This window comes from Catharus ustulatus, chromosome Z, assembly GCF_009819885.2.
Source record: "Catharus ustulatus isolate bCatUst1 chromosome Z, bCatUst1.pri.v2, whole genome shotgun sequence".
In the NCBI taxonomy this organism is placed as follows: Eukaryota; Metazoa; Chordata; class Aves; order Passeriformes; family Turdidae; genus Catharus; species Catharus ustulatus.
Window position 1 is genome coordinate 48,033,625 of NC_046262.2, and position 67,950 is coordinate 48,101,574.

Sequence of the window (67,950 nt, forward strand, 5' to 3'; positions counted from 1 at the left end):
TTAGAAAACTTCAGCTGGGAAAATAATGAGTGACTATATATCAGAATACAGTGCAAGAACAAAGTTCTGTCTGTGAGTGCAATGAGAGTTATCACCACAGAGAGTTTTAAATGCCATTCTGCAAAACTAAGTTGTCATTTAATGTACTGTAAACAGCAAAAAGTGCTTCAGTGTTTAAGTTGCTTGTTTTGGAAGTAATTTAGTCAAAGAAACAGTGTTGATGTTTGGGGTTTTTTTTCACCAAAGGAAGTAGAGAGACCATTTCTGGTTGAAAGGGCACATCTGCCTAATAAAGCAGAACCAAAGACTGGATCAGTCATGGTATGAAGAACTGAGTTCTGTAGGATGCAAATTAACATAATATCAGCAGTCTGATTTGATGTAAATTAAATGAAAATTTGGTTAAAAGATGGGAGTACTAAAATAAATGCAAGAACCAACACCTACAATAGCAACAAAAATCACTGGTTTATTTCTGTAGGTAAAATCTACTATTTAAAAAATTAAGTTGATAATTGAAATTACTAGCATCACAGCTTCCTGAAGAAACTGTCTTGTACTTGTCTTTTGTACCAGATGGTAAGATGCAAATAGCAAATTCTTTTTTTAATGTCTGTTTCATTTCAGTGTGTGTTTCTGTTGTAAGCTCATGGCCCAGCATTGTAGTAGTGTCAGAAAATGGGCTTCTCGGGTGAGTGTTACTTTGGCTCAAACTGCCTAAGTGAGATATCTGTGTCTTCATTAAACCCCCTTGTGGTGCTCTCTTTTCTTTATCTACAGCCAGTTTACCAGCATTTATTCCCAAGCAGCAGTAAGCCTATTTATCACAATCTGAGGTTTATTCACTATGGAGAGAAAACAAGAAATAAATGAGATACTTACACCTACTCTTGCACCTAAGTACAAAAGGGCAGGGAGTTGGACTAGGGTAGACTGGGAATTGGACTTTGATAATCCTTGTGAATCCCTTCCAACCCAGAATATTCTGTGATTCTCTAATTATTGTGTGATGAGTCCTGGTCTAAGGCACTTTAGGTCTCATTTAACTGACTCTAGGTATCTGAGAGGGTTGCAGGATGAAGTGCCTCTTTCTTTGTAGGCATTTTACAGGTTACTTAGAATCTGTGTCAAGAGAAGGCACTTCCAGAGCCACCCTCCTCCTTTCAAGTTACCATTGGATGCCTGTAAATGCTAAATTGCTCTGCTATGCTGTTTTTGATCCATGTACAGGTGACATTTCTGAATTATCTTACTGTGGATCAAGTTCTTCGTTTTGTTTGGTTTTTTAGTGGTTATGCATGTTCAGGATTTTTAAAAAAATGTTGAGGAGGATGTGTTTCCCACTTACCAGTGTAGCATGACCTTCTCTACTCATAGACCAGAGCCATATTTGCTAAATTAACCAAGACTGGTCATTTACCAAAATATGAGTATTGGTCTAATACCAATACTCAACTGTGATGAACAAAAGACTCTCTAACAATTTAAAGTTAGAATGTGAATGTTTATTCAGTGCTGGGCAGCAGCATGGGGTAGCCCCCTAATACACACTGCAAAATTACAGGTGGTCACAGAGTCTATTTATTGACAAAAGGTTTAAATAAATACATATTCATAATACCAGCTCCTCCCATCCCCTGCTTCCTATGGTAATTGATATTGAATGGCTATTAAGCATGCGTGGTTGACTTCTCGAATTAAGTCTGGGGTAGTTTTTGTGGGGAGGGGTCTTCAAAGGAGGAAGTAAGGCGAGTCTTCCTCGCCCAGACCTTTTCTATTAATGACAATACAAATGGCTTTTGGGGCAACTCCAGTTTTGCAAAGAATGAGTTTCTGGTTGCAATTGTTTGTGTTCTTCGCACCTAACTACTAGTTTCATCCTTTCCCATTGCAAGCACAGCTAAGCAAACATAAATTGACAGGCAATCAATTATTTAAGTTTCAGGTAACTATCTCAAGCCCAGTTTCTTTTAACTTTTAACTAAAATCCTAATTTCTTTAAGATTACTGTTTCACTGTCATGTTTCATGAAAAATGTTGAAATCCAATGAAGGAGTTAGAGTCACTGACTGCATAGTAGCCAAGTGTACTTTCCTAATTGGACTCAAGGTGCCTTAGCTGCCCACTGAATCACTAGCTAAGCTGCTGTACAGTGTGGCTGTGCCTGAACTGATTTTACCTTCCTCCATATCCAATTATCTTCATCATGGTTTGGTATGAGCAGGGAAAAATCAATACTTTTTAAATGCTTTGGGGATTTTACTTGAAGTTTATTTTGATAGGGTAGTAAGCACTATTGATGAGAAATCACTTTTAGCCTTTTCCTGGTCCATGTGTTTCTAGGTTCCTATTCTATTGATCCTAGATGCTACAAGAATTAAATAAATAAATAAATAAATAAATAAATAAATAAATAAATAAAAACTGAGATCATCACTCAGTATGGGGCCCTGCTCACTGAAAAAACTTTTCTGTCAGCTTCATGTTTCCTGATATGACGGCAGTCATATCTCTCAGTCCCTTTATCCAGTGTCTGAAAGGTGTCATTAAATGTTAACTGGACCTATTTACAGATGTTTATTTGGATTTCACTTTATTGGTTTACTTTCAGATTTCACTGATAGCATTCTTGACTGGTAGTTAATGTATTTCATTTTCTGAAAGCTTTTTCATGGTTACGTTTGTTACCTTGTTGGCATAATCTCGTGAGAGGTGTTGGGAGCAGAAAGTATTTGCCAAGCTATTGCATGGTAAGCATGCAGGTGAAAAAATGCTACCTGCAATGCCTGTGCCTAATATGTTTGCCTGATTAATACATTTTCAAATAGAGCAAAAAAGAATGAAGTCCAACTGTGAATCTTCACTTGGTAGTATCTGTGAGATCTGAGGAAATCAATTTAATTCACTATTCCTCATACTTGTTAATCTGCTCTTTGCCATAGTGCACCTATATATTGTTTAAAACCCATCCAACCTGCGTCATTTTTGGATTAGGGTTTTCCTTGAGTGGAAAATATTTTTAGGCTTGATTGAATTTTCTTCAGGGTGCATGATGACTGTACCCTGAGTTCCCAAGAAAGCTTGTGAAACAGTTTGTGCACAGGGCTATTTGACTTTGATAATGCTTATGGGAGACCAGGACAGACTGGGTTTAAACAGGATTAGGCTAAAGTAGATTTTCCTCAGTTGTATTTTAAGTAGCATGGGATTTATGAGGGGAAAGTAGATTTATGACCCTGGAAAAATCTTGATCCCTTTCAGTCTGCTTTCATTCTTCAGAGTGAGACTGAGCTGATTCCTTTGATTACTGGATTCATGTTATGGATGATACCCACATTGATTTGTGTATTTCTGTTAGAATTCCTGACTGACCTTGTATGACCAAAGTCTTGGATCTTTTGTTGTCAGTTCAGTCACCACAGGAACTCAGAGGAAGTTCACTAAGTACTGGGTCTAGTGTGAGGAAGATGAACAAGCAGGCAGGAGAGGTGAGACCATTACACACATTTATTTGCACCCACTGCTGAGGAATTGCAGTTTCCGTCTCTGTGCTGAATCAGTTTGGCTGGTAGCTTCAGGCATAGCAGTGATGCAAAGATTAGCATTTGCCATTGCAACTTCAAGGTTTGCTAGCTGAGTGTGACCCAGTCACCTGCAGGTTGCAGAAATAGCTTTGCATTTGAGGGGATACTTTTGCTGAAACTACAGTAATTTCACGAATACAAGCCGCACCAATTTGACTAAGATTTTGCTTCTAAACCGGAAATGCGGATAATAATCAGGAGCGGCTAATATGTGAATAATTTTCTGACATTTACAACCTCAGAAGTGCCTGCCAGAGTGCCGACCCGAGCTGCTGCAAAGTCGGCATTTTGCGATTGTTACAAATTGCTACTCTGTTGCACCGCGGGTGGAGCCTGGCTGCCTGCAGGCAGCACAGGGGGCGGGGAGAGAGGAGGGAGAGCTCCCTCCTTCCCTCCTCTACCACAGCCCGGGGGAGAGACGGGGGGGGGGGCCCCGCGCCGCCATTGCCGCGGCCCGGGGAGGAGGGCGGGGACCAGGGCCACCACTGCCGTGGCTCTGGGAGGCGGCGGAGGGCTCCGTCCCTGCCTGCCACCACGGGGCAGCGGCGGGCCATGGTGACCAAGCCCAGTGGCAGCGGTGGCTGGCCCTCAGTGGCCCCGCCGAGCGGCAGTGCCGGGCTGGGCTACCTGGCCCCGTCAGCAGCCCCTAGCGGGCCGAGCCTGCACAGCCTTAGCCGAGCCAGTAAACCCTGCCCTGCCGCTGTTCTGTTACTATTTGGCAACTTTGTTGCACGTGGGTCCTCGCTGCGAACGACAGAGCGGCTTATACTCGGGTGCGGCTTATTTATGGACAAAAAACGAAATATTTGCCAACACCCAGAGATGCGGTTTATACTCAGTGCGGCTTGTATTCGTGAATTTACTGTAGTTAGTAATTACAGTAATTTCATGATTATAAGCCGCACCATTTTGACTAAAATTTTGGTCAGAACCTGGAAGTGCGGCTTGTAATCAGGTGCAGCTTACATATGGACAAAGAACAAAAAGTTGCTGTTTTAGTTTGGAGGACAGGTGTCTGCTGAGAAATGCAGGAGCTTCTCTTTGAAATGGAGAATGTAAACCCCCTCCCTCCAAATTATTATAATTTTGAAATCAAGGGGCTTTCAGGCAAAAATATGGGAATTAGGAATAACAGTTCTTTACTAGGGAAATTAAAATAGAAATACAGTACTACAAAGAAACAAACTCCAAGCCCTGACAAAGTCAGAGTAGAACCTGACACCCCGTCAGGCAGGGTGTTGGTAGCAGTCCCATTAAATGGTGGCTGCATCCTCCTGCAGTGACAGATGTGGTTCAGTTGAAGCAGTGCTCCTGTAGAAGGTGCATTTCCCTCTAAAGGTCCAGTGGTGATGTGGAGAAATCCAGTTTTCCTCTGGAGTCCAGTGGAGAAAGGGCTTCCTTAGTGTCCCAAAACCTCTGTTTTTATCTTGGTAAGAAATGTTGGGCTCTTCCCCCTGACTGGAGCAACTTCCAATGGGATGCAGTAATTTTATCAGTCCCACAGTGGGACTCGATGGGCCATTAGCAGAAAATGACTCGCTGGAGGAAGGATGGGTTGTGAAAAGATAAAGAACAATGCCCTGCCTGGTTTCAATGGATGGCCCATTAGCAGAATATCTGCCGTTGATATAAGGATCACTGCCCCAACCCTCAACAGATGGTGATAGAATAGATACCTTTTATCACACTCTGTATTGTAACGTGCGGCTTATAATCACATGCGGCTTATATATGGACAAAGAACGAAAAGTTGCTGGGACCCGGAAGTGTGGCCTATACTCAGTGCGGCTTATAATCGTGAAATTGCTGTATATGTCTGGACGTGCAAAGGCAAAAATCTGACAAAAACCCGACAGTAGCAGCAGTTCGCTGGCTTCTGAGCAGCATTTTCTAAGCTAGAGTTTGGAAATTGTGCTGCGTTAGGAAGTGGCCTTGAGCTTCTAGTTAATTTACTCCACATTTCACCTAAGCAGGAGTGATTGTGTTTGTCATCTCCTGAAGCTGAATCACAGTTCAGCGCAGAGTCATTTCTCAGTGTTGGTCAGCCTTCAGTAAACAGAGGCATGTAGCAGCACTCACCCTGCAAATAGCTGCCAGAGGCCAAAGGTTATGTCAGTGAATAGTAACATCAGGACTTTTACTGACTCTGCCTCTTCGTTTGCCAGAGCCCCTTATGCTGGTGGTAAAGGCAGCTGTGCCCAGTGCACAGAGGGGAGGACAAAGCACAAAAGAGGTCAGTAAGGACACGGTCCTGCAGTTCTGGCTCCAGCTGTGCCATATTACCAGACTGCTGGCACCAGCTGCTCGACTGTCTTATAGCACTGGTTTTAGCCTAACTCATGCAATTGCTTCCTGATTTGGTTTTGGTCAAGTGGTCCAAGTTAAAATGCCACATTTTAAAGAGCAATGTCACAGATCTCAGAGAGGGTGAGTGAGTTATGCTACCAGAAGCAGACATACAACATCTAGGAATGCCCCAAGTGCTGACTAATGCCATCTTTCAGACAAGAGGAGTGCAACATCTGAGCTCTGAACAGCTCCTGACCGGAAAAAGCAGCAGTGCCATGCTCTGGACACAGCCCTCCTTGCTTCTTCAGGTGTTGCTGTGCCATACCTGCTTTCCTCAAGCTCCAGAGTGGTACCAGGGAGGGCCAGGGGAGGAGCAGCAGCCCTTTGGCTGGGGCCTGAACAGGAACTATTCAAAACACAGCTTCACCATATCATGTTGTTGGCAAAGCCAGATTAAGCCTAGGGTTGCCATTTCTATATTTACCTTACAGCAAATACTGCCCCAAAAGATCTGTGAACTCCAGTATGCTTCTCTGGAGGCTAAAATCCACCCAGCACCACACTTGGCCTCATCAGGCTATTAAAATTCTTCAATCACTGGCAGTTAAACTTAGGAAACAACCATGTCACACCAACGCCAAACAAGAAAAGCACCAATAGGCAAGAATACACATAAACTTCTGCTGCCTTACCGTTACTCTGTACAAGCTTTGACTGGCCTTTTCTCTTTCATTTCGTCCCCACTTGTGATAGTGTTTTAACAGTCTGAAGTAAACACATCTGATTTTCTTAAAGCAGTTCACATGATTTGAAAAGCTGACCTGTAAGTATGTGTGTGTGTTGTTTTTTAATTGTGGTGAAAGGTTATGCTGAGAACGTATCTCAGCAGACTTTAGAAAGTAAGTTAATACATGCACAGCCTGCAGTACAAGTAGTACTCTGCTTTGGGCTACAAATTGAGAACTATTTTTAGAAAAGCTAAAAGCAAGACTGCCACTGCAGACTGCAAGTCCTAAGCAGTTATGGTAACTTCCACTGCTTTTTCTGCTAAATATGCTTCTTTTCAGGGAATGTTTTATGAACATCAGCTAAGTTGCTAACTTATGTTGGGGTTTTTTTAACTAAACACAATCTAGTTAGGTGGAGTATAGACAAAGAATATAATTTCTGCAAACTTGGTCATTGTGTTTTTTAAAAGTCTGTTCAAACACACCTGCTTGTGCCCAGCTCTGTTCTAGGTGAGAGCTGCATCTGCAAATCCCTGCCCTTCACTCTCCCACCTCAGTCATCTGGAAGATGTGTGTAAAGAAGTAAAGCCTTGTGTTCAGAGATCAGGTATATGTTTTTGTATTTCTAAACTTTTCACGTGTACATGAGCATACTTTATAGCTTTTTTCCTTCCTACTTCAAGGAAAGAGTCACTCTCAGCCCACAAAAAAACAGCTCAGGAGTTTGATTCAGCTTTATATAACCAGTGGCTACCCACTGTCTTCACTGTACCTCAGTTTCCCTCTGGCACGTCTGAAAGTGATCCACAAAAATCAGCTGTGGAGAAACGGTGTCCAGGACAGCCCACCAGGGTGTCCCTGCTGCAGGTTGAGCCCTGTCACTGCCATCCCCATGTGAGCAGGAGTCCCAACTGTCATGCCTCTTGAGAGCCCAGTTTGGGCCACCTGTGTCACTGCAGCAGTCCCAGGCTGGCTAGCAGGGCCGTGGGGGTCGCAGCCCTACCTGCAGCAGTGCCAACCCCAGCCCACACCCTCCCAACAACACATCCTCACACACCACAAACCTCTCCCTTCAGTGACTCAGTAGCTAAATAACACCCTGTTTTTCTTCCTTCTCCCTGGGTACTTACAAGGAATTTCAATACAAGGAAACTGCTTTAAGAAAAATACTAAAATAAAATAAACTACAGTAATTTCACAATTACAAGCCGCACTGATTATAAGCCGCACTTCCGAGTGTCAGCAACGTTTCGTTTTCCCTCCATATATGAGCTGCACTGGATTGTAAGCCGCACATTCATTCGCATCGAAGATCCGTGTGCAACTTTCACAAAGTTGCCAATCAGTAACAGAATCGCAGGATCGCAGGGTTTACTGGCTCAGCCCTGCTCGGGGTGGCCACCAGGGAGTGGCCCCGGCCCCGCTCGCCGCTGCCGTTGGGAGGCAGGGGAGTGGTGTGCCCACCAGTGTCGCCAGGAAGCGGCCGCTGCCGCCGGGAGGAGGGAGAGGGGCTTGTCTGGCCAGTGCTGCCGGGAAGAGGGAGAGGGGCTTGCCCAGTTGGTGCTGGTGGGAAGCGGGAGAGGGGCGTGCCCGGCTGGTGCCACTGCCACACTCCCTGGGCCTGGGCAGCGCTGTTGCTGCTCTGCTGCCCGGAGCCGGGCAGGCTCCACCTCAGCTCAGGGCTGCTGCTGGCTCGGACTTCCAACTCGGGTTGGGAAATTTCCAAAATTTGTTCATATATAAGCCTCTCCTGAATGTAAGCCACACTTCCAGTTTGGGAGCAAAATTTTAGTCAAAATGGTGTGGCTTATAATCATGAAATTACTTACCAAGGATAAAAATTAAGAGTAAAATAACCCCATTTTTTCAAAGAAGTTGACAGTCACATTGGCTAGTCCCAGAACAAAATTCCAAGAACAAGTAAATATTTTAGGCAGGTGTGTTTGTTTTATCTGTGCTGATAGTGCCAAGCTGTGGCACAGTCAGATCATTTTGACCATATACTACTCAGAAGGACTTTGAGTAGGCCAAAAGGGCAGGGTATGGTGTCCTGGGGTTGTCTATGCCACACCATCACTGTGATGATGGATCTGAAGTTTCAGCAGTATGTGGATGCAATCAGCTTCCAGACCATGCAAGGGCACTATGAGGGGGTGAATATTTATGCCCAACACATTGCCTCTGCTTGTCTCCAGCCTGCAAGAGGAAAGGACAGCACCTCCTCCATCAACACTGCTCCAGCATGAGCAGTCTCATACCCCCACCTTCATTGTAAATGCCAGGGAAGACCAAGTTCCAGCAGGACATACTGGCTTCACTTTACCTGTGCTCAGAGGCAAGGCACAACAGTGCCACAAAAGCTTGCACAAAGCCCTGCAAGTGGCCATGTGGATCATCCAGCGAGTGTGTTTTGTTCTTCAAGTCCCTTTTTTTTACTGTCAAACACTTCCTTTAATAACAAGGAAGGTTTAATGCCTAAAGTATGATTTATACTTTATAGGCCTCCATGCGAATATTGCCCGTATCTGATCTACATGTGAGAAAAGGGGGAGTGTTTTTTCCTGCTTTATCATTTTATAAAGATTTGCAACAAGGAATTTAATGTCATGTTTAGGTAAACTGTCATGCAAATGTCCATAACAGGAGATAAGAGTATTTGTTCTGTTTTTATGATGGTATGATAAAATGTTAAAAAACAAATCTCAAAGTCCAGTATACAATGTTGAGACCATGTTTGCTTCAAGGTGCTCACACTCTGCATGGTGAATAGATCAAACAAAATGCAGAGAGTAGTGTGGGAGCTATATATGTCAGTGAGAGACGCCACGCAATTCATTCTCATACTTAATTTTGTCTAATTATTAATATGGATTTTTGTAGGCAGTGGAATAATCTGCTTATCAAATACCACTTTGAAATACATTAGCTCTGCCTTGTTCTGAAGTCAAACATACAGCGATTTAGTCAGCTCAGTGAGTCAGGATTCCAGTAAATGCAAAATACAGCTCAGTGTATCTAGCACCAATAGCACAATTAACACTTCAGAAGCCTGCATAAGTAACAGAACCACCCAAAACAATTATATAGACATTTTTAGTAACCAGGATGTAGTGTTTACTGAACAGACAAGAACCCTCCACGTGCTATTGAGACTGAAAATAGTTGGTTAAATTATGCCTGTAGAAAGGTTTAACTCTTCCAGAGCAGCACAAACATCACAAAGGGGAGCAATACATTGCAATCTTCCGATATCTATCAGAGCAAGTTGCTTAGACACCTTTGCAAGCAGCCAGCATTGGCTCCCTTTGCTCCAGAGAGGGGCAGGCTGGCAGCTGAATCCTCGAGGCCAGGGGAGGTGCTCATCACTGTACCCCCGTGTCTTGGCAGAGAAGCCACAGTGTCCAGCCCTCCTGGGCTCTGCCAAAGACATAAAAAGCAGTGGGGCCATGCTGCTGTCCTTGCCCTCTAGAGAAAAAGGATGAGTAAGAGTTTTAAAGAGGTTGTTGTGGTCATTATGAAGTAATTCTTGGTGATGTCTAACACCTTGGTTTTGTGACCTTATTCCAAGAGAAAGCCAGCTGAAATTTTAATGGTCATTGGTGAGGATGTTGAGGTTGCATGGTAATCTTTGGTTTAGGAAACAACTTACAAATTCTTATACTTGCTATTAGTAATATCATGTAGTCCGTCCATCCATCCATCCATCCATCCATCCATCCATCCCACATTTAGCACCACAGTATATGAATTTTATCAGGACAATTAAAAATAAATGGTTCTGAGTTCTCATGTGAATAACAGAAGTGAGTATGAACAATGATCCAAAGGGATATTTTGCAATTTGTACATCCAGTTGCAGTCAAGATCAGACCTCAAGTCTGTCTGTAGTTTGATGCAAACTTTTAAACTTGTCCCAGAACGTAAAGTTCTGGTAGTGTTTACAGAATGCACATCAGCAGGAACACACAAAACATCTCCAAAAGGAGATGGCACACCCAGGGCAACACTGCCACCAACTGTACTGCCTGTTCCCCTCATGTCCTTAGTAGAAGTGCAACATTCCATATTCTGACTGTACTCCTTTGCTGTCAGAAAGGATCTATTTAAAGAACCAGGTTTTATATGCACAAGGGCCAGTGGGAAGAAGGAAATAGCGTTCTCTTCCTTCTTTCCCTTCTCTCCCCTCCTTCTATGCCCTGTCATAGAGCTTCTGCTATCCTCTTCATAGTGGCTCTCATACCACACAGCACATTTGTACAGGAGGGAGGAAAAGGTGGAAACTTGATGCTGTAAATCAGTTTTGGATCAAGGCAAGGATGTTAGCTGCACAATATTTCTTTTAAAGTCTGGTCTGAATCTGACACCATCTTCCAGCAATTTCCAGCTCAGCGTGTCTATCACCCTCAGCATGGAGAAACGAGATATTTTAATGGCTTCAGGCAAATGCCATCCTGTTTGGCCCTTGAAAAACATGCAAAATCTTCTTCTGCTTCCAGGTCTATAAAATGATCTGTTTTATTTGGGAGATAGGCAGTACTGGCAGCTCCTCCTTGTTTTCTGAGAAACCAGTCCAGTCTACTTCACGTGTAATTTACTGTTCAGTAATCTTTCTGTGTCAAGCCAAATTACAAAATAAATGCATGAACACACCCATTTAATAAATTGAACCAAAAATATAAAAAGCACAAAATATTCTCAGTCTTCCTTGAAATCATTTGTAAGGACAGTAATGCTGGTTGAAAAGGTGACACTATATTATTCACTAGAGCTTGCAGTCTGGGAGGCAGGGATGCGTTTAGGCAGCCAGTAAACCAAACAGAAGAAAGGGCTGTGCCACCCAACAAAAAGTGAATAGATGGGATTCACAGTTGCTGAATTTTGTGAAGAGCAAAAAACACTAATGTATTAGAAAGGGACTAGACAAACTAAAGACCACAAACAAACTTCTCTAATCTAGTGTTGACTTAAATGCATACGATTTTCAGGCTGAAAGCAGGGGAGTCTGCAAGGGGAGGCTTGTTCTGTCTCCTGCTTTCCTGCTGCACATCTGTCCTGGTTTAGCAAAGCCTGGTTTTCAGTTAGGGGGTGGTCCCTGTGGGGATGGCAGAGCCAATCAACTGGATAGATTTGAAGATTGACACCTGGTTAAATCACTTGAAAGAGTTGAACCCTCCTCTGTGGAAAAGCACATTTGAAAATGAACAAAGCCTGGGAAAAGTTCTCTTGGGTTCTGGCCTTGGAACAGGTGACTGGCCCTATGTGATGTTGGCAGGGACCCACATTACCAGCTATGAGAAGAATGGTGAGAGATCTCCCCGGTGCAGACCCTGGATGAGATCAACCTTTCAGGGCTGTAGAACTCCATGAAACTGTTTCAATTGATAAAGTCTGAGAACAAATAAACCTATGAACACCAATTCTCTCCCGAATCTGGAAAAGGAAAGGGTGAAGACACATGCAGGAAGCAACATGGGGCACTAAGATCAGTAAAGAAGGAGTCAAATTCTAGATGGGAGAGGATTGAGAAGATGCCTTAGTCTTGAGCTGAAATTCTTTTGTAAGGCTATGATGAAGATGTATTTGATATTCCAGACTTTGTTTTTTTCTCTGTAGTTCATGGAATGCATTGGAGAGGTGTAGCATTCTAAGCACAGGTGTGAGCAGAAGCATCAGCATTGAAATAAGCAGATGTTGCAGTAGCTGTGATCTAATGAGAAACTCCTATAGAGAGAGATGAGAAACCTTGTCCCAGGAACAGACAAAGAAAACCTCTGTTCCCAGAGATGGATGAAGAGAATTTTCGTTCTTACGCTAGAACAGCTCATTCTTAAAATTGCATCCCAATAAGTTGACATGGCCCATAAAAGCAGCTGTGGGAAAGCTGAAGGCATGGGAGAGATTTTCACACTGCAAACAGACTTTCCTTTCCCTGCAGCTGATGCATTGTGAAACTAAAGCCAGGAGAGAACTGTACCTTTTGGAAAAAGGTTAGCAGGTACTTTAAATTAAATCACATTTTGCAGGAAAGACCTAGAAAATAATGGAGAGGGTTGGGTGCAAGCTCAAGCATACCTGAGTCCAAAGCTTCCTGTCCTGGAAGGAGCTTTTGTGAAGTCTGAAACAGATTCTGAAGCCACATGTGGTGTACTGACACACACTTACATGTGACTGGGACAAGGTAAGGCGCTGTGAGGTGGTGCCATGGCCCACCTTCATTTCATGTTTGCACAGGCTGTAGCCCTCAGCATTGCAGCCTGTGTAACTTCTGCACTTTGGACAGCAACCATCAGGTAACTCCACCGATCCTGGAGGGTCTGTGTTGCTGGGGGGTTTTGTTATTGTTACAGTGATTTTGGAAATTCAATTTTCATAGCCTAAACAGCAAGCTGTTTCTTTGGGCAGATCATGTCCTCTTCTCCAGTGCAGATTTCAATACTATGAGAAGTCTGGAGGACTTTTTTAATGGAAGTTTTGTATGGCATTGGTGGCAAAAGTATGAAATTATAGTATATATTTTAGGGCAACAACTGCAAATTGCATGCAAGCAAGTTGCTTCTCTAGGTGATGGACTGTGCTTCAGAGGTGTGAAGGGCTCACAAAAAGTGATGAAACACGATACTTTGAAGGGGCACTCTCAGAGGGCTGTGGTTTACCAGGGGATTTGAATGGCTGTAGGTGTCCTGCCAGCCAACCCTGAGGAGTCATGCTCCAGGAGAAGAGGGAGAAGATCTGTGCAGGGAGAGGGAAGAACAGCACAGGCAGGTATGACCCTCCATCCACCTCCCTGGGCTCCTGCCACTTATATGAAACACCTCATAAGATAAAACCTAGGAAATAGTGTAGGAAAAAGCTGACCACATTTTTCCCCCTCCTGATGTTCTTCTCATTATTCCTTTTGCTCTTTTTTTCCTTTTTCTCTCTTATTTTCATTTCTTTTCTCTTTAACTCTTTGCAAAGGAGAGGTAATACTGCCAAGCCCTGTTCATTTTAAAGAGAGACTAAACTGAACTGCAGGAGTTTATGAAGGCTACTCATGACACCACCTCATGCTGTTTCACCTGGTCTCAGTACCACATCAGCACATCCACATCAGCATCTACAGCCAGAAGCAGCAGCTACAGAACAGCAGCAGCTCCCAAAACAGGCAGGAGTGTAGCTGAGAGCTGTTTCTGCACATAAACTGCATTGAGATGGCTTTTGTATCAGAAGAAGTGCAAATGCAGCAGTTTGAATTTAATTTGACAGTTTGTGATGTCGTTGAGATGAGGATGCCCTGAAGATGGGATCTGCCTTCCCTCCAGCAGGCCTCCAGAGAGAGTCTGGGTTGCTTCTGTAGGCTGGCTGAGCAATGGGGTGTCCAAGCAACCTCCCAAATTGCTAACATGGGGTTCATCACAGCACTGCACTTAAGGGAACAAGACACATAATAGATTCAGACACTGGGTGTTTCGAACCTGCACAGTGTTATGTTGCTCTTACACACAGTGCCCGAAACAACTAATCCTGGTGACTCAAAACCACTCTGTGTGTGTTTTATGGAGACATTCAGCCCCAAGGGTGGGAATGTAATGAAGATGTGAGACGTGGCCTCACAGGTGCCTCAGGCACCCCTCTCTGAGCTGGAAAGGTCAGAGCAGAGGATGGCAATTCTTAATTCTTTATGGGTTACACTTATAAAATCTGTGAATCTCTCTGTCTCTAACAGCATCTGCTGCACACAGTTCAAACTCTTCTCCCTGTTATTCCTTGAAGTAAGTGAACTTTGTTTGACGATGCTGGAAATGCCCAGATACCTCAGGGGTAGGGAGGATTGCTCAGCACTGGCTGCTGCGTCCTGCTAGGCAGTGCTGATCTCATGTGGCACATCTGTTTGCTGTTTCACAAGCCATAAAAATACAACAATGGGGATTCCTTCTCAAAAATAAAAAGCCAGGGAGAAATTTTTAGAGCATGGAGAGAATATAGTGAGCATTAATGCTGCCCGTAGCTAGCTGGAATTGATATTGTGTATGAATTTTCAGAGAAGCTGGGTTTCTGACAGCTGTGAACTTTCACCAGTGTGCTAGGAGGTGAGATTGGCTCAAGCAGGGGCAGAGATGAAAATGTACCTACTGCTTAATACTTCCAGTTTCTATGAAGAAAAATACTTCTCTGTCAGTTACAACTGAGACTGGTTATGAAATGAAGAGGCATTGCTCCTTACTTCACCTCGATTTCGTGGCCTTGATGCCATATTTTTAAGGTAATTCCCTAAGGCCATATTTAATTAAAAATTATTAGAAGAATGCAGTCACATTCTTTGAAAGGAAGACAGGTAATTACAGAGCACAAGCATAGGGCAAGCAACCTGTATTTTGCATTTTAACTATAATCTTAAGTCATGAACTGCAAACCCATTAAGCTGAAATATAAGGGATCAAGTATCTGATCTGAAACCAAGAGCATTTTTTGTTTCCTGCTTTACAGTCATGGGAGAAGACTGATAAATTTATGTTGATAAAATGTTCAGGATTATTTAGTGACTTTTTGGGGGCATTGCAAACTGTTTTCAATTATACAAACTGTGCCTGCAACAACTCATTGTGGTGAAAAAGGTAATTATATACTGAGATTTACTGAGAGCATACCAAAGGCTCTCAGATTTTCAAATTGACCTGGAAAGCTCTACAAGAACACTCTATAAGAGCTCTGCTCACATGTAGGGACTCATACTGCTTTAAACAGGTAAGTCTCAACAGAGTACTCCACTGAAGTACTGCAAAAGCATTTCTTAAAGGTGTTTTTCAAAAGTAAAATGTCAAGTAGCAGAATTCCCATACTGAAAGCCTGAATGGGTCGTCCTACTAAGAACAGTAGTCTAAAAAGAAGTTTTCTTTCACTTTCTTCTCTCTGCTGGTTGATAAAGATACAGAACAGCTTTATTTTTTGTGCACAAAGTTTTGGGCAAGTTGACAACAACTTGCACATAATTCTCAGCATTTCAGTATACAATTCCGCAGTGTGTAATTAGTGGTCTTCTTATGGCATATTTTGTTTTAAGAAAACCCACTTCTGGTCAGTTTCAGAGCTGTTTAGACTGGAGACATTTTTATTTCTAAGCTTTGAAAAGTAAGAAAGTGGAGAAATCAAAGCCACTTCAAAGGTGATGTGACTTTCGTTAAGTAGAAGCAGCAAGCATTTCAAAGCAGTATGGTTCAATACAAAAAAATCAAAGCGGTTATTGAAGCCAACACTGGCTTTGATTTATGAAGCCAACAAATCTGGTGATAAAAATGCATCAAAACCTGTAAAAGCTTTGAATCTGAAAGGATTTCCCCAAAATAACGTTGTACATACTAAGCAGAGTTTGCAAACTCCTGTGATGGGGGGTTACCCAGGTTCCCCAGAGAACAGGGTATGTTGCTGTGTATTTTAGCCCTCACTGGTTATTAGTTAGATTGTCAGCTTTCTCTCTTTTGTCAAAAGTTAAATACAGAAAGAGACGAGGGTTGATGTAAAACACAAGGCCTCTTTATTTTGTTTCAACAGTACACGACTTCCTATTTAGCATGACCAAAACCAAGCAGAACAGCAGAAATCGTATATACTATTTCTCCTTATACATTGTTCTTCCTTGAAACTGCACAAGTAGAAAAGGAAGGGTAAAATCAACAACATTAACTCCAGTTAGGCATTTTCACATGTACCACAGCTTATGCGCAACAGGTGACAAGCAGACAAATCAGCATCCGAAAAACTTAGTCCAGCAAGATGTGAACTCTCCTTTGGGGAAAGAAAATTTGTCTTGAAGCAAGTGATGCAAACATCCTCAGGTAAGGAGCACATGCTAATGCTATCTAAAAATTTCATCTGTAAAAGTTGTTAGAGGAGTATACAACCCAGCTCCAAAGCCAAAGGGCCATAGAGGATGCAGTTTACAGCCTTCAGTTGTCACCAAAACTGTCCTTTTCTCCTGCAGGCTTATCTCCAGGGAGTTTTTTGTATCTAAATATGCCTAGGAGCCCTTGGCTAAGGAGAGCTGATGATGACTTAAATACAGCTCATGGTAAAACATTTTTATGTGTTTGTCAGCTACTCACAGTTTTTGTCCTAGCCTTGACTGAGTTTAATTGTTTTGAATTGACTCAAGTCATTAAGCCAAATCACTGAGAGCTGTATAAACATAACACCTACCTAGTGGGACAAATATTTTGTGTTGAAGCATCAGGCAGGCTGTGTAAGGCCCTTTATCCTTGTCCTTCTCCCAGCTCCACTCCTTTAGCATAGTGATTTTCAAACTAAGACTAAGTCTATGAGAAACCACAAACCAATGCCAGAATTTAAGCTATTATGCACTTCTGATTCATGACAGGGTAAAGAAATGAGGGTCTAGGTATGACTAATAATGCATGCACTTCTGCAGAAGTGATTGCCTCTGCAGAAGCCACAAGGGACCTTTGCAGCACACTGATTCTAGGCACTTTCTAAGAAAGAATTTCCACGGAAATTTCTGGGAAACTGCCTCCCAAAAGCATTGCTCAGCTTGCCACATAAACTAATAGTTCTATTAACTTTGATAAACAGATTGTTGTTAATGTTGCTGACGTCCTTCTGGCTTAACAAGAATGGTATTTGTTGATTTTGTTGTTACTTTTTTTCATACCTTGTGGATGTCATTTGCTGGTTTCTCTGTTAAGAGAACCATGAGCTGTTGCACATATAGTGCAAGGGCTTAAAAACCTCACAGCTTTAAGCTGAAGTCCTAGTATGTAGAAGCTCAGTACTTGATATATGATTGTGTAATTTAAAATGTGCTGTGATCTCAGCATTGAGCTTAATTTCTAAACAGTTTAAAACAGTTTGTATTCAGCTGCTTCAGTCACACCAGACCCTGTGTCTGGACTCAGTTATCACTGCATCACCAGGTACATGATGTCTGGGGCATGCAGGAACAGGAATTCTTCACTGGGACCAGGCTAATTAAGTTCTGACCAGTGCTATATGTTTGACCGGAGAGGTGTTGATAAAACAAAATATGTCTTTACATTATGTTTCTTCTGGAACTGTTACAGGTAATTTTGATTTAAATCTTGGAGCAGAGATCTAGAAATTGTGAAGGGTTATGTAATTATGCCATGAGCAGGTACTTGGGTTTGTATTATTAAGCATGTAAGCAACTGCTTTGGAAACCTGGTCAGGTTTTGGATCGAATGACTTTTAGAAGGAATGACATCCATTATGTAATAGAATATTACCTGGGAACGTATTTTTTTTTAATGGAGCATTTCACACCTAAAATTTCACTGACATGCCATCTTCTTTTTATGAGTTCCTCTGATCTATCCTTCCTACTTTGCAGTATTTTGCATTCTGCTGCCAGTCTTTTCAAATGTCTTCTGTAATTCATTTTTTCCCTGTCCTTGGGGATGGTACTATGTTGGGCCAGGAGCTGGATACAATGACCCTTGAGGATCCCTTCCAAATCAGCTCATTCTGTGACCCTACACTATAAATTTACAGGTAAGTTGACTCCTAACACATTCTGGGCTGCAAATAAGGCAGCATAGTTTATTCATGAAAATCCAGAACTTTAAAAGATGTCCACCTTATCATCCATTACAGATTGTTCCTGGAAACACTTTAAATAATATTTTTAAACAGCTTGTAATGACATTAATACCTTTTCCTTTTAAAACTGGGATACTCTTTGAAAGAACTTGGGCTTATTGTTTTTCAAGACTTAAGTATTCTTTTCAAATTAATTATCAAGAATAACTATGTTCTCTTTTGCTCAATAAAACTGTAGCTATTCAATGGTAATACCTTTTCCTAACTTGCATTGCATTATCATAATTATATTTGAAAAAATCCTATTTATCTGCATTTCTATTTACATTAAATGTTATTATTCAAGTTCATAAAACCATTTTCCTTTCATGGCTGTATAATCAGGCACAGACTTTTGGACAGTGTAATTTTGAAGTTCCCTTTTCTAAAAGAAAGCTGACTTACTGATCATTTCAGTACAGTGAAAAAATACACATTTTTCCCCCTACAAAACCTTAGGATTGCACAAAAATACAGCATAAATATAAACATTAGGCCAAGGCAACATTTTAAAGTGCAGAACTCCACTTACCACACATGAATAATTAAAATAATGCTGCATAATGCATAGGCAATTCCTACTAGTATTTCAAAACCTAAAGTGACACAATGAGATCAACATATAACAGTAATTCAAATACATTCTATTTATAATAAATAAGTGCTCATCTGACCATAGACCACAATAAGCATATTGTCCCAACAAGCAAGCTCTACACAAATTCCCTTTTTTTCCTTTGTCTGCATGGTGTGCTACCACTGAACATAAAGACATATTAAGAAGGAAAGATCTCATCCACCATCAGGTAAGAGAACTTGTGGGGAGAGACATCTGGAATCTGTTGAATGTACATTTTTCCAGAGGTTTTATCTTTAATCAGTCAATATATACTGTCGTGTTTGTCAATTTATACTGACTAAAAATTATTCCTTTATTTTCTTCCACATACTCATATCCCCATAGTGTTCAGTTGTTTCATTTTAAGGTTTACGTGTTTTTTGGTTGGTTTTTTTTTGGGCGGGGGGGTGGGAAAGGGGTGGTATTGGAGAAAAGGGAAGAAGGTGGAAGAATGTTGCTGCAATTTGTATCCAGCTGCTAAATTCTGTGACGGGATGAGGACAGAGTGGGGATAGTTCAAGTTCTAGCCTCCATTAGCATCTGGTTTGAGACAATAGTGTTGTTCTAAATTCCCAATCATTCTCCCTTATTGAACCTAGGTTCAGTTTGCAGGGTGGTTTGGTATACAAGAATTAAGCTTGTTTTGGAGGAAACTACACTAGCTGCCTTCCAAATATACTCCAGCCTCTAAAAGAGACACTAAGAACCCGAACTCATTGCTTGACTGCTTCAAAGTGCATATGCAGTAGGGGCATCTATCCAAGGAAGCAGAATATATGTAGTCTTGAGCTGCATGTGGTGTAGAGGTGTAAGTCCCAGCAGTAACTACATTTATCCACTGACCCTCTCCTACCAAAACAAACATCTTGGCAATCTACACACAGGCAGAGTCTCAAGAACCAAAACTTCACAGTGGGATACTTAGTGAACCTTAGTGAATAATTTCCTCTAAATTACATCAGAGAATTCTGACTACTACATTCTTTTTATGACCTAAAATCTTAAAATCTGTGTGCATAAGCCGTCTTCCACTGAACAAGCTTTTGGGACTGCTTCAGATAACCCCACTTAACTTTTCTGGCAGCACATTTTTTCTCCATTCAGTTCTACCTAAATGTTGCTGTCAAAAGATCCTCATTTTATTTCTTATATTAATTCTTCCACTGGCCTCCTCCAACATCAAATTCAGACTTCTTTCCTTTACCCCTAAACTTGACTTCAGCATTTTTTGTATTGCTGTCCATCCTGGGCCTTGCTCCTCCTGGTCTTGGGCATTGCAGAGTGCTGCAGGCAGCCCATGGCACTACCTGCAGGCAGAGTTCCTCCTCCATCTGAGACTCTTTGAAAGGTGATTTTCCATTACTCAGTCTCGTAATGTCTGGATACTTGACATTAGAAAAACTATAATAAAAAGATGAGTTCCTACCTTATCCCTGAATTTAACAAGAGTCAAACTGCTCATGACCCAGTAAAAATTCAGATACAAAGCTCACTGGCAGCAGTTATCCTAGAGAGTCCCTTTGGGGCCAGCAGTGTAGTCCTGAATTTGTTAAAGTTTTAGTGTGTTCTCAGACTGCAAATAAGCAACCTCTCCACCCCCAAAAGATATTTATTTTAAGAAGAAATGCTGAAACCCTTTCTTAAAAACATTACAAAATAATGGGAAAACAATTAAGTCAGAGACAGTTAAGACTACCACTAAAATAAAAGCATTGATTTAATTCATAGCTCTGGAGGCAAAGAAGTAGGGCACTAGCATACACTGTACACAAGACTGTGTGATTTTTCTCCACCACAGGAAAGCCAAAGCTGAAACCCATGTAATTCCCTAAAAATAGTTTCAAACAGTAATGGGAGGATTAAAACATGTGTCTCACAGTTCTTTGGTTTTGAAATGTGAAATTTGGTCAATTAAATTCATGTCAAAGTTCATGAGAAAAAAAGTCACTGAATCAGGAAACCAAGTTAAAGAGCTGAAGGCTGTTACTTGCTGAACAAGAGTGCTACTGTGTAGGTGATTGGGACACCTGAAAAACATAATGGTTGAGAAAACACCCTGATGGAATGTGTAAATCTTAATCCTTAGATCTGGACTCCTAAAGCTTAGAAGTCTTTGAACATAATGGATAGGAAGGCTGTACCTCAGCAAGCACAGTGCAGCACCCTGGAAGATACCCGAGCAAGCTCTTAGTGCAAGGCTGCATTCAAGTGATGTCTGCAAGACACCTGCTGGTTATTCCCTGCTGTTTGGTACTGCCCCTCAGCTTTGGCAAAAAAACCACATGGAACAGACTGTACTGGTCTAAGTGCCCGAATTTGCTGTTACACTTCCCCTTGATGCTATGCTGTCTTATGTAGGCGTAATCATAACAATACATAAGCTCTGAAAATTATTTCAAAATCAGAACATTATGAGTGGCGTTGGGCCAAGCACTCTCTCTGAAGTAGGCATGAAGTGAGACTTTGGTGCAGTGACCTCCCTTGTCTTGTGAACAGAGGTAAGTCCTATATCCCCAGGCAGTGAGATAAAAGTGCGAAACAAGGCTTAGTGAAATCAAAGAAGTTTGAAGCAGGCCTTAAAACCATATTCAACACATGTTTACAGTGTCTACATACAATATTGGTCTCTAATCACTCTGAAATTAAAGCTTACATTCCTTGTGTTGCAAAAATATAACAGAGGAACAAGAAGAAATCCCCTCATCAAACAAATAAAATAAAAATAAAAAAAAATTTTTAAAAAAAGCTCAGAAAAGAGCAGGAAAATATGCCTGTTTAGGAAAGGAAGTCACACAGATTTCTAAAACAAAAAGGGTATATTTTTAACCTGGAATTGTGGAATTGTACAGGACTAGAATTATGGCTGCCACATTGAAAAACACAATGAGCACAGTAAAGCTGAGTTGCTTTTTTCAGTGATGATTTTCACCTCAAGTCAAAGGTAGGAATGGCCAGAAAGAGACCATTTCTCTTGGAAATTTTTTAAATGCACTCACTTCCCTTACAGAAAAGAGAAGGGACATGATATCATCCTGTCTGAACAGTCAGGAGCAAATGAGTTTGGGAAGATTCTGCAGGATGCTGAACTTGATGAAGCACTCCCTCTAGTCCAGAAAAGCCTCTTAATTTGTTTGCCATCATGTAGCCTGCAGAGATATCTTAGTGCCTGCTTCTAATTTAACAGAAGTTTCAGCCGTGGTAATTCAGATTGTGGTAATTCAGTGGAGTGTCTGACTACAAATGACAATTCTAAACTCTTTGATAAGGACCCTTATTTATTTATCAACACACACTTACTTAACTCCCATTTAAAAAAATGTTTTAATTTTTTTTTAAGTTCCTAGGAAAAACTACATTCTCCAAAATGACACTGATTTTTCCATACTTGATGATAATACTACAGAAATTGCATTTTTTCCATGATATTCATTACCTGCAAAATCAATTTACAAGCACTGGGGGTTTTTAAAATTCCTATAGACAATGAGCATCTCATTGTTCCACATAATGTTTTCTATACTGTTATTAAACAGAGCAGCAGGTGTCCTCTTTAAATAGGTATTTATCAAATCCCTTATCAAATGCTATTTTTACAAAGAAATTTATATAGCCGTTCCCTCTAGAACTATGAAAATTTTGGTAAAATAATTCTTGAAAGGTCTAATAAAATTTTCAATGTTTGAAATTTTGAAACCTTATCCAAAAGTGAGGTGTCATTCTTGATGATCAGGCACTGTGTTTAATCAATCTTTTCCAAATCAGATGCAGAATGACCAGCTGAGTATTTTGCAAAAGGAAAATGGAGGAAAATTTATACAGAACTTGAAAAAGGAACCACTTGCTTTCCAGCCACATACACTTCAGAAATATTCCGATCATCACCTGAAATAACATGGTCAAAACAGAGATTTGCACATAAATACAAACACTGATTTAATTAATGAAACTTATGCAGTCTACAAAAACAGTTTTGGAACACATTAATTGCAATAACCATGTCCTAGAACTAAGAAAGTCCATTTGGAGAGAATTAGCAGGGCTACCACACAGATCAATAAATGTTTTAGCAGCCTTTTCTTTTTTTTTTTTTTTTTTTTTAAATAAATATATCATTCAGCTGCTGCAATAATGTCATGGATTTTCTGTATGTTCAGTAGATCCAAACCCCAAAAATATTATGTACCTGTACAGAAAATAATTTGTTGCACAGTGTCTGAACTGGCTTGGGAACCAGCCAGCAAGAAGGCTGGTGTGGCCCAGACAGCTCCCCAGAAAGGCAAAAGTCTCATTAGAGCATGACACAGCTGTGGCCAGAGCTGGCACCAGGCACTCAGCATCACAACCCTGCAGCCCCTGCCCAGACACTACCCAGATGTATTTACAAAAAATTGCAAACCAGTTTTTATTTATTAATATAAAATATTAATATTAATTATTAGGGGCATGATAATGTTCAGGTAAGAGTTGTATAAATATGTTTAATTACTGCAAACAAATGTCTACTTACTTATATAAAAATAAATTTATTATTAATCCCAACATTACTTTAGACAATATTTGATGTAGGAAATGAGAATTCAACTTGAGCTGAAAATCAAAACATACCTAGATACAGGAACTTCTGGAGTGCATCCTATAAAACAGTGGGAGAAAACAAATTCAGAAAGCAGTATCATCTGTCCTGGATCATAATCATTTGAAGCTTGAAAGAACTGATAAAACCAGTTCTCCTAGATAATCCTAGTAACAGTGAATTCAGAACTTAACATACCTAATTCATTTTTTGAAAATAAGGCAAAATTTGTAAGGTCCTAAGGACCAATAACTTAGCTCAGAAAGTTTAGATTTAAACTTAAAAACATTAGTTTTTACCGAAATTGAATTGTTTTCAGGCAATCTGGCCACACCTATAAATTCAAGTAACTGATTTTAATTATCTTTTTTAGTCAGAGGAGGTTTTTGAATGAGAAGGTGTTTCCATACCATAAAACCAAGTGCCTTAATCTTAAGATAAAAACTGGGCTTTTAATTCAAATTAGCCAATCTTGAGTGCTTGCTTCATTTTGTAATAGCAATGTAGGAAAGGCAGCCTAACCTTTCTCTGGGAACAAGTTGCCATTTTTCAGTCTGAACTCTAAGTATTGACAAAAATTAAATTGCTTTTTATTCACTGCCATTTGTCACTGCAAACAGATAACTGCAATTGTCATCTCAGGCTAATAAAACATGCATTAAACACATTACATACATTTTTGCTCATGGTGTCATGGCGCTGTCACTGGGGTCGGCAAAATTTTGAAGAAAAAACAAACATGGAATGCCTAGGCTGAAGCACAGACAGCAGGGGTGTAGTACACCCAATTCCTGTCACCAGAATCACTCTCAAGAGACCTTTTCTGTCTGTATCATGGACCTTTCCCCATCATTTCCATCAATTTTATTGATCATCGATCCTGTTCTGATTACCTCAAAATCATCAGCAGAAAACAAGTCAAAAGGGCTGTCTGAAGCCTTCGTGTTGATTAGCAGTGCATCAAATTCCTTTCCCACCTCAAAGTTTCCAATCACATCATCTAGTCCTAGAGCTGAATAAGAAAATAAGCTCATAAACACATCTTCAGGACCAGCCTCATTCCACCATGTAGAAGTACCTGGCAACTTACTTGAAATATTCATAAGACAAACAAAGATTTAAATGGTTACAAGGAAAAAACCCAAAACAAATTAAATAACCAGTATGTTAGTACCTGAGCTCCTAAAAGACTTAAGGAACTGTAGGTTATATTGCAAAAACATTCAAACTCCAAATGGGGCAATGAAACGAAGTCAGAGAAGTGGTAAAGCATACAATAAGAGTCCCTTGCTAAGGCAGTATTTTTAAAAAAAGTTTAAGTATTTTTAAAAAAGTTTAAGCCATTTTGAAAGGTTGTATAGGCTATTGCAATAGCAATATACAGCAATATGATAATGAAAGAGGTGTCCAGAGAGTAATTGCAATTAGCAGGAACAAAGAATAATAGGGCATGGAAAAATAATCATAGTCAGTCTGAAGGTCTCATTCCTACCTGTAAGGCTTGGCTTGTGGTCCATTATTTAGCTTTATTTTTCCAAAGTTTCATTACAACCACAAGTTTTCAGGTCCACATGCCCTAAAAACCTACATATTTATCTTCAGGGACTGGGGTAGTATTTAGAATACCTCAGGAGAAGCCTTTGCACCTCGTTAGAAATAAATTTGGACTGTTTTAAGTTGTAGAAAGTATCTGTGAATTAAACAAATTTTTCCAATACTTTGAAATAAAGTTATCAAAGAGCATAATATCTGCAAATAATTTGTTCATTTGTTTTCAAATTGCTCTGATAAAGCAACTCCAGTCTTCATTGAAGTTTGTGAGAGGCAGGAATATCACAATATCTTAAAGACATTTAAACTCCTACAAATTAGGAAATATTTGGATTACCTACTAGTTTCAACTAAAATGTTGAACTCATGTTCCTTCAGATTTTTGAGCCGAATGCAATTTTTAGATTAAACACAAGAGGGTGACAAGGGTTTAGTAGTCTTAACAAAGCAGATTATTCCAACAAAATATTCACTGATTCAAATTTCTGCCACTGAAATTTTCCCTTTCAGTAACCAGGCTACTGAAAGCTTGTGAAAGTAATTTATATTCTACCCTTAAAAGTGATTCAGTAAGGATAAAACAGCTTAAAATGAATACACAAAATTAACACTTTACTAAGGAAATCTAATGTAGAAAAAGCACAAGAGTAGCTGGGAAGGGAAACCACATATGAGTTTGGGATTTTTATGAGTCTTCCTTCTGTGTCTCAGCTAGTTTGTTCTCATACTTTGTGGAACAGTATATATTGCAGGAAAAAGAGCACTTTTTGTTCCCTGCTCATCTTCTCTATTTCCCCCATTACACTCTCCAGGAAACACAGTCCTGAGAAGACCTGTTACTGGCATTTTCACTACATCTTTTAAAGTTCCATTAATAATTTCCAATGGTGCTTTTTGACAGCTACACACAGGCTACACTGAGAAGTCTTGCAACCAGTGCTTTAGAAGGTGGTGAGCTCATTTCTGCCCACTGAAACAAGAATAGGTTTTCACTTGTGTATGGACTTCCTCTCTGATAAATCATACCAGTTCCACTAAATTTTAAAAATTTTATCTATTTTTATGTGCACACTGATCACAACAAAACTGTTTCTCCAAAACTGGATAACCCATATACTATATGACGGCATTCTGCACATGCAACTGTGTTTTGAACAATCATGGTGGAAAGCCTGTTTAAATTTTCTGCTTTTCTCTGAGTGAGGAGTGATTTGCATGATGTTTTGATTCGCAACAAACTGCCTCACTGACAGCTCAAAAAGCACAAGCAAAATTAGAAACTGATGACAAATATAATGCATGATTTTACAGTAATTGCAGTTTTTCTTCTGGGTGATGGTTGCTGAGAAAACAACTTTCCAGCTGGTACAATAAATACACAACTTAGCACTTAGAGCCTTATGACTAAGAAGTCTGAGGATCTTTGCAAAGCAAATGTACAACCCTGAAAAACCATCAAGATTTTGTTATTAAACTCTCAGCATTAATAGAATACTCTTCTCTGAAAAGCCCAGTATGGGCATGAGAAACCAAAGGGTTATCTCTGCCCACCAGTCAGATTTCACTCTGGCACCAGAAAATCTGTGAATCTCTCATGTAGACAGGCAGACATACAACCAAAAAGAGCTGTAACTCTGTGTGAACACTAAAGAATTTTCTTCTTACCTTGGCTTCCTCCCAGAGTGGCAAGCTGAAAAGCTTCTTCAAGAGTTATTCCTGTTCCATTCACTTTATTGATCTGAAGGCTATTAGATGCCATCATTGTTTTTCTTATAGCATCAAGCATAGAAGCTGAATATCCACCAGCAACATCTAAAAGGGATCAGACTCTTAGAAACAAGCTTTGGGTATAATTCTCTATGCTAAATTTCTATAAGCTTCATGAAGAGACATACAAACAAGTTCTACTGCTGAGCACAGTCTCTGAATTCCCAATAAAGGTGCTGTCATACACAGTCAGGTGAATAGAACACAACACAAAAACAGAACTTGAAAAGTTGTTTTTCAAGCTCTGCTTAAGCTCTCAACAGCAACAAAACTCTTCATGAATTTTTAGTTTTCTTTCAAACAGTTTTGGACCAACCCTAGATTTCAATAGTCTAGATTTCCTTACTCCAGTGGAAAAAACAAAGGAGGAGCAAAAGCTGGAGATATGCTGATTTTTAAACATGAATAGGTGAATGTTTTTGTATCTCCCAATAATTTCCAGAAGAAAACTACTAACCCGTGCCAAGACCAAGCTTCACATTGTGTTCGAGAACCTTTCGCACGTTTAAGACACCACTGCACAACCTGGATTGGAAGAAGAAACACATTCTGTGTGCTACAAAAAGTGCAGGACAAGCAGGGCTGCAGAGACAATTTGTGACAAAGACTCTCCCATAATGTGGACAAGATTTGGTTTATTATTTATTCTGGCTTGGTACCCATGCAGTGTCTCATGTCTGCTCAATAGAAAGAAGACTTTATAGTCTATTCTGCCAAAACATTAGCACACTTCAGGGGGAATAGAGATGCCTTGAATCTACCACTGCCAGAACAGTCAAAAGAAAAATAATTTTTAGAAAATAAATATTTATATAGATATGGATAGAGATGCAATAACTAAACTGAAAGACCACAAATCAGTCCAGAGCATTGTACGTAGAAGTGGATGATGAATGGTCAGGTTCAATCCAATATGTCATTTATGGTGTAATGAGGTATAAATATACCTCATTGTATAAATAGCCTTGCAATGGTAGCATTGACTCAGGGTACGACACAAACAACAGCTTTATTTAATTATATATCACTCCTATTTTCTCTTTTTTTTTAACTTACGAAAAGTTAGAATTTGGGCAGTGTGAAATTGCAGCTCCACGAAGACTAAAAAGTTTCAGCTCTTCTTCAGAAAGGTAACAGGCATGAGCCATCACTGTCTAAAGAAAAAGAGAATCACAATTTACTTAATATTTCATTTAATTCTGTGGCTGTGAGGTTTGCTGCACTGCTTTAAATGGTCAAAAGGACAGTTACCATTTAGTGAAATTAATGAATTTCTTGAATTAAACTCCTAAAACCCACAAGGGGAAAACTGATTAATTTCAGTGTGCCTGACATACCATTCCTTCAGCTTTTTTGCATTTTTAAATATAGGAATACAGGGTACTTGCACTTGCAGTGACTGCTGTGGCCAAAGACAAAAGCAAGAACTTCCCAGTTGTCCTAGCATTTAGCAAGCTTACAATTTATATTTTGTAGCTAACAGATTAAGTACTGGGGCTAGGAATACACCAGATAAAATGAAAGATGTATGTACTCTTAGTATGTTTTCTATTGGCTCTCTAAAGGTTTGCATCCAGGAGAGAGAGATTAAATATTCTTTAAGTAAAATAATCCAATTTTTTTGTGCAACTGATAAATTACTTTTATTTCTTACCCTACATAACTGACTTTAAAAATAACTTCAAAAGAAAAACATAGAAGTATAGGATAGGATAATTTAATAGTGCATAAACCAATTATTCCTGTACAAATCTAATTGGCATTACCTCATATGCCAAATGCCCACTGAAAGAAAAGAGTAAAAGCTCTGTTAGACCTTGCAATCTGCACATAAAATTGACCATGGCACTGAGACTGCTTCCACGGAGCATCTCCTAAAAGCACTGTACTCCTCCCATCTCTACTCATCAAGCTCAATGTAGCTGAAAACACAAGAATAGCCACATCTTCAGACAAGGACCTATACATGGTAGCTAGTGAAGCATATCCCTGCCAATCTGTACTGTTTTTAAAAAGAAAGAAACGTCTCAGCAACAGCTCAAAAAAAAAAAATCCTCTGCTTTTAAAACACTTCTTTAAAAAATTGATTTGCTGTCTTAGTTTGAGTGGATGGGGACACAATATCTGAGGTTCTGCTGCTATGCTTATGTTTAATAGAATGTTTCCCCAAATACCCAGGAGCCTGACTCCAGAAGTCACCAATAATCATGACTTTTCATGGCCTTTTTCACGGCCTTTTTCACTTGTGTGCATACAAGTCACAGAATTAAGACGTGTGCTTTTGCAGCACAAATATGTTCTTTAGAACATCAGATCAGCATGCAAAGGACCATGTGAGAAAACAAAGGTTAATACTGTGTACATACTTCTGCAGTCCATTTCTCAAGTAAAAAGAACAGTAAACAAGTAATTTACTGGTGTACAGTTTCAAACACAGATATGGGAGCCCAATAGCTAATTCCCAGGGAGTTTTCAACTGTCCCTTGTGCATCTGAAAATTCTCTCCTGAATTTTTAAATGAACTTGACTGATGTTTAAGTGCTGTGACTGTAGTTGGGTAGTTCATATTCCCTTTTGCATGGGCAGTCCATTATCTAATTAGGTGTGCCCTGACTCTCCAACCTGCAATTACCTGTGGGCAGGTATATTACATTTATCTTACCAGCATAAATCTGTAATGAATTTCAATTTTTCAGATTAGTGTGCCTCTCAGAGTTTGGTAAAATCAGCTGGTAAAATGAGATGAGAGCGCTTTTTGGATAGTCAGAGCAGTAAAGTGCACCTTCAAGAGAGCTTGATGCTCACAATTCAACAGGGAGGGCTGCTTCTCCATAGGAAGAAAATGAAGCTGGTCCTAATGCAACACCACAGAAGAAAACTTCAGGCAGACCAATGTGCAAAATCTGAACAATATCCTTGGAGTATAGGGATAACTACGTACTGTCCAAGTATTGCCAGTTCCTACAATACCTGCTTTATCCAGCTTCCTTCTAATCCCACTGCTCTTATTCTCTTTAGATGCTTTGGAAAATGAATCAGGGAGCATAAAATATGTTTATTTTTCACCTCCTCTAAAATACTTAGGAAGAGTGTGGGCTTGTTTAAAGATCCAACACCTCAACAGAGAACATAAAACAAATTTACTTTTCTGCAGATGTCACTGACCTCGACAGAACAATAAAATTTATTCAGGAGAATACAGTAAACCATCATACTCTCTACATGGATTAATGTAATTTATGTTGGAGATGTTTCTATGTGGCTACCTTGCTGGTTAGCAGCTTATTTTTATCATACAGTTCAGTGTAATTCTGGTAGGTAGGAAACATGCTCTCCACAAGTTTCACTTCTTCTTCATTCTCACTTATGTGACTCTGCAACAAGAAAATGCATAGAGCAAGTCCTTTAAACAGCACTGAACCCAAAATTACAACCTGCTGAGCAATCTACTTGTGCTAAGCATGCATTCATAAAAAATGGTGTTTGTTAAAGCCTGTAGTTAGATCTAGTCCTTGCATTTCTTTTTTCATCAGATCTGAAGAAGTTTTCATAGGATATAAAGAAGAAGCTCCATTTGCTCCTTTAAAAGTGATATGAGATGCTACATATGTCCAGTGTAGCAGTGTGGTGACACGAAGGCCCAACTTCCATATTTTTGGAAGATGTTAAAATAATACATGATGTGATTGTGAGGTTAAAGAGAGAACAATCCTACAGCAGAGTGGATGCTGAGATCAAGGCAGCAGGTAAGTATCCCCTCCCGAAGGAATCTTTAGATGGTCAGCATGCTGTCTGTCTACACCATTTAAATGGCACACAGAGCTCTCGGAGCTTACCTGCACACGGAGATCGTGGGTTTGTGCTAAATCCCCAAGGGCATTCAGCAAGTCCTCTGTGCAGGAGGGGCCAAAGCGGGGGGTTATTATAGGCTGCACCCTGGGATACTGAAAATAATAGAAGATGGGGTTTGTATTCTACATGTATATTTCACTAACCACAAGGAAGACTAGCATTTACATGGCGTTTACAGTAATTTCACGAATACAAGCCGCACTGTTTTGACCAAAATTTTGCTCCCATACCAGAAATGCGGCTTATACTCAGGAGCAGCCAATATGTGAATAATTTTCTGACATTTTCAACCCCGGGAGTGCAAACCAAGTCAGTGCAAACTGCAAAGTCGAGCTCCTGCCAGTAAAACCCTGCATTTATGTGGTTGTTACAAATTGGTTACTCTGTTGCGCGGCGGGTGGAGCTACTCCGTGCAGGCAGCACAGGGGGTGGGGAAGGTGGGGCAGCTCTCTCCTGCTGGCCCCGGGGCTTGGGCGAGGCAGGGGCTCTCTCCTGCCAGCCCCGCAGCTCGGGGGAAGGCGGGGTAGCTCTCTCCTGCTTAGCCCTGCAGCTCTGGGGGCTCCTGTCCCCACGTGCCGCCGCCGCAGGAGCAGGCAGGCTACATCCCCGCCTCCCATCGCCGCCACGGGTGCCAGTGGGCTCTGTGCCCCACCTGCCACTGCGGGGCAGCGCCGGGCCGGGGTGACCGAGCCCAGCGGTGGCGGCGGCCGGCCCCGAGCGGCCCCGCCGAGTGGCAGCTCCGAGCTGGGCCACCCAGCCCTGTTGGCAGCCCCGAGCCCTCATGGCCTGAGCCGAGCCAGTAAAGCCCGCCCTGCCGCGATTCTGTTACTAATTGGCAACTTTGTTGCACGCGGGTCCTCGCGGCGAACAACAGAGCGGCTTATACTCAGGTGCGGCTTATTTATGGACAAAAAACAAAATGTTTGCCAACACCTGGCGATGCGGCTTATACTCAGTGAGGCTTGTATTCGTGAATTTACTGTACATTTTGTCTTCAATGCTTTTTGCTTGCTGCATCCTTGCCAACTCAAATTAAGCTGTATAGTAATTTCCTTGCTTTCATTAGACACTTCATTGCAGAAATAGAGAATGAAAGTAGGGGTTTCTCACAACAATTTTAATGAACTTTTCTAAAGAATTTGTTTTCATTAGAACTCTCATCAAGTCAACTTTTACCAGTCTTCAGAAACACTGGATACTTTTTCATATTTGTGAGAGTCTACATGCATGATGAAAAATAAGTTAATTGAAAGACCAGGTATTTTTCAGTCACACTTCTGTGACCATTGCAAAACCACAAGCTTCTGTAAAACCAAAGCCATTTTCTTGTTCAATCTTCTCTACCTATAATACTGACAAACACCTAAACTCCCTAGATAGAAGAATAGTGATATAATCAGACATGCTATACAGTAGGAAACAGTGGAGAAAACACCAAGAACTACAGAGGTTTACACTTTGTATCTCTGATTTAAATTTTCCTAAAAAACATAGTTAACAGGATTACAATTCTGTCATCAGTCAGAGGCAAGAATTTTGCACAAGCCAGTAAGTGATAACTAGGGCTGCAGTTCCTTGTATTATCTCCCAGAAAGAAAAGGAGTAATACATACTTTAGGCATTACTCTAGTGTTACATATGGTTTAGGAATTAAACTCAAGGCAACTGCTCTTCAATATTTTGAGATGTGATGTCGAAAGAAGCCACAGAAAACCAAATGCTGATAAGAAAAGTACTACTGTGTATAACATTGGAGCACAAAATTGTGTGTTTACCACATGCGTGTACGAAATAATTTCTTTAGAAATTCACTGTAAGACATGCACTGATCCAAAACATTAATTTTATAGTGGATTAGTAACTTTACTGAAAAAAACTATGATTTCTGTTGGTGAGAATTCCTTCATATAGTCTGTCTGCTTATATATCACAGAATGATAAACTGAATTCCACCTTTCTTACATGGAAAATCATCCTTTCTAGGAAGTCAGGTATTTCAAACTCAGTAGAGAAACACACAGGACATGGCTGTGCTCTGAGCACAGAAAAGTGATTTTACACTGTTACAAGTCCTTTTCTCAACGGACATGACTACCAGAACACTTTTCAGTGTGATGATATCTGTCTATTACACAGAAAGATGCATATTTAATGATTTTTCATTAAGACAACAGATTTGGCTAGTAGGATTAATTATTTCATGTGCTCACACAGCATTTGAAAAAGAACACTACTTACTTTCTTTTCCAGTAGTTCTGTAACAAACCTGAAAAATGGTAGAAATGAAGTTGCTATAAATCTGTTCTCTATTGATACAGACAATTATGAATTGTCCTCCTTATAAATTATGAAAAATATAAGAAATATATACTTGGATACTCTGTTAAACATTTCAGACAGATCAATTTTTTTACAAAATATTGAGCCAGATATTCAGATGAAATAAAAAGAGGGAACGCAATGAAGTCGGAATGGTGACACCAAATCCTAGTTTTGAATTTGACTCTGAACATGCAGACTATTTTTTTAATTGCAATACTTAGCATTAGACAAGCAGTAATTATTCTGAGTTCTTCCTGAAAGCCAAGCACATGCTACATTAAATGAATTGAAAACATAATTATAACCTGCAGCTGCAATACTGAAGAAAGAAAAAACAAACCAAACTTAAATTTGTCTGTCAATGAATTCAAATTGCAGTGTTTAAGCCTTTTCAAATCAAAATTTAAAAGGTGCAACAATACTTTATATCTTGCACATGTCCTTGTTCACTTAAAGAACCCTTGATGTTTTGGACATGCTTACATTAGTATTAGCATACAGATAACCTACCTCCCAGAAAATAAAGATTTACTTTGTTAAATAGAATGTTACCTCAGACATCCACAAAAAACCCTAAGTAGTCTCTATGGATAATGCAGATATCTAAACTTCCTCCTACTTTGGAAGGAAGAAATTCTTTGAAAGCCCATTTGTTCAGGGTGAGTGACTTCTGAAAGACAATTTGAGATGCTTTCTGGACAGGATCTCTGTGAATTTTTATGTCGTAGTTCATAATAAGAAAATTGTGTAATTTTGATCACAACACATGTTGCATCAATTTATCAAATGTCTTCAGAGGGAAAAGAAAATTATGCTAGAGGCTAGATTCACAGCCCTGGAGCTTGTGCTAGATCACCAGATGGAAATGAGAGACCTGCGTTTGACTTCTGCAATAGCCAAAGGAGTTTGAGCCCACCATTTTCTAACTTTGAGACCCAAAATGCAAAGTGAATTAGCTATCATCTGCCTGTCCCTCCTCTTACAGACTAACCTGATAAAATAAAGTACTCCCTTGAGCAGAAACCCTAACAGAAATACAATGCCCAGGTGACAAGCCAAAATTTCAATATGGCTATTTTTGTTCTTTCTCACATTCTTTGAACAGTGTGAGTTGTTTAAAAACGGATGAATTGTGATTAAATATGTCTTACAAATATATTGTACAGTTTGTTGGCTTATGTACTTCTCTATGAGGAAAGAAGCTCAGCTTCAAATCACTGTTTTCTGCAGCAGAACAGATTTGAACATAGATTGTCATTTTTGCAGCTGACTACAACTAACAGTACCTTATATGGTAATCTAGAGTTCAATTCCCTAACTTTTTATTAAATCTTCTTTGACAAAGAATGGCAGATGTAAATCCTTGACGAATTTAAATTCAATACATGAAACACTTGGAATTGTATCTTATTTCCATGCATACAATATAAATATTTCTGGGTGTTAACTCTAAGTAATTGAAATGAGGGTAGTCCGTTTTTCTGACAGTGTGACAGATCACACTTCTTAGATTCTTAAAAAAAACTCAAACAAAAAAAAACCAACTAACATGTTTCCCTCTTAATGAAATAGCTTTTTTATCCTTCTGCATTTGTATTGCTATGATTCAGGTAAGTACTCCAGATCCATGTCAAGAAGCACACAGCTCTCTTCCCTTGACAGCTGTGGAGTACTTGTGGCTACCTCTCACCCAAAGCTGAGAAGCATTTCTTGTTACACAACCAAAAAGGAATGAGTTGGAGGCACAAGATAGACGTTTAAAAGAAAGTTATTTCGATCCTTCTGAAGCTTTTAAAACTATTCGAACTGGATGTTCTGCTTCTTTCAGGCCCATTTGGCAGGAGTTTTGCCGGATTATGGAAGATGGGGATTTGTACAGACGAAAACAAATGTTAGAAGAGTGAAGGTAACTAATACTACACGTTTTTAAAATGTCTTTAAATATAAACATCATTAGAAATACATGACCATTTCTAACTTTTATTGTCATGTCTTTAGCATGATTTGTAAAAATAAGGGAGCAAATTCACACAAGTGCCATATGATATTTACATTACTCTTAGGGGTTTTCTCTTTCAGCATGACACTTGAAATATTTATGTAAGTAAATAAATAGTCCCGTGAGAAGAGCTATATGTCAGCTTCACTGTTTTCTTAGCACAGGTGTGAAACACAAGAAACATATGATAGTAAGCTGTCATACTCCAGTCTTTGTTCTCCTCCACTACAAATATTGCCTTCATTTGATTCTCCTGGAATCAAAGCTGCATGTTTGACTGGTGCTGTGATAGAGAAAAGGTGTTTAAAATGGGGTGTATGAAAGCTGACTGCTACAACTTGAATAAAGGCTCAACCTAAATGGTGGAAAGAAATAGCCAAAGGAACTGGTTGCCACCTCACCATGGTATGCCCATGACCTCCACACACACAGCTGTGAAAAGGAGAAGAGGCACAGAAAACACACATATCCTCTCAAATCCTAGGTCTGTAGTTTATTCCTCTATTTGGAAAAGCCAGAGAGATGCTACTTGGGCTGTGTAGCAATTGAGTATGTAGGACTTGCCAGGACTGTAGGGGACAGTACTGTCGGAAGAAAAAAAACTGTTGCTAATAAATTCACACCTGTAAGCTGTTAGAGAGATTCACATTCACTTTCCAGATGTATGAAAAATCTTATTTTAAAAGGTTTTGCAGTCCATTTTATTATTTTACCTTTCTGTCTCTTGGACAGAGTCAGCAGTGATCTCTCTGTATTGTGGCACACAGTCATTCATATCCATGCAGACTTTTCCAACAAATGCTCGTTGACCAAATTTATCTGTTGAGATGCATTAGAATATAAATCTCAGAATCACTTGTTCTCAGAAACCATTACCAAAGCTTGTACTGAAATAAAAAAAAGTCCACCCCACCCAGCTTCATTTAAGATGATCAGAATTTATGCTCTTTTCTTGTCTCTAAGTTAGGATCATTCATGTGACTTCTAAGGATAAAAAACCCCAAGGAAATAGGGAAACAAGCAACATTCAAATAGGAGCTGTCTTCCACATTAATAGCCAACTTTATAAATGAGAACTCCATTACTGTAGTTTAACCACAACCAGAAAATTAATGACAGTATATGAAGATGGCTGTGACACAAAAGATGAGAGAAAACAAGCATCAAAGTACAGCAGCTGTAGCAGATGAGTACCTGGAGATAAGAGAAGGCACAAAGATCTCAGCAAAGCATCTCTCCTTAAGGGAAAGGGACAAGATTGCTAAGAGGCCTCCCACGTGCAGTTAAAGGGAGAAATTTCCAGATTTATTCTTGCCTCCTTTTTGAGATCTACCCATGCTAGATGAATAAATCAGAACTCATGTGTAAAACATGCATATAATATCCAATTCTAGGCTGTCAAATGTGCTTCTAAATCAGAACTCTTGGTCCACTTTTACTATTTGAGTTATTTAATGTAATGGCTTCAAAATTTTCCTACTAAATCAGAACTACTAGGCAATTTTTTAATGAAATCTGAAGCTTGTTATTAAATTTCTCTGATTTATGAGCTATCTGAGACTTAAGAAATCCTGCAGTAGCTACATTTTCAAACATCAGGCATTTGCAACTATGAACAGAAGGGAAGGCAAAATTTTGATGCAGCTTCCACTTCTCTGATTTCAGAGGGTGTGTGAAGATTTTTGACACTGATTTTCAGCTGAAACCTCAGAGTATCAGGAAACTAATGCACTCACTGGGCCTCCTGTCATTCAGTTCCTTTAAACCTCAAATAACAGAAGGTTAGAAAGAGCAGAGAGCTGCAGCTGGAGAAAAGCCCAGCAGACCTAACCCAAGCTGTGCCAACAGCAGATTTGGGAGTGAAGAGACAAGCAGGAGCAACAGCAGGATAGAGATGCTTCAGTGAACATGGGTAACAAGTGGGGTTTGGGGACACAGCGTGACAGGTACAATGAATAAAAACCAAATTAGGAGACAGACAAATCCCTAGATAGTCTAAAACTTCTAAACATTGTTTCCTTCAACTAACATGATCCACACAATATCCTTCGAAACTTGCAGTTAGACTTACCTGTAATTTCAGCGAGAAGAAGGGAACTATCAGTGTGAATTGTTGCAAAGTAGCAAGCTGTAGTCGTGCCATTCTTCAGAGTTCGTCTCTAAAAAAAGAAATCAGTTTCAACTGTCTGGGAATAAAATCAGTAAAGCTGCCAAAATGCAGAACAGGCAGTCTCATTTCAAACTGCAAGAACATTTAGTTATTGTGAAATTTTGCAGTGAAGTGGGAAGGTAAAAATACAGATTTTTAATTTCATAAATCTTTTTTAAGTCTGAGGGTTAATAAATACAAAAAATTCCTCACTGAATTTTTGTAATGTCTAAATCCATAGAAACCAGTCTACACCCCTTCCCCCAAACTGGAAATACTTGAACTCATATTTAGAAATACAAACAACTAGTAATTTTTGTTATTTCCTAGTTATGAAAGGCTCTCCAATTTCCACGGTGAAGCACTGCGTGTTAGCAAAGCAAAGCTTTTGGAGAACCTGATGGTTTTCTTTTAGCAACCTGATCTAAATGGAAAAGCAAGTCAGATTTTCATGTACCAAAAGCCTTTGTTATCCCCAAATATAAACTAACAGACTTAAATGTAAAAGTAAACTGAGCACAACTGCTCAGACTGTGAGCTAATTATTTATCTAATACACCATTTGAAAGGCAATGGTGGTTGACATCTCTTCATATTACTTTCAGGGAACATAATAGTAAATGACCAGGTATTTTAGTTACATTAATTCAGGATGAAATTGTAGCTTCTCCTGTCCTTGGGACTGGCGCAAACTGTGTTGACCACTTATCCAACATACAGGCTTAAACTGTATTTTGTGTTCTGGCTGCCAAGTAATTTGAGAATTTTCTCCATTTTTTTAAAATGAGATAGAGAGTGGGACATCGAACACAATGTTTGGAAGAAGTCTAGACCTAATTATTTGACAAACATGAAGACAAGGTCTGTCTTTTCCTTGCAATAGTGAAATGAAAATCTTTAAGAATTCAAAAAAAGTCTCAAAAAGAACAATCTCATTACTCAGACAAGTTACCTTTGTCTTTCTTATCTTTTAAAATTTATAATTCTCTACTTCTGAAATCCTAACAACACTGTTAAATTAAATCTAAAAATATTATGTTTCCAAATCATCAGCACAAAGAGAACGTTCCAGCTAAATGCAGGAAAAATTCACCTATTTTGTTTCCTTTGCTGAGTATAGGAAGTGTTTGTTGGAAACGACATTTTGATTTTAAGAATACACTGTGTTTTCATTACGACTTCAAAAGCACACTGATACTTATGAAAAAACATCTGCTCCATGGAAATTTAGTCCTGTTTCTAACAGGTGAAGGTTATTATTGGCCCCATCAAACACTGCAGAGTGACTGGTATTCTACATCTTCTGTGGATGAAGACATTTTCCTGACCCTTTTCTATTTGATTCACATAGGGACACCCTAACTGTGGTGTCCATGCTCCCACAACTATCTTCCACCTCTCTCTGGCAGCTCTTTCCCAGATGATATTGGGACACATCTTGCAGGGTGAGGTCTCCAGATGTGCTGGGATCACTCATCCTGCACTGTAGCAGAGTGTTGGGCACACAGTTCAAAGGTGAGGTCACCTCTATGTTTTAAGCAGTTGAAGGCATGTGGGCTTGTCACTAGAGTTTATGACCAAGCTGCTCCTACATGTTTTTATCATGGTAGATGGCAGAAAGTAATTCCTTTTTAAATTTGTGTAGCAAGCAACAGTATAACTATTTATTTCAGATTTGGTATTATGTTGACAACAGATGTTGTCACAGTAATAGACAAATGCAAGTCAAATTGTGCTGGCCAAATAACTTAATCTGCTGAAGATATTTCAGTCCACATATTAAAGGATAAATTTCAATTATAGGGCAGAACCAGTACTCTGCAATATGAACTAGCTGCTTGTTGTCCATCCAGTGGATCTTAAAGACTGTAAAATGCTCAGAAGCAGTATAGCTCAAACACAGTCTTTCTTTGTCCCACAATACCACAGGGAGATCCATCCAAGGCTCCTGCAGTGAAAGACATTCCCACTGTAAGGACCTCAGCAGAATCAAGGTCATCCTTTGCTACTCCAGAAGACCCCAGATTTGTCATCTATGAGAAGTACCTTCTCTTTCACATGTTTTTCACAGATGGCAAGTTCATGACAGAACATTTTTGTGCAGAAAAGGAAACATCCCCTGAATTTAATTTATTTTTTACTACGCATGGTTATTGCTGCATTAGTTACTGGCTGTATTATTTCTGACAGCAGACTGAGTGTTGGTCACTGTATTCAGAAAAGGTGATAAACAGTTCATTGTTAACCTTGTGGTTAAATGAACTCTACTGCCATCTACAGCAGAACAAGACTGGAAATAATAACAGACAATCTGGTTAGCAATTAGAACAGTGGCTATCTTGGCTTTATTTGGTTTCCATGACAGTAAAACATTCTCTGCTCTTTCTGCTGACCTTTTGAAAACACACCTATATTACACAAAAAATGAATGCCGTCAAGTAGGTAAATGTCGTTTGCAGGACTTACAACAACTCTGGTGTACACTTCTTCTGCAAAACCATTGTCCTGGTATTTGGCTTCCGTTGGGAATGTGTAGGAAGTCAACCACTGCAACAGAGGCAGGTCTACTCTTGTACCAGTAAATGCATACTGAGGGGCATGAATATGTGTGTCAACCAATCCTGGCATGAAGAATTCACTAAGGAAAGAAAATAAAATTGTAATAATCCAAAATGTCTCAAAATTCCCCATGGAAATTAGCTTTGTTTTAAAGAATATACGTGAGTAAAATCCACCAAAATAAATGACAAGTAGAGTTAACTCCTGCTGTATCTTTACCCATACCCATCTTTTGGTATGAAGCAGTTGAATAATATCAATTACACAGTAAAATACATATATCTAACTGTGAGGGGGAAAAAAAGCATAAGACCATTATTAATTTAATTATCTCTAAAATTGACCCACCCTGAATGCCAACAAACAAAGGGGAACTGACTTCACAAATAACTAAACTTACTTCACTGAAGAATCCGTCGGAAAAAGAGATTGTACACAGTCTTGTTTCCTACTATGGATATAGATGGAATGCCTCCAGACAGTTACATTTGCAAAATGTGACTTTCTATATGCCAGTTTTCCTCTATATTATTTATATGTCTTTATAGATATATAAAATCAATTAATTTCAAGGCTTAATGGAAGAACAGACACTGTGTCTAAAAATGCAGACACAGCCACTGGTGAAAAAAGGTCTGCTCAATATCTTGGCAGGAAAGGCATATTTACAATGTAACTGTTAAAACTATACGTTGTTGTGTAATGTTCATGCAATAACAGAGATGAATATACCAACATTACTAGGAAGTTGCTATGGCTATTTTATTTTGTGCTGAAACTCCTTACTTTTCTCTCACTCCTCTTAAAAACATTTTTCTCACCCCACTTTCCTTCTCCCTGACTAGTGAATGAACTGAATTTTTTCTCTTTTTAGCTCCCCTTCTTTCTGTTTTCTTGCAGGCTATAAATGATGCAAAGTTCTCCTCAATCTGATCCATATTCTCATCACCTTTCATTTTCCTCAGGCTATTTCAAGTGAAGGAAATATCTAATTACTCATACATACTGTATGATTAGCCTTTCAGCAAAGCATAAAATTTTTTTAACGATTATGAGAGGGATGCTGCACTTCTCAAATCTAAGCCACAAGTCACTTACTGTGCTACTAAATGCGAAGTGTAGTAGATATAGTCCAAAACCTTTTCACTATAAAGTTAGGGGATTTCACTGGATGAAGAAAAATCTGCAGTATACTGAGAAACCTGAAGTTCTGTGTTTAGGTTTAAATCTTCTAATTGTATTAATTTTTATAACGGAATGGGCCAAAGTCAAAGCAAATGAATTGCATATCTGCAGTGTCAGTGTCACCTACATTTACTATGTCTAGACTTTTATGTTAGGCACAGTCCATTGCCAGCAAAAGGGATATAAAATAGAATATCAAGAAAGAATGGCACTTACATCTGTGAGCACAGAAGGGATTATGCTTAAAAATTAAAGATGGCATTTTGTTCTGTGTGGTATACATCAGCACAATTCAGCCATGCCTGCTGACATATCAGCAATCCCAATGTCAGTAATCCCAAACCAAGGAATGCAAAAAGAAGATGGACTGTCCATCCCCCGAGTTGCATCCAGAATAGAGGCACCTTTGGATAAAGAGCTCTTACTGCACCGAAATGGAATTGTGCCCATTAAATGTATGGGCATCATATGGATTTAACGTGCTCCCTATTTAAATGCATTCCAAAGACTCACTTTACCTCTGACCTCTGTGCAACAACATAACAAACTGTATTTGCTGAAGTTAATAAAACACATACTGTTTACTCAGTTGTCTTATGTCAGATGTTTTGAATCCCCACGTCTTAGCCAGTTGCTCTAGCTGATCAGCTTGTTCCACAAACACAATCTAAAAAAAAAGAAAACATAGTCAAGTACTTTAAACATGCATCCCACATCAGCTTTGTGTAAAGGCAAAGTAAGTTATATCTTAAAACCAATTCTACATACTTACTACAGAGGTGTTAGGTATGCATTTAAACACTTGTTCTTCCTGACTATCAAGCATGATTTTGAAACATCTTCTCATAATGCTGTAAATAACTGCACCCACCTGGTAACTTGTAATAGAACAATTAATTCCTTCTCAGGTAATACACAGGCAGAACAGCACAGACCTTAGTGTCCTGGAATGTAGCATCATGCTAGCAGTACAGTCACTTGCTGAGGAGGTGCATAAAACAGCCTTACAGGCATGCAGACATGCAGGTACAGTATTCACAACCAGAGGGGTCAAATTACCTGCTTTGCCCATGACTGACTGGCATCAAGCTATTTTCTAATTTTCTGCTTGTGTTGGGCTTTTTAAATTTTTTTCATTGCCTAGGATGGGAAAAGAAATTGAGAGGGAAAAGGTGGATAATATTTTCATTTTACAGAATGGGCTAAGATCTTTGTTTATTTCAGAAGAAAACCCTGCAATCTGGAGCCAAACTCAACCCAATTTGACTCCTAGAGAACACAGACTCTACTGATGATGAGTCGCTGTTGCCTAGTCAGAATTTTAACACTTTTCCTATTTATTTTTAAATTCCATGGTATTTTAGTCTACAACATAACTCTTAGCAGCTGAATTCTCAACTCTTTGATTCTCTGGTCTGTCACTAATAGGCATGACAGCTCCCTGGGAAACAGACATTGTGGAGCCTAGGAATGGCAATGCCCACTACAGGCTCCAGGTGGGATCCAATTTTCCTCACTTGACAGTTCAGAAGACTTGGGAGTTTCCCCTGGTCAAAGACTGCCTCTCTGAGCTTACAGAAATTCTTGCCTCTAACCACAGCTTCTGCCATGGTCTTCTAACTCCCTTGGTGTAAGAGCTCATTCCCCTGAGTTCAAGGGAATACTCTTCCTTCTACCAGTATCCTTCTGCTCCTGGGATGACATCCACACTGAGGGCCTGTATCACCCATATCACCCTCATGACAGCAGTTTCTACAGCAACAGTTAAGGAAAAAAAAATGGCATGACTTAATACTTGTAAAATGGCAATAGGAAGAAACTGAAGAGGAAGAGCAAGAGGACTAAAAAAGCATTGTTTAACATTTATTTGCTTGCCATTTTTTTATGTGTATGTCTCTTTTGTAGAGATTTACCATTTTCTGTTTTTCCCTAAGACAAAAGTAAGGAAAGCTGCTAAACTGTAAAGGCTGCTAGAAGTTACTGGCTGCCTAGTCTTTTAAATTAATCATGGCTGGTATGATGTACATTGTCTAAAGAGCAGATGTTTTACATTTTCAGTAAAAAAAATATATATATTTAAATAACATCATATAAGTAAGTGCCACACTAGCAAAAATTGTAAGATTATCTATTGTATTCCATTAATAGTTCACAAGAAGCAGTACTGTCCTCCATGCAAAGAGGAATATATTTATCTTGATTAACTATGTAATTGCAGAAGGCTTGGAATACAGAACTACTGAAATATCTGATGTGCAATACAGAAAATATCATTCCGATACTGAAGTCAAAATGGATACAGAATGAGCAATGTTAGAGCTGCTAGTGGGGGAGAGATGGGTGAAGAGGGAGGGAAAAAAAGAGAGAGAAAAAAACATGAAACACCAGATGACAAATTCTGGAAACAGGCGTTGCCATGGAAAAGCAATGGCTGTTATGTACACTTAGGATGCAGAAAAATAAAATACTTAAATCATGGAAAAATGAAGAAAATATGTTTCAAGGAAGCTGGATACATGAAATCAATTCTAAACCTGACACCTGGTCTATTATGGTTGAATTAGACTATGGGTAAATCAGCAAGACATTTACATTTTTTTTTTCAAACCTCCCAAAGAAATTCCTTAGTCAGACAAGAGCTGGTCCTTGCTGCTTTAGGATGCCTTTCTAATGCTGAATGCTTTAAGCTCTTTGGGATCCTATGCTTAGATATTTGCTCCAGTATTTGCTTGTGCATTCAAGGCAACCAACTGGATGCACAGTTCTTTAAATTAGTTCTGCACCTCAACACTGTAGAAGCAAGATGAAATTCTACAGCAGAGTCACTACAGAGTCAAGAGTAGTGCACAAGACTAAGAACTTCAGCTTTAAAAAAGAAAGTCAAGGAGAATAACTGGCACCTCGTGAAAGGTATATGTATCGCAAAACACAGAATCAGTGACTCCTAACACCATTGCCCGAACAAATTCTCACGTGTTACTCATGTAGTGGGCTAAAGTATCCAAAGACCAGAAGTAAGGATCTCCCTACACTTGTGACTAACTCAGGCCTCTTGTATACCAGGTGATGCCCAAAGCACAGCTGGTCAACTGAACCGTGCATCAACCCTGATGTGGCAAACCCTGAGTGACCTCAAGCACCACAGCACAAATATTTTGCTAACGAGAGAATGGAAAGTGAATGATACTGGCTGAAGCAACATGGTTTGTTTGGATGCAACAGTGCCTGTCTTGCTTAATTTCTGGCTATGACATTTATAGGCGAACATGAGAAGGGCTCTATCCCTCTTTCCCCTCCCACATGCTCTCCTCCCTCCCTGTTCCCACAGTTATTAAATTACTTTTTCAATTAGAGATATGATGCCTAGCTTCCAAAACTGGAATGTGAGGCTAAATGAGAGACAAGAACATTTGCTAGACCCACAGCCTGCTAGAACTGCCCAGCCTGCTGAGAAAGGCTAAGCCATGAGCTCCAGATGGATGTTGGTACCTTGGTACCTTCCTCCTTGTACAGTTGACTCATGTCCACTCACTGTCCCAAACAGCTTAAATCAAACCTTATGCTTTAAAGCCTTACTCCACAACTCTTGCTCTTTTCATGATTTCCACAAGGGCTTTTAGCTCAATACTTTTTTCTATTTACTTAATATTCTACTCACCTAGGATAACTACACCAACATTGCAATGACAATTTGCACCTCTGGTTCTTTACCCAGAGGAATGCTGGCCTTTCTCCTTGCTGTTCCTCAAGAGAGACACTACACTGCTCTGCAAACCACAGTTAAACATGGTCATTACTTTGCTAACTTGGTGATGATTTGGGGTTTTATATCTGAAAGCAATGCTTTTCTTCACAAAACTTCCTTTTCATCAGGGGCAAAGCAGAGAGACATGACATTTTAAATTCCTCGGAGGACATACATGGACTCAGACTGCAAAACAGGACATGCATGTACATGCAAGCTCTTATACACAGACATGATGCAAAATTTTTCCATGATGGAGCCAGCATCATGAGGCAAAAGAAGGATACCTGTTTAGTTAAATTTACATCTTTGGGAGGAAAACAGAGGTCGTTTTGGTGTAAATTTGAATAATAAAGGTAAGTAATTTTCTAATCACTATGTCTTTCTTGAAAAGCCAAGTCTTTTGTGATTCCAGTGGTTGTTCTGGATGAGGCTATGTTATGAGTAACAGGGAGAGAAGAGAGCATATGGGATACTCACTGGAATGCTAAAATGTCAAGAATTTGTAATAAAAAGAGAATAAAAGAAAAGTGCTTGCCACTTTATTCTGGTGGGAATTTTATTTTTGGAAGATAGTGTTTTAATGGGTATTAAAAAAAATAGAAACTTCTGCCAATTTATGCAAGGAAAACAGTATACTGTGAATCTTTGTTCCCTAGGAGAAGGAGAGAGAGTAAGCGAGAGTACAGATCCCTAGGCATAGCTTACTAAGGTGCCTCTTTTTCAGGAAAATCACTAAAAAAAAAAATCTTGATTTCCTATGGATACTGTGTAGAGACACTTCCAGAAAAAGAGTGGGATGGCGTAAGAATTTCTGTCTTCTGCACCTGAGTTGCACCAGTCAAATCTTTTTTCATTCAAATCTATTGTTTTAGCAAACACCAGCCAATACATAACTATGCAAGATTTTACTCCCCTCCTATTCATCAAAATACAGCTTCTCACAGACTTCAATACATCTTGCACCAGACTCCTCAACACCTATAAAACGGCTGTCTTGAAACAGGCCCTCATGGACCTGTGTGAATAGAGAAAATAAACGCTGTTAGGGCTCAAAATGTGCTTTGCACAGATTTCAAACGTTACTGAAGCCTGACACACTGGAGCCACTTATTTAGCCACAAAAAAGAAAATTACTTTTTAAAATTTTACGTGGGGTGTCCATATATGTTATTGAGTCCACAAGAAATCACCAGTCTACTTACACAATCGGCACTACGAAACCGAGTTTCAGTTCTGCTCCTGTTAAGGGAATGACACTACTTCCCCGCCGGAGTCTTGCCCGCATTATTAGTAAGTGCAATGCTTGTTTTAAGCTTGGCTCGTATTACTGAAGTACCCAACCTCACCATCTTTCTAACTCCTTATGGGTATATACCAGGGTTTTTTTTCGTTTGATTGCTTGGGATTTTGGGGGGGGGGGGGGGGGGGGGGGCGGTTTGTGACAAGAAGACAAAAAAGCCTCCTTTAGACGGCTGTGCACTGGGTACACAGCTATTATTCACCGTCACCGTCTAGATACCTTAAGAATCAAAAAATCAGCATGTGAAACTGAAAGAAAACAGGGAATCTGAAGGAATGCCAGGTCTAGGCACGCTGCTGTTCTGGCGACACTCGGCACACCTCAAAACCAGATTTACGCCAGCTGCAGACTCATGCCGAGGAGTCGCTCCGTCCCGGCTACCTCCAGCTCCCGCAAAGTGAGAACTCCCTTTTCCTCGGCGCCTGCCCCGACAGACAGGAGTGCGAACACTTTCCACCTTCCTTTGGCGGAGCTGGCCCTGCCCCTCGCCACCCCCGGGCCCGCAGGGGTCAGTGCCACCGCCGCCGGCTGCGGCAGAGCGGGGATACCGGGAGCACCGGGAGCACCGGGAGCGATTGCGGGCATCTCCCGCCGCCCGCGCCGCGCCCCGCCCGAGCCCCGCACTCACTGTCCCGTTATCATCCACCCCCAGGAGATGTCCGGGCAGGATCTCCAGCGGGGCCGAGGCGCTGGAGTGCACGAAGGTGCCCTTGAAGACGTGGGCGAGCGGCGGGCTCTGCGGGGAGCCCATGGCTGCGGCGGGCCGGGAGCTGCCACCCCGCGGGCTGCCTCCCCTTCGTATCTCCCGATGCCGCCGGTGGCTTCCTGGAGCCGTCACCATTTCCCCACCCCCTGGTGACTTTCTTCACGGGGAGTGGTTTCGGCGCGAGGAGGGCGGGAGGCCGCGCCTCACCCTTCGTCTTCCCCGGGCGGTGCTCGGGATGCCCCCCGACCCTCCCCGCCCTGATCCCCCATCCCAGGGATGTGTGCCACAGGAGAGATGCCCGGTGCGTTTTGGGGTCCAGGTTTGTCTCTGGGAAGCGCTGAGAGATCCCACAAGGTGTCTGGTAGTGTTTTGGGGGTGTCTGGCAGCTGACTTTTGCAATCAAGCTGTGGGTTGTACCCCTTTGCAAAAGTTTAATTTATATTTGTAGATTGGAAAAGACCTTTATGACCTCCAAATATCAGAGTGCCTCGTCAGTCCTTGGCCTCTGTACTGGACATTAGAAGAGTGCAGGAGCAGAGAAAAGATGCCAATTGAGGTACCAGAACTTCCAGAAGCAGGCAGCCTCATTCAATAGAGATAGTCTTCAGAAAAAGCAACCTCAGGGAAAAATTAACTTTGTTAACACAGAGAAAGGTGTCCCCAAAGCGACATTCTGCTACAGCAACCTAAGTCAAGGTACATAAAGAACAGATCCTGAGAGGATCACTATTGAGAGTGTTGGAACAAGGCTTCACAAAGGCAGAATTGTGTCCATCAAGGATAACACCCTGAATGTCCTCCGGATTCATGTTTGAAGTCACCTTTATTCATCAACTTGTCCAGTGACAAATTAACTGGGCACCAAGGGCACTGACACCAGCACTCTCAAGGCTTCATTGCAAAGTTTATCATTACACGGTTTATCATTAAAAGACCTTTGCACTCCCTATTTAGTGCTGACACTAAACAAATGCAGGGCAGATCCTGTTTCCTACAGATTCTCCAGACTAATGGTGGGAGGAAAGAGAAACACAGCAGGAAAGTGTAGAATAAATTTTATGTTAGTCGACTATGGGCAAGTAGTCAGCCTCTATCTTGCCTTCTTTCCAATGTGTTATGTTACTGAGAATGAACTAAAAAAAATATTGGGTTTTCTGATATCAGTGGAATGTTCTTATGTGGATTTTGAGATCAGATTAGTCAGACAATAAAGAGTGTCCAAAAAAAAAAAAATTAAGAAATAGACCTATGAAAGTGACTTTTACTTACTTATATTGGCAATTCTCGTGAGAGGTCTTGCAGTTTAAGAAAACTCACAATAACATAAAATTGCATATTTAACACTGCAGGTTTTTTATTTCTAGAATCTTTGACATGATAAATTAGCACACAAAACAAATCACAGGTCTTGTAGATTGTCTAGTTTGGAGAAAAAACTGGCATAAAAATCTTTGGTGCAGTTCAGACTGTTTACAACACAATATCATCTTCTGTTTCTTTGAAAAGCAGAGTAATAAATTTTTATTAAAATAGCACCTGAAGTCTTCTCGATTAGTACTTGCAAAAAACCCACTTCCAAAGTTGTTTTTCAGGGTGATTCTGTCGTGGTGACCAAGCCTACAGCTGAAATGAGCAGTTTTCCAAGCTATTACCACAGACAAGGAACATTGTCTTTTGCAGCAGGAGGATAGAGAGTGGGACAAAGGCTGGTTTTGCTACTGAATAATAAGGTGAGTGGAGATGAGAAATAGAGCGAAGGGACCAAGCCCTGCAGCAGTAAATTCACTTGCTCCTCCTGTGAAGAGAGAAGTGAAAACAGCTTTTCCCAGCAGCAGCTGCTGCTGCACATGACTTGCCTTTGCCCTGGCGGCAGCAGGCAGCACAAGAGCTCGAGATCTGGTGCCAAAAGCTGCATAACCCTGATCTGCATGAAGTGAGGCACACAGCTGTCCTAGGGTAGCCTGCTGGAGAGGTCAACCAAGGGAGATGCTGCTACCAAACTCGTTTACTCAGCTGTTCAAAATAATATCCAGCAGAGCTCAGTGTTACTGAGGAACCTATTGATTGTGTTTGGTGGGGAAGAGGGCTGCTCCTGAGAACCTCTGACTGCTTCAACCCTGGTTTTCCATTAAAAAACTTAGAGATTGCTTCCAGCTTCCTTAAAAAAAAAGAAGTGCAGAGATTTGAGTGAAGTGTAATCCAGACATTTTTGCAGGACAAGAAAATCAAAACTATGGACTGTTTCTTTCATTAGCATTTTTAGGGAGAAATTTCAGTAACGAACGCTGCATATGACTTTTCTATTTAATTTAATTTTATTTTATGGCTTCAAACAATCTGAAGTTGTAAAATTTCCTTGCAAAAAGAACTGTCAAAAAGAGGTCTCTTCTCCTTTTGTCAGCTGTCATGTGGGAAAAGTGAAAAACTGCTGGTGGAAGAATAGTTGACACCCTTCCCTCCTCCCAGAAATTTTTTGGTTTTTAGTTTGCATCCAGTTACATATGCATGCCCTAGATACTTGCATGAGTCAAGGTGAGACCTTGGCCAACTCTGAAAAACTGAGTCACTTTTCCAAAATGTTGTAAGACTGTAAGGCTGAAATATGTTTAGTTTTTCTGGGATAAACTGGGCTAGGCACTTTACTGTATGGAATAGAAATTTAATGCTTTGTCGTGACTGTTACATAGTAACTAACTTAAGGAGTAGCTTTCTCTTTTCTTTTCTTTTCTTTTCTTTTCTTTTCTTTTCTTTTCTTTTCTTTTCTTTTCTTTTCTTTTCTTTTCTTTTCTTTTCTTTTCTTTTCTTTTCTTTTCTTTTCTTTTCTTTTCTTTTCTTTTCTTTTTTCTTATTGCCAGAATATGAGAATTATTACTCTGATCTGGCAATGAATATTATTATAGCATTTATAATCAAAATGGACCTTGTCCATAATTTGTAACATAGCAACTAGGTAAGCGGAGAGGAAAAAAAATACAGTGGATCAATAATTGATTTTTTTCCTGTATAGAAAAGGGCTGATTATGCAGCTACTCAATCCTTGGGATGATTAAAAAAAAAAAAAAAAAGGCAAAACAAAAAAAAAAAACCAAACAAAAATGGTGTGAAGCATTATAAATACCTACTCTCAAGTGAGAAATTAAGTTGGGAGCTAGACATCAATCCAGCACAGGCTACTTCATACACCTCATTTCCCCACAAAAATTTATATAATCAGAATATGTTATATTACTTAACTTTTCCAACTCCATCTAAAAGTGAAAATTGCCACACTCAAAAAGAAAATGAAGAAATGACCATAAACAATAAACACAATCTCTCTGTCATTTACTACAATAAAATAAGTATTCACTCTAGGTCACAACTAGAGCTTTCAGCCTTTGATACCCAAATTTATAAAGCTTGGAAAGGCAAGGTTCAGACACTGCTGGGGTGCTGGAGTTACCTTCTGATACTTCCTATCTCCTAAAGAGGCCAGTACTGTCATGAAATATCCCATAACTAGAACTTAGAAATGGCACATTCTGCTTGCTCACAGACACATAATTAACAGAAGCACAGATTGGCTGATGCTAGTTCCTACCCTCCTGAAGTTTTTCTGTTTTATTGCCAAGGCTTGTTCATAACAGCAATTGTATTAACTAAGCCAGAAAACTTCTTAAGAAGGGTCAAGAAATGCTACAAAAATATCAGCAAAACTCATCTCTCACTAAGTAGAAGCATTAATGAGTGAAATACATCAAAAGATTTTGTTATTTTCCCCCAGACACAGAGGGTGAATTAATGTCCTTGGTGGACTTTACCTCTGATCATGTTAAAAGAGAATGCAGTAGAATTTGGATGTCTGATGTTAACAGAGGTTTATGGGAAAAAAATATGGACCTAACTTGCTATTATTGTCTGAGAACTGATAAACTTTATCAGTGGAATTACATTGTATGGTGGAGCGAACATACTTTATAGAATAGGGTCAGCTCATCTGTGGTCATGGCAGTATCACAAACCACTGTAGGTGCCTGTTCAAAGAACACTGTGTTGTTAGTCTCGTTTGCATGCTTAAAACCAACAAAGCCAATTAATAATCTCCAATACACTATCAGTGATGATTTATCTAACTTTGCATTGCTAACAGAAGATAAAACACTTTGGACATACAGTCACAAGTAAATAGCCATAAGGAATTACAGCAAGATGTTACAATTTATTTTTGCTGTATTGGTGTCCACATCTGAATACTTTTCCTGCTTTACTAAAGAGCAAATTCCACCAATGCTGGAATTAATTTTCCTTTAGGGCAATTTGCAAACTCTGAACCATGATGAATAATCTAATTCACAGAGGTAATTAATAGTCTGTGCATCCAAACCTATTCCTGTAAAATCACTTAATAATTACAATTTATTGACCAGCAGTTGCATTTCTAAGCTGTTTGAAGGATCTCTTCAAGTGTGACAGTGTTCAGTAAAGTAGCAAAATCATCATGAAAAATTTTGTGATCAGGTTGAAGGAAGTCTATTAGAAATATAAAAATAATACCACAGTATTATTAGTTTATCACTTCGTTCCAGAAGATAGTAAAACACAAATATATGAACTGTGAGAATTAAAAAAAACCCTGAACACTTATTGAATCCTAATTGCAATAGTGATGTATTTGCACTGGATTAGCTAACTTCATTATTCCAGATACATAGTTTTATGGATTACCAGTTCTGGAATTAGAAAGGAATTTATTTCTGTGACTTCTTGACAGAAACTTCCTACTTTGTATCCAAAACAGGATTTTGAAAACATCTGAAAGTGGTAGTCTCTAATTTGAGGCTTACTCACTCCTTACTTTCCCAAAAGGCAAATATATGTGACAAGTGGGAAAAAGTGGAGTTTTCATCACTTAAATGCTGATCATAATGTTCATTCTTTCACTAGCTCTTCCCAATCTTCCCCTTTCCTGACAGGGCTTCATGGGATGCTGTTTACCTAGTTAGAAGCATTATGGCTATTGGTCAGTACCCTTTGTACAGACGACATGGACATGAAAAAATGTGATTGCCTACAGCTGGAAAATGACAGATGTTGATATACTTAAATTTTCTCTGCATTCATTCCCTCAGTCCTTGGTTATGTCTACATTTTGCTTAGTTTTTCAGAGGACTTTTGATAGTGTAAATATCTCTCATAAAAACACTGTTTTTAACACCTTACTGACTTCAGCACACAATCATATAAGCTGAAAGCAGTACAACTATGTGTCATCTAGACACCCAATAAATGTGTTTATGTTGGCAATTTGAGCAATCTGAGCTGTACATTGAAATTCCTTTTCCAAGTTGTGTTTGTATTTCTGGTTGTAGATTTGTCTTGTATCTACAGTTCAAGTAACGCAGTGTGTGCTTGTGAGCACCAGTTTTGTGCTTGCCATGGTTTTCCTCCTGGTTGAAGGGAATTAATAATGGCTGCACACAGGAAACCACAAAAAAATTCTCCTTCTGAAATCTGTATGCAAGGTCCACCAGTAGCTTTCTTTTCTTACTTGTGCAGTTTTCTCTCAGCAAAGATTAGGAAATCTAGTTTCGCATGTAATCTGTAAACTTATTCTTGTAGTAATCGTGTATTAGGTGTAGACACATGGACATGTAAGGTCTGTGGTATTGGGTATGGACACAGGTGTGGACACATGGTGCATTTGATGGCCCACAGCTAGGATCAAAACCATTTGCTGGTAAACACAACTTGGGTATGCAATTCTACAGCCACAACATATAGTATCAAGCTTCTATCACAGAACCCAGAATCAGTAATGTAGGCAAAAATCTCTGAGATCAAAGTCCGACTTGTGACCAAACACTACCATGTCAAACAGACCAAGGCACCAAGTGCCATGCCTGCTCCTTCCTTGAACACCTCCAGGAATGGTGATTCCACCACCTCCCTGGGCATTTCATCCCAATGCCCAATCATCCTTTCTGTGAAGTTATTCTTCCTAATGCCCTATCTAAAGCTCCCCTGGCTCAGCTTAAGACTGTGTCTTCTGGTCCTGTTTCTGGTTGCCTGGGAGAAGAGGCTGACCCCCATCCTGCTACATTCTCCTTCCAGGTTGTTGTGGAGAGTGATAAGATCTCCCCTCAGCCTCCTTTCACCCAGGCTAAACACCCCCAGCTGCCTCAGCTGCTCCTCATAGGACTTGTGCTCCATAACCTTTGTTGCCCTTCTCTGGGCCTGTTCTGGCACCACAAAGTCCTTCCTGAGTTGAGTGGCTCAGGGCTGAACACAGGATTTGAGGCGCAGCCTCATCAGTATCAAGTACAGGAGGAAATCTCTTCACTCATTCACCACCGCACTATAACACCAGGATGCCATTGGCCCACTTGGCCACCTGGGCATGCTCTGGCTCATGCCCAGGTGGCTGTCAACCATTACCCCCAGGGGCTTTTCTCGGGGCCATTTTCCAGCCACCCTGTTTCCAGCCTGTAGGACTGCACAGGATTGTTGTGGCCAAAGTGTGACATCCCGCACTTGGCCTTGTTGAACCTCATGCCATTGGTCTCAGCCTGTCCAGATCCCTCTGAAGGGCCTTCCTACCCTTCAGCAGACCAACACTTTGAACCATGGCACTAGGTAAGGTGGGAGCCTTGAGCCATTGAGGGCACTGTCTCACACTGTCTCACATCCTTGCTGATAAATTAGAGAGATGTATTTCATTGCTGCACTACTAGATGGATAAGAAACTGACTGGACGGCTGTATCCAAGGATTTGCTATTAATGCCTCAGTATCCAAAGGAGATCCCTAACAAATGGTGCCCCTCAGGGATCTGTACTGGCACTGGTAAGATTGTGTCTTTATTAATGACAGGAACAGTGGATTGAGTGCATTCTCAACAAGCTTGCAGGTGACACTAAAGAGAGTGGTGCAGCTGATGTTCTGTAGGGACAGGATGCCATCCAAAGGGAACTTGACAGGTTTGAGGACTGACACAATGTGAACCTCATGAAGTTCAACAATATCCAGTTGATTTGAGCAGTAACCAGCATCAGCAGAGGCTGTGAAGTGAGAGCAGCCCTGCATGACTTGGGCATATGGGTGGGTGAAAAGTTAGATATGAAATCTGCTGCATGCCCTTTCAGCCCTGAGAGCCTATTGTATGCTGGCTGCACAAAAAGCAGTGTGTCCAGCAGGATGAGGGAGAGGATTCTGTCCCTTTGCTCTGCTCTTGTGAGACTCCACATGCAGTACTGCATCCAGCTTTTGGGTTCCCAGCAGGAAAAGACAAAGACTTGTTAAAGGAAGGCAATGAAGATGATGAGTGGCCTAAAGAACCTCTCCTGTGAAGGCAGAGAGTTGAGATTGTTTTGCCTGGAGAATAAAAGACTCCAGTCGAGATTTTATTGTGGTTTTGCAAAGTATATTTTCTTACATAGATCTTATATAATTATTTCTTATAAGAAAGGCTTTTACCTGGGCCTTCAGTGATAGCTCAAGTGGTAGCAATTTAAAACTGAAGGACTGTCAATTGAGACTGGCCATAAGAAAGAAATTTTGTACTGTAGTGGTGGTGAAACACTGGAACTAATTCTCAGAGAAGCTGTGAATACTCCATCTCTGCAAGTGTTCAGGACCAGGTTGGATGGTGTTTTGAGTAACGTGGACTAGTGGAAGGTGTCCCTGCCTGTAGCAGAGGGCTTGGTCTAGATTAGTTTAAATGTCAAGAAACCCTAAATCATTCTGTAGTTCTAAGTATCTTCCTTCTTCTGAAGATACCTGTGTGAGTTTTTGTTTGTTTGTTTGCTTAGTTGTTTATTTGTTTGTTTTCCAAAGATAATTACAGTTCACAATTTTGTAGTGTGCTCGTCTTCTTGAATCTCAAGTTGACATGACAGACACATACTGAGTCACATACCTTTGCTCTTGTTGACACCTCCAGAACAGAATCCTGACAGAATTCACAAAATCATCATAGTGCTACTCCCAAAAGCAATGCTGAGGCAAAATTGTTCTGCTGGAAATTCATCTGCAAAAGCTCTGGACAAACTTTACTGACTGGAATATTATGAACACATATATAGATGACATACTACCACAAAGCAGAACACTGAGACACAAAGAAATATTGCAGAGACCATGTATAATTGTTAAGAAGCATCAGATCACTTGTCCTTTTTAGCCAAGAGATGTCTAAGAACATTGTTTCATCACGCTTGGTGTTCTTTACTTTCTCACCTCTATTTATTGACTAGATTGTAACTAACAGCACTTTTTCTGTTCTGTTTTTATGTGACTCCCCCTTATGCTGTAGTCTTTCTCCTGCATACCACACACAGAATCTTTTAGACTGGAAAATAGCTCTACTGAACACCACCTTATCAGCTAGACCATGGCACTGAGTACTACCGCATCCAGTCATTTCATGAACACCTCCAGGGATGGTGACTCCATCATCTCCCTGGCCAGTCTGTTCAAATGTTTAACAATCAGTTCCATGAAGAAATTTTTCCTGATGTTCAGCTTGAACATCTGATGATGCAGTTTGAGGCTCTGTCCTCTTATCCTGTTGCTTGAGGCCTGAGAGAAGAGACCAACCCCACCCCCTTTTCTCCAGACTACACATCCCCAGCTCCCTCAGCCACCCCTCATCAAACTTCTGCTCCAGAACTTTTCCAGGCTTCACTGCCCTTCTCTGGACACACTCCAGCACCTCAAAGTCTTTCTTACAGTGAGGAGCCCAGAACTGGACACTGGACTTAAGGTGTGGCCTCAGTAGTGCAGGATACAGGGGGATGGTCCTGCCCTGGTCCTGCTGGCTGCACTACTGCTGATCCAGACCAGGATACCACTGCTTTTCTGGCCACTGGGCACACACTGGCTTATGTTTGCTGTCAAACAGCATCCCTGGGTCATTTCCTGCAATCAGTTTTCCATCCACTCTGCCCCAGCCTATAGCACTGCAGGGGACTGTTCAGACCCAAGAGCAGGACCCAGCACTTGGCCCTCATGCAGCGGGCCTCAACACAAGTGAATGCATTAATACTATCACATTCAAATTTGTTCTTGAACATGTTTTATTGCCTTGCACTATTCGAGGATTGTTATGGTTTACACCAAAAGTTTAAGTTTTACTCAGACTTCCTTAAAATTTCCTGTAAATTTTCCAATTTTGTTAAATGTGCTTTTCAGTTTTTCTCATTAGTGACCAGAGATGTCCTTTTCCATTCAAGTTTTTAAGCTGAGGCACTAAACACAAGGCTGTTAAACTGTGATGAATTCTATGGCTGTTCCCTTCATTCATATATGCAGTTAGATTTTGTATAAGCAAGGGACAACTATGATCCTAAAGTCTGATGATCTATATAATACACACCACTGGCAACACCTGAGGTTGTGTATGTTTATTCAAATATCTCTAAGAAGACCTTGATTACTAATTTGCCAATACTAGAGAAATCATTATGGTCTTCAATAAGATGTGCCAAACTATTTTCACTGACAACTACCTTTCCTGCCCAAGGGGGAAAAAAAAAAAAGACACTTTACTTATAATTTGAATTTCTTCACATCGGATCCCCAAACAAAAAAATAATTTTATATTGGGGAGGAAAACTCTTTATGAAAGTTATACTTTTACTGGTATCAGGAAGATCCCTTCACTCTCTGTTTGACAAGCTAAATGGAGTGCATTTTTTGTCCTTCAAGATACAGTCTGTTTTCCCAACTTAAACGTTCCTTACATCTTTTTTCTGATTCTGTCTGATTTCAGTGTCTGTCATGGACGTTGAGAACTGAATGCCATATGCTAGAAACAATCACAGTAAAGCCAAATGCAGAGGTTATGTAATGTCCCTATTTATACAGCTAAAACCTACATGTTTGCCATTTTGCTTGTACTGTTGGTCTGACAAGTTATATTGCCATAGATCACAGCCAATCCTGTGTTTCAGCTGCAAAATAAATGCAATATACATTAGTCACTCATGAGCATACACCACATATTTGATTCTGACTGTGTATTCACAATTTGCTTGAGACAGAGCAGTCAAGATCATTCAAGTCCAGATCACAGAAATGGATTCTCTTATTTGCTACTCTTCCTATCTGTGTCTTCTGCAGAGTGTACTGATGACAATTTGTATTATTTTTTTTCAAATGGTTGGTAAGAAAAATCTAGAGCACAGAATCTTCACAACTCTTGTGGAGATACTATAACATACTTCCGCATGAAAAGTGTGGCTGAAGGTCTGTTGCAGACTGTGTATGGTACCCCATTTTGTGTTATTTCTGATAAAACAGATTGGAGAAACATTCAGTGTGAAGTTTTTAAAATTTTTTAATATTGTTTTTTAGAATTTTATCACTCCACTGTAGCAGAAAGATCTTATTTAAGAATAAAAAAACCACTCAAAATCATTGAGGTAAATACTTTCTGTGCTTTTTTTTTCTTTCATCATTTCTTTCAATGCTTGTGGGAAAGAGCAGCAGTATCTCTACTCCAAAGCATCTCTGTGCATCATCTGGTACATATTAGTAAATCTTTTCTCTGAAATTATTTAAAAATAATTAAATGAGAAATATGAAGCAATTTGTCAAGGTTTCCCAGATGAGGCATATTGAATGACTGCTCATCAAGGATCTGGGACTGAGCTATGGACTCACACCCTCACTTCCCCCAGCATTAGGCTCCCAGTTGTCAACTCCAGTTGGCAGCAGGGAGGTCACTGCTGACCCAACATTGTCAGGCAGAATGTCATGGAGGCTCCTGGTGTCACCTCTCTTGTGTGCTGCTGGCTAAGGATGCTGGGCATCTCCTGGCACTCATTTTCACTCAGCCCTCTGATCTCCAGTCTCCCTTTACTTCTAGGAAGTTGTCTTTTTTTCTTTAACCTGCTCTTTTCCAGGCTCCAGCTCTCCTAACCTGAACAGTCTTCATGCAGAAGCAGAATATGCCATCAGCCTCTTCAGTGGCATGTTCCCTTCAAGAACTGGAGAATGCTGGACATGCCATCTGTATTTAAACCAGGTATTATCAATATTTACAGGTACACCCCATGACCCTTGCATCTATCAAGTAGCAGGCTGTTTCCTGGCAATGCAGAAGTTCTGCTTCGGACACCTATGCTCATATGCTCAGGTATTCAATTATCTGCCTGCTAGCATTTACAGTGAAGCTATTTTTTCATCCGTGGCACAAGCAAGACTTTTTGTGATTCAGAAGTTCTGTCGTGACTCATAGGCTCTTTTGATAAAGCATGATGCTTTAAATAGTACACCATGACAGAAAGACAGATCAGGCAAAATGGATTGTCTACTTTGAGAATCTTGGTCCCTGCTAAGTCACACTCATTCACACACTTTCAGTCTTAAAACACTCTAATTTGGTTTTCTTTCTATTAGATACAACAGGGAGAAAAAAAAACCAAACCCACAACTAAGCCTTTGTAAAAGGCAGTTAATTTATGCAAATCAAATAGGCTCCTTTTTCTCAGTCCTCCACACAGAGCTGCAGAAAAACAGCTGAGGCACCTACCACAGTTTCTCAGTGAGTGCTTCACTATCTAGGGGAAGAGCTGTTTTATCCTATTGCTCTGTCAAGAGAGAGAGAGAAATGAATGTCTGGACAACCAGGTAAGTACCAGCCGAAAGCACTCTTTCTGCTCTGTGTCACTTGAGAAAGAGAACTTCTGCTCTGTGACTCTACAGACACACAGGTTTTACTGTGTCCCAATCCCACAGCTTCCAAGGCAAGCACAGGCAGAAACACCTACTTGGTGAGGGAAAAGAAAAGAAACTCCCATACATACCCAGGACAAGTTCTGTAATTCCCATGGTATCAACCCTGATTTCTAATTTTATTCTCAAAAATGAATGTTATAGAAAATGCTTCACTCTGTTTTTTTGCTTTGAAAACACTTTTTTCCCCCAAGAGATTTAGATAAAATATTGCCTCCTGAAAAGTGTAAGTGCTAGTCAATGAATTTATAGCTGTACTTGCAGCAACTGCAGACCTCTCAGTTCTGCAAGATTAGAGGTCATGTGTGCCATCCTTCAGTGGAGGCTCTGGGTAGATGGAATCCATGATAAAGCCAGACAGATATTGAAACTGTAATATAACTGGTATCTGGTATTGCAGTAATGACTACCAAGAGGAAAGGCCGTCTTCACCATGCAGAAGGGGATTGCCAGCACCCAGAGACAATCCCAAGCAAGGTTATGATCAGTTAGATGGTGGTCTGGGTACAAGAGATATATGGCAAAGCTTGGTTCCCAGATAGCGCATGTCTGCTCCAGAGGTGTTTGCACAGCACAGCGGATAGCCAGGGGACACTTGGAAACTAACAAAGCTGGATGTGTCTGGGCTACTCCAGAGCCATGTGTGAGCAAAACCTACAACACTTTGAATAATAATTAACCATGTTCCAGTGATGCCAGGTCTGGTGTGTCACACCAGGGAAATCGTGCAGAAATGCAAAATATCTGAGCGAGTGTCTGACAAGAAAATATCATGGACCTCTCAGTTACCCCTGCTGATTTCCTGCTATGAGTGGTGATGCTCCTCAAACCCTGACCTCAAAGTTTGTTCTGCTGTTGCAAAACTTAAATCCCACATATGTCTAGGAATCTTGAATCACACTGGAACTGACTGAACTAACAGGAAATTATTTTGAAATGGTTACTGTTTGACCTCCTGATTTTATCTCATCTATAGAGTCACAAAATTTAATTTTAAAAAAGAGATCAAATTATAAGGAAGGGTAATCTGCAGAGAAAGCCTCATTTGCATCTTTCGCTCTTGAGTTCAGCAGTTAAGTTTGAACTGAAAAAGCCAGGCTATTTTGATGTGGTCAAGCTACTAAAGAAAAAGTGGACAATTGCATATTACATCACAAAATGAACCCGGAGTTTATACTTGTGTAAAATGCAGCAGAAACACAAGATTTTGTAATAAAATTTTATTTTATTACTCATAAGGACCCATTTCTTTATCCAGGAAGAGGGAATGTTTGTATTGTGAAACAACTTTGTACAGTGAAGGAGTTAATCAGGAAAGCCAGATTGTAGTCCATTTTCCAGGCAACTTACTTGAACTAGTTTTGGGACTGAGAAGATACCTTTTTTAATACCCTGTAATGGTTAAAGACTAAGCAACTGATTAGTTAAAGGTTATATTAATACTAACAGCAGCTCAGTATGCCTTAAACAAAAATAGTAACACCCACCAGAATTCGTTAACTCCTCACTGCCAAAAAACTTCATTCACTTCCCACATGCAACCACCCACTTTGTTGATAACCCATTCTTTTAAATCATGCTCAGATGCACCTGATTAAAGATAGTCTTGAGGGTTTTTTTAAGACTGGTTGTATATTATATGCTTTTGCAGTGAAAGTGTGACTGTTAAGACAATATCTATTTCACAAAGGTATAGATAAGCTTGGATGTGCAAGCCTAATCAGTGCCTGCTTTTTCCCCTTTTTTCTGACTTAAGCTTCTGAAATTATATGTTTCACTTAGCAGCAATTCTTTTTTGTTGTGGCTGTCCAATCTCCATCGGGTGCTTGCTTGCACAGCCAAAAAGAGCTTTTTCATAGCTTTCTGCTTAACAGAAACTGAGGTATAAAAAGTTTCAGAGAGGTGGTTTCAATGTGGAGGATGTGAAACGGCTTATTATACTAGCCCTGAAACTCCTACCCCCAAAGTATTTTCTTAAAGGGCTTTTGAGATTTCTACTTGAAAATTTGAAAGTTTAATTTTACCTCAAGAGGAGATCTTGAGGACAGTGTGAGGAGACAAAACTGGGGTCAGCCTGTCTCTTATAATGAAGTGGCCTCCACAAATAGTTGTTCTGTCAGGTTGTTCTTTCAGGTCTCTCATAATTGTAGTGGCTACAGCTATTCCTACCATGTCAAGATCTAGCTTCAGGTCATACACCTGTTCTATTTCAAAGGCCCCAGTTACAATAGACTGTGGTTAGACAGACTTTAAATGAAGAATCTGGGAATTCAATAATGGGAGGACAAGAAAGGAAAGGAGAAAATCAAAATATATTAACTTATTTCACATCTGTCCTGGTTCCAGCCAGGACAGGGTTAATTTTTCCAGTGGCAAGAAGGGGCATGGTCAGAACCCAGAAGTTATACTATACCACCTCAATTCATTGCCAGGAGTGGGGGAAGGGAATCTCTTCCAGGGAGATAGAGGTGAGTTTTTCACACGTGACTCATTCTCTTTTGTACATTCTGTCATTAATATTGTTGCTGTCTCTGACCATTTTCTTATCTTGTTGCTGTTTCCAGTAAATTGTTCTTATCTCAACCAGTGGTTTTTGCCTTTTGTGCCCCCAGCCCCCCTTTCCAGCACACTGCACTGGAGAGGGGGAGGAGGGAGTGAGCAGTTTGTGATTTTAGTGGGAGCACAAAACTGGAGAATATCATTCCTAAACAATAACACATCAAACTAATTCCCTTGTTTCCCACCATAAACTCCATAACAGGAGGCTGCAATAAGGCTTGCATCTGTTGTGAGCTCAAATTATCCATCACTGTAGCTGCAGTTGAAAGGGGAGAGTAAGACTGCATTTGTAAGGTTTGTGACGAGTATTGTGAATAGCATAATAAAGAAAATTTCATTTCGGGAAAAAAAATTAGTCCATTGTTTTTAACAAAACTGAAGAGAATGTTTCCTTTATGTAATTCCCTTCTTTCTGTCTTGGGACACTTGGAATCACACTGTTTCTTCATTGTTTCTAACATTACTTCTCTGGGTGCTTTGGCAGATACTTGAGAAATTTGTTGGTTTTATATCAGAAAGACAGGGCTTGAAATATGTACAGTAATTTCACGACCATAAGGCGCACCGGACTATAAGGTGCACCCCCCGGGAGTCGGCAAAATTCGCAATTTTGTAGATCATATAAGGTGCACAGGACTATAGGGCGCACTTTTTTTGCAGCGAGGGTCCGCCCCCAGCTCCCTCCGCACGGTTGCTGGCCGAGGGCTGCCTCAACCTAGCAGCCATTGGCCCCCAGGCCTGCCTGGACCCGGGAGGGGCGGCGCCGCGGGCTCCTGGCCCTGCCTCCACCTGGCAGCCATGGGTCCCCAGGCCCTCCTCCACCCGGCTGCCATGGCACTGCCGGCTCCCCCCACAGCTCGCACTTCCAGAGTGACAAATGTCGCAACTTTTTACACCATATAAGACGCACCAGACTATAAGGCGCACTTCCAGGTTACGGGGAAGATTTTAGTCAAAAGGGTGTGCCTTATAGTCTTGAAATTACTGTAATTGCTGCTTTCTGCATTAGGGAGGCTCTGTAGAATTACTGAATGTATCATATATATTTCCATACTATTCTTCTGCTTCAGAGTAACATCATTTTCAGTGTGGGAGTTTTTAGTTTATGAGCTAACTATTTGGGAAGTGTGAATAAATTTTATTTCTGTTTTAATAATGGAGAAGTCCTTCTCTCTTATCTTGTATCAGCTCATAAAAATACATAAATTTCATGGCTAAACTAAATTTCCATTTCAAGATTCTCAGTGTTGCATTTATGCTGAGCCTGACACACAGAGAACATCTTGCCTCATAGATCCTTAATGGAGCTGAGCTGACTCCCACTGGTTGAAAATCAGGCTTTGTATTTCCAGTCAGTCATCTGGAAGACTCACTAAAGAAGGAATATATATTCAGGAATCTAAAATATTATTTCAGGTCTTTCCTTTTGGATCTTTCTCTACCTTAACAAACAAACATGTTTTATTGGATAATGTATTTTCAATTCTTGTGCAATAAGAGAAATAAGAGAAAGCAGTTTGCATTTAATTTTCTGAAATTATATAGAAGTGAGAGTGGCCAGTGCTGCTACTAGGATGGTACATACTGACTATTCCACAAAATGATCATTCATTGTATTCAGGAAAACCTGACAGATAAAAAACAGCAAAATAGAAATTCTGCAGATTATGATCCCTAAGAATTTGTTCATGATGTACATATTTCAACATCCCAAATAATACAGCCACCACACAAAAGAATAAAATGCAGAAAAAATAGAATAATTTTTCTGTGGAGTAAATACATCAGGTGATCTTCCATCTAGTCTTGGGAGTTACAAGAATTTAACACTGACTCCCACTTTCCCATCAGCCAATCTCTAAAAATGTAAGCATTTCACAGCTGAAACAAACATCATGTAGCTCAATTTATGTTTATTTCAGACGAATGCATTGTTTATTTCAGCAAATGTAAATTCTCTGGATAAGAGTTTTACTGCAGAGAATCTTTCTCCAGCAGCAGCAAATACTCCTGGTAAATTCTTGCTGACTTCTCCCCACATCTGTCTTCTCTCTCAGGTGCCCAGATGTGGGCTCAAGGATGTCTCTCTCCTTTTTACCCCAGACTGATGGTAAACCAACGCTCATATCAAGGTGGCTTTTGCCCATTTTTGAAGACAGCTGTGACACTTCACTTTCTCCAGTTGTTGGGGCTCTCCCTGGTATCTACAGCCTTGGAAAGCTGATGGAAACTGGCTGTACAAGGACATCAGCTACCTCCCTCGGCACCCTGGGCTGCAGCAGCAGCAGGTCCCAGAACATTTAAGTGCTCCTGCAGGATTCCTGACTTGACCATTAAACTAGGCTGGTAGCTCCTCTCCTTCTCCATGTTTTCATGAGGACGGACTGTCCTTGCACTTGGAGAATGCTGTCCCTGAAGGCCAATGAGCTTTGCTGGAATTCTTTCCCATTCAGAGACACCTCCTCTGAGATCCCACCTACAAGTTCTCTGAAAAAGGCTAAGTTTTTGTTCTTGAAGTTCAAGATCTATTATCTGATGATGTTCTGTAGCCATGCCTCCCGAGTCCAGAACAGAAATTTTAGGAATCAGGACAATAAAATCCTTAGGTCCATCATAGGAGAAGATCAGTTTCAAGACCACCTTAGGAACCTGAATGTTCACAAGTCCATGGGACCCAATGAAATTCATCCATAGGTCCTGAGGTAGTTGGCAGATGAAGTTACTAAGCCACCATCCATAAGTTTTAAAAAATCATGGCAATCAGATGAAGTTCTGGATGACTGGAAAAAAGGAAATATAACATGTGTTCTTTAAAAGAGGAAAAAAGATCCAGGGAACTAAAGACCAATCAGTCTCATGTTAGTGCCCGACAAGATCATGAAACAAATTCTACTGGAAAGAGACGTGATTGGTAACAGGCAATATACCTTTACAAAAGGGAAATCAAGTTTGATGAATTTGGTGACCTTCCAGGATGGAAGCACTGGATAGGGGCAGACCAACTCCTTAACATTCTAATATCACCTCCCCTTGTTTGGAGAAAATGTTACCTTTAAGTTCAACAAGTTTGCCATCCATGAAGACTCCCTGGTCCTTCTCCACAGAGCTGGTCTCCAGCTGGTCAGCCCCTGACCTGTGCTGGTACTTGGGGTAATTCCTCCCTACATTGCCCATTTTTAACCTCACTGGGATTCTCTCCACCCAAATCAAAACTTCCAGGCTGCTTTTATTTATTTCAAAGACCAAGCAAGTGCTTAGCAACTAAAAATTAATCATCTTTTGTCAGGCCTTATATATCTCACACAACATGCCTGATACTCTCTTCTGGCTCTTGATACTCACAGGGTTGACTGGATTTAGATCTCTGAGGTCAGGATGGTCAGGCTCAGGACCACTGTGACAAGAGAAAAGACAAAATTTTGGCAGGTTGGGTCCAAAATATTATTTCCTTCTTCTGTAGGTCAAAACCAGTCTATCGTGATCCTACTAGTCCCGTGTTACTGATTTTCTAGAAGGGAAAAAAGTCACCTGTTAGGTGACTGCTGTCTGATTCCTTCACAGGAAAATGCAGTTACACACTGGATATCCCTGTCTTAGTTCTACTGTTTTTATGCAACTATACCAAACAAACTTTACAAAATCTGTAGCTTCTGACATCAACCAGTCTTTCGATATGTGTGGCTGCCATGCGCACAGAACAAAGTCACTAACACATCTGATGCCTGCAGTAGGTAAGAGAGGGTAAGAGGTAAGAGAGGCAATAATTCTAATTTCATTTAATAAAGCATGCTAAGCAATGCACAGATTTTGGCTGCAGCAATGCTGTGACTTAAAAGAATTTCAAGCTGGTCTAGATTGAACCTCAGAAAAGATACAGCCTTGTACTGATTTGATAGTCAAGAGATTTCACAGAAAGAGAAAGAACAGAAGTGGTCTCTTTCACCAAATACCTCCCCCCACAATCTCTCACATCCAATTTCAGAAGAGTTTGGTCAAACTTTGGGCAGAAGAGAAACATGAAACCTGTCCTCAGAATCTAGCATAGATTTTCTGAATTCATGTATTTTGTTGTCTGACTCTTCTCTTTAAATCCCTTCCCATTAATCAAATTAACCCACGCACATTCAGTAGAGAAAAACATGTCATCATTAATACAATGACCAACGTAATTATTTAAAAGTTTTGGGGCACAGTTAAATACATTTTTTTAAATTGTAGATCTGAGAGTATGGCCAAAAGAAAGGTTTCTACTTCTCAGAAAAAGTCTTATTATACATCTCAAAAATTACTTCAGCTATGTTTAAATGTAAGAAGAAAATATCAGCCTTCAGTTTCCGCATAAAATAATTGAAACACCTATAGGCTAGAGGATTTAAAATGTTGAGTGGTTTTAATTTTTTTTTTTTAAATTACAAGTATTGTTTGAGTTGTCTTTTGTCGGATATCACAGGACAGAAACGCTAAAGGGCATGTATGTCATGTATTGCATTGCATTTGTGAACTGCAAGGACTAAAAACAACATTATAATCTTCAAAGAAGCTTGCACTATAAATAAAAAAATGAATTGGATTTTTAGATGGATGGCCTGTCTCCCCTGGTAATTTAATTTCTCAGAAAGATCAGTGATGACCATGTCAGAGAACAGCAGAGCCAAAACCAAGAAGTGAACCATCAGACAGCAGAAAGTATTTCTAGATATAATCCTAGAGTGGAGCTGGTAGGGTTTGATATAATCCCCAAGAATGAGACTTCAGTTTATATCCCTTATTTTTATCCTAGCTTGCACATGCCCAATTTTACTCCACACTAGTTTTGGGTGTAGACAAGGAGAAGTGACCATCAGCCTGTCCCCCCAAATCAGCACTCTGCTCACAACACATATTGGGAAGAAAGAAATCTTCTTTATCCTAAACAGACCCCAAAAGCCTCCTTGGATCCCTCAAAAATTGCACTGAGCTAACCATCATCTTTTCTTACTACTATTTCTTTCTACTAAAAAAATTAGGAATATTTACAATATTTACAGTTGCCAGCAGCAAAGGAAGAAAAATTTGATATGCTCCTGTTACAAGAAAAGCAAAGTACAGTTTTTGTCAATAGCCTAGAGAACCCCTGTAATACTGTGGGTGTGATTTACTGCACCTTCAGAAAAAGATCTTGTAGATAGCAACGGCATTCCTATGTTTCTTACTCTCCACCAAAACACACTCATCTGGCACTATGTCCAGCTCTGGTGCTAATACAGTCATAGCCCTGCAGAGATGAGCACTTTCAGTTTTTAAGACTAGATCTGGATTACAGAAATAAACAGCCTCAATTTCCATTTTGCAGTCACAGTCCAGCAGACGCTCAAAATGCAAGTTTTCTTCTCAGCTGAGACCATGAAGTATAATTAAGTGAACTTTTGTTCTTTCAAAAAAGAACTGTACTGAAACAGTTCAAAGAAAAGTGTTGTATAGATACAGAACTGAATTACTATGGGATCTTTGTTCCAACCTTGCTCCAAGTTTTTTTCTTATTTTTTCAGAATGGAAGTGTATCAAAAGTAGTTAAAGGTCTGGAGGCTTCTTTGCAAAGTGATCTTGGAAAATGGTGTCCTATCTATCTTGATACTTGAGTTTCTTCTTTTTGACAAGGCTTTATAAAATAAGACATATTTTCAGATTAACCAACTGAAACTGAAGAACTAAGAGAATGCATAGTGTTGAGTATAAACACATGCCAAAGTGCTCTTTACACTTCCAAAAAGTACACAATACAAAGAGGCAAGGAGAAAAAAAAGAAAGATACTTTCTCCAAGGCAGATCTCACCTACCATAATGATCTTAGACCAGCTAATCAGGTGGGACTGCTGCTGCTCCAGTTTTGTCAGACAGAGCCTCAGGAAGTGATATATCTGAATGCCCTTCCTGTAAGCAGAGCACTTCACTAGCAGACATCCCTTTATGGTAAGAATCATTTATGGACATATGCATCTTAAGGTAATACAGGTCATGTACTAATGAAACAAATCTGTCTTTCTGCATTTGTAATGGGACAAAAGATGTGGAGATCAGTCCATGATTTTTCTGGCATGACCATGCACAATCCAGGTTGATGTAAATGCTGTAAGTATCAGACCCACACAACTTTTGGGCCTTAGTTGTTAGTGTTAGGATGATAGCTCACTGGTCAAGAAAGCCCACGGTGCAGCCCCAGTGGAGGGGGATGGTGGTCCTTGCTGGGCAGGGGCTGCTCAGGGTGTTTGGTGGTGGTGGCAGCATTACAGCTTGATGGGTTGGGGGTAAGGGACTCCTTTCACCACCTGCAGACCCCTTTCTGTCTCCCTCCGGGCATCGACTCCCTCCTGCCCTTTCCAAGCTGGACTTCCCAGCACAGTGGTGATCCTGGATGCTTCTCAGGTTGGGTACAAACCTGCTGAGAGCTGGCTGACCCTGTGCCAGCTGTGTGAGCTGCACAGGGCACAGCAATAAGATTCCCGTGTCAAGGAGTCAGCACAGACCAGGCTCCCCAGACACAGGGGTGCTTTTGAAAGTCTTATCTTGCACATGGAGAACGTCCTTTGGACTTCCTTGGTCAGCTTTTTTTCCAGTTTGTCATTTGAACTTCCCTGTAGATAAGAGATTAGAGATAACTTGCTGTGTGATACAGCAACAGCGGTTTGGAGTTAGGCTAACTTGCAAGAAGCTTTTCTATTGGTATCACTTTATGAAGAAATGAAGTTATTTTGGCCAGGTAATTCTTTTGGGGGGGTTAGGAAGGGAATAAAGCTATGAAAGGTGACAATCTCAGAATCTGTGCAGAAGTTAAGCTTTTCCAGTCACCATGGTTACTTGCTTCTAAGCCAGAAACAGGGAGGGAATGTATAATTTATATCTTTAAACTGGCCTACCTTATTGAAACTATATTGTATCCTGAGTTGGACCCGCTTCAGTAAAACTGTTCAAAGAAAAATGCCTGCATTTTATGTAAAATACCATAGACATTAATCAGAATGATTAATCCCTGCACTCTGTAAACAGCAATTGTAAAAAATGAACTGACCAAGTCAGAATAACAGTGGGTCTGTTGGGGCTTTTGTAAGGTAGCACAAAAATAGATTTTTCAGAAGGTGAATTAAGACTCCAGTTGTTTGCCAGCACAAGGCTATGAGGACTAT

General features: G+C 40.2%; 1 protein-coding gene across 1 annotated transcript; it reads right to left on the reverse strand.

Moving 5' to 3' along the window:
- Positions 1-16,089: 16,089 nt before the first annotated feature.
- GDA (guanine deaminase) lies at positions 16,090-46,644 on the reverse strand. The gene is made up of 14 exons (XM_033084941.2): positions 46,440-46,644; positions 41,342-41,430; positions 39,486-39,657; positions 36,942-37,029; positions 35,584-35,689; positions 32,788-32,815; positions 30,534-30,641; positions 29,964-30,071; positions 27,754-27,851; positions 27,155-27,222; positions 26,596-26,742; positions 24,273-24,391; positions 23,412-23,439; positions 16,090-22,688 (listed from the first exon to the last, which is right to left on the reverse strand). Exons 1-14 carry the CDS (start codon positions 46,560-46,562, stop codon positions 22,618-22,620), a joined length of 1,353 nt encoding a protein of 450 aa, XP_032940832.1. The 5' UTR covers positions 46,563-46,644; the 3' UTR covers positions 16,090-22,617.
- Positions 46,645-67,950: the final 21,306 nt, after the last annotated feature.

What these genes read in the sequence shown, in the direction of transcription:
- GDA (XM_033084941.2), bottom strand. Translation starts at nt 46,562, where the DNA reads ATGGGCTCCCCGCAGAGCCCGCCGCTCGCCCACGTCTTCAAGGGCACC. An exon ending in CCCACGATCTCCGTGTGCAG is followed by an intron (nt 30,072 to 30,533) that starts GTAAGCTCCGAG and finishes TTCTTGTTGCAG; the next exon opens with AGTCACATAAGTGAGAATGA. An exon ending in CACTCTGGGAGGAAGCCAAG is followed by an intron (nt 24,392 to 26,595) that starts GTAAGAAGAAAA and finishes TTTCTTATTCAG; the next exon opens with CTCTAGGACTAGATGATGTG.